This window comes from Carcharhinus amblyrhynchos, chromosome 10, assembly GCF_965287045.1.
Source record: "Carcharhinus amblyrhynchos chromosome 10, sCarAmb.v2.hapA, whole genome shotgun sequence".
NCBI lineage: Eukaryota > Metazoa > Chordata > Chondrichthyes > Carcharhiniformes > Carcharhinidae > Carcharhinus > Carcharhinus amblyrhynchos.
The window spans coordinates 82,706,497-82,778,585 of NC_137333.1; positions in this window are offsets into that span (position 1 = coordinate 82,706,497).

Consider the following 72,089-nt stretch of genomic DNA (forward strand, 5'->3'; position numbering starts at 1 on the left):
GACAGCAGTAAAAAAATATGATTTCCATTGGGTTTTCGAAGAACGCTTGAGAACAGGATCTGACCTTCCTGTGGTGTTTACCTCACACCATCTGCAGCAAGCATTAACTTAGGAAGACTCGGGCTGGGGGAATTAATTAGTTGCAGCCGTCCATCTCATAACACAATGGCTTGTACCCTGTGTTAGACATCAAATGGTGTGGCTCTGCAGCCTCCTCTGACACGGCAGTCTCTGCTGTATTTGCTGCTAAGGAAGACAGTAGGCCGAGGTGGTGCATGATTCAACGACCTCTGTTATCTCAGGACCCTTTATCAGTCAGCTGAACTCTTTGTTTCTTCTCATCTTCTCCAATGCCCTTCCATCGAATCAGACCCCAGAAGTTACAGCCATCAGCGACTGTTACCCAGCTGGCATTGTCAGTGTTCGCCATCTTCATATCTCACTTGCAGGTGCCCTTGTAGCAGAGGTATGGATGCCCTGTGAGCCAGTGGGCAGTTCACGGTACAAAACGTCCTTTGGTACACAGCTGTTATCCATCTGATGAGTGTGGCTGAGCCAGCACAGACATCGTTAAATAAATAATGATTGTATGCTGATGGAATTAGCACATTCCCTGAGCTCTGAGTTGGTGATCTTGTCTTGCCAAGAGGTGCAGAGGATACATCTGACTCAATAAAGGTGCAAATTATTCAGCCTTTTTTTCTACCTATCATACTTTGTGCAGGTTTCACCATTTTACAGGAGTGCGCTGATGATATAGGCTTGGTAGATTCACGGTTTGGTTTTCTCTGTCAAGTTGCTGGTGCTCCACACACTCTTACTCAGCTTGGATGTAGTAGCTGCAGCATTTGCAAAGCATGTGTTGAGTTCTGCATCAAGCAAATATTACCAGTGCAAACTTGATGGGTCAAAGGGCTCTTCTACTCTGTATTATTCTATGAAGTATTATGCCCTTCTAAGACTGGCGTGAATATAAGCCTAGAAACTACTGGTCAATCTGATTAACCTTCTTTGTGGTGAAGAAATGCTAATTCAGGTCAAAATTAGTAGGACAAATGCAAATTAGTTAAAGAAAGCCAGCATGGATTTGTTAAGGATAAATTATTTGGGCAGCATGGTGGCACAGTGGTTAGCACTGCTGCCTCACAGCTCCAGGCATCTGGGTTTGATTTCCAGCTTAGGTCACTGTCTGTGTGGAGTTTGCAAGTTCTCCCCACGTATGCGTGGGTTTCCTCCGGATGCTCCAGTTTCCTCCCACAGTCCAAAGATGCACAGGTTAGGTGCATTAGGGATGTGTTGGTTAGAGGGATTAACAGGGTAAGTGGGTGGGATTACGGGGGTAGGGCCTGGGTGGGGTTGTTGTTGATGCAGACTCGATGGGCTGAATGGCCTCCTTCTGCACTATATGATTTCTATGAAATTATTGTTTCTATGTTTAACTAACTTGCTTGAGTATTTTTATGAGGCAACATTGCTCACGTTAGTGCTATTAATGTGGTGTACATGGAATTTAAAAGAACATTTGACATTTTAAGTGTCACAAAACAGCATTGTGAACAATATTAGAGCTCATGGAATAAAGGCAACAGTAGCAATATAAATACAAGATTAGCCGAGTGACAGGAAACAAAATGTAGTGGTAAACAGTTGTTTCTCAGTCTAGAGGAAGGTTTATAGTGGAATTCCCCAGGGATCTGTGCTGGGAACCGCTGCTGTTCCTTATACATATGAATGGCCTGCATCTTCATGAACAGGACACAATTTCATACCATCATATCGCAGATGATTTGAAACTTGGAATTATTGTGAACCCTGAGGATGATAGTGTAGAACTTCAAAGGGATGTGTTGATGGAATAGGCAGACAAGTGGCAGATGAAGCTTAATGTGAAGTGTAATGTGATTAATTTTGGTAGGAAGAATACAGAGAAACAATATAAGGCTACAATTCTGAAGGAAGCCCAGCAGACAAGCCTGGTATATATGTGCTTAAATCATTGAGGGTGGCTGTATGGGTTGAACAAGCGGTTCATAAAACATACAACGTCCTGGCCTTTATCAATTGGGGCAGAGAGTACAGAAACAAGGGAGTTACATTAAACCCATACAAAACACTGATTCAGTTAGAATACTGCATCCAGTTCTATGCATCATACTGTAGGAAGGATGTGAAGGAATTAGAGAGAGTGCAGATAAGATTCATAAGAATGGGACAAGGAACTTCAGTTACATGGAAAGATAGGAAAAACTGAGGTGGTTTCCCATGGAGAAGGGAAAGTTGAGAGGAAATTTGACATAAGCATTCAAAATCATGAAGGATCTTGACAGAGTAGAAACTGTTCTCATCAGCGGAAAGATTGAGAACCCGAGGACACAGATTTAATTTCATTGCTAAATAAGGCAATGTTGACATGAGGAAAACTTTTTCACATAGTGAGTTGTTAGAGTTTGGAATGCATTGCCTGGGAGTATGGTGGAGGCAAGATAAATTGAGGCTTTCAAAACGGAATAGGACAATTGGCTGAAAAGAGAGAAAAATGCAGGTCCATGGGTAAAAGACGGGAATGACACAAGGTAAATTGCTCCTTCAGAGGGTCAGCATAGACACAATGGACTGAATGGCCTTCTTGTGTGTTGTAACTATTCTATGATTCTTTCTGGCACAGATTGCTGATGATTGTGGAGCCTAGACATGTGCAGCTGTCTACAATTTCCTGTATCTCATTATCAATGCTGATAAATGGCAGTATAGGTACCTCCTGGAGCATACACTCATCTTCCATGTCCATTGGAGGCAGTGGCATAGTGGTAATGTATTGGACTAGTAATCCAAATGTCCAGGCTAATATTCTGGGCCATTGGTTTAAATCTCACAATGGCAGGTTGTGAGATTGTGAATTTGAATTCAGTTAATACATTTTGAATTGAAAGCCAGTCTCTCATGAAACTATCCTCAGTTGTCCTAAAACCATCTGGTTCACTAATATCCTTTAGTGAAGGAAATCTGCTGCCCTTACCTGGTCTGGCCTATATGTGATTCCAGAGCCACAGCAATGTGGTTGGGTCTTCACTGCTCTCAGAAATGGCCTAGCAAGCACCTCAGTTTAAGGGCAATTAGGGATGAGCCACAAATAGATCTGTCTATTTACTGCTGAAGGTATTCCTCAGTATGGAATGCTAGTGGTGTATTACTGATGAGAACTTGACACATTCTCGTTCGATCTCAGGTGGGTAAGCCTTCTCTCAGCTCTGAAGTGTAACTAGACATCTGTCGATAATCTGAAAGCACATGGCATTCCAAAGAGTATTAGTGCCAGTTTGGCCTCCCTGCAGATGTAAAATTGTTCATCCTGTCAAAGCCAATGTTACACATCATGTTGTCACGGAAAGAGGTGATCACAAAGAGCAGCTTTAGCAGGCAGCCAATTTTGTCCAGAAGCTTAAGTAGACCACCCCCTTCACAGGGTCAGATATCTTGGTGAGTTTGAGGAAAGTAATGTATAATGCTCTCTTTAGTTAGACCATTTCTCTTGTGGCTGCTGGGCTGAGAAGATCATGAGTGTTGTAGACCTTTCAGTTCTGAAACCATACTGGGTTTTGGGATAGATGAGTTTAGCTTGGATCTGAAGTCTTACCAAGGCAACATGGGCAAATACTTTTCCTCTGATACTCACCAGGAAGCTGCCTCAATAATTGTGCAAGCGAATCTGCTACCTTGAACCTTACAGTGATTCTTGGACCCTGGAAATACACATGACAAACAAGCTTGCTGGATCACCTCCTCTATCATGCCTTTTCATCTTAGCCTTTCAATCTCCTGAATTATACAAGACCTCGAAGTCAAAGATAGTTCCTTATCACATTCCTTGCTGTTTACATAGCAGGAGAAAAGGTGAGTTCCCTCACAGGTCATAGCCTTGCTCTGACATCAATGTTTCTTCCATTGTTGCCAGGAATTGATGGTGATTCATAGTTAATTTATGGCATTGTCCAGTTGGTAATTTTCTCCAAAACAATGGTGAGTCAGATTTCAATTTACTGATTTTGTATGTGGACTGAGATTAACTGTTTCATGTCCTTCAATTGTTGTTGTAGTCCTCATTCTTTTACATTGATGTAGATATCTGCTACATGGTTCATAATAATATTTGAGAGGTAATTTTAGTTCTGGGAAAATTTAAGTTTAGCTGGGGCAAATGGAATGAAAGCAGCTTTAAGTGTATAAGGAGCCATGTTGACCTAAGGTTTTAACAAGTAAGATCACAAAACAACATGTGGGCTTACCTAGCTGGAGAATTGCAGGTGAGATGTCTACACTGCTTGCAGCCCAGAGAATTGTTTTGTTTTGGAAGTTAGAGCTACAATTAGTTAAATATATACATTAATGACACCTAGAAGGCTGCATTATTATGGAAATAGATGAAGCTCAAGAAATTCCGTGAGTTTTCATTACCTATGTGGTTTTTGGGGGAGTGAATGTTCTGCAGCAGGGGGAAGACCACCTGGAATGGAGCTATAAAAGTGTTGCTGTTAGCTTTGTGTAGTTGGGCTCAAGAAACATCCTGTTTGCTCTATCAGGTTAGAGCTCAGGAGAATCCTAAGGAGCTGAGAACATGAGAAGGTCACAGGCTCAATGCTGGAGAGGGTTAGGGCTCAGAAAAATCCCTGGGAGCCAATTGTAAAATTTTTAAAATTCATTCGTGGGACATGGGCATCGCATTTATTGCCCTTCCTTAATTGCCTAAGGGCAGTTGAGAGCCATGGCTCTGGAGTCAAATTTAGGCCAGACCAGTTAAGGACAGCAGATTTCCTTTCCTAAAGGACATTAGTGAACAAGATGGGTTTTTCCAACAATCGACAACTCATGGTCATCAGTAGATTCTTAATTCGAGATTTTTTTATTGAATTCAAATTCCACCATCTGCTGTGGTGGGAGCCAAACCTGGGGCCCCAGAATATGAGTTGAGTTTCTGGATTAATAATCCAGTGATAATACTATTATGCCATCATCTCCCCTAAACTGGTATAACTGGGGAGATTTGAAGTTGGTGAAATTCAGGGGCAGAGCCAGCCCAGTGAAACTAGCTGGCTATTAAAGAGATGAAATGGTGCCATTGAGTAGAGGCTGGAGCTCTAGGCAAATGGAGTCTTGGGAGACAAGATTGAAAACCTGGGAATTGTGCAGTTATTGAGGTGGTCTGGGTTAGGGTGGCTTTGAGAGGATTGACATGCTTGACCTTGTAAAATGAAATGTTTGGAGTCCCTCATGAGGGAGAGAGAATTTAAATGTGATTTGTTGACTCACAAGGCTGGATTTGCAAGCTATTCCCACCATTAGGATTTTTAGGCCCTGCCGCGGGTTCCGTGATGATGGAAGGTGCGAACAATAGAAAACTCTGTTGATTCTGTTTTCAGAGCAGCTGTTGTTCATGCTGATGGACCTGTTGCCTTTTTGGTCCCTTCATGCATGCCCCTAACATTCCGTGTGCCAAAGGATAAATGGATATTCTGGCTAAGTTATTACCAGTAGCCATTGGCGTACCACCTAGCAATCTGTTCGACTTTACTTTGAATGTCTCTTAGCACGTTCTGACTTTTCTCATTTGAGTCTCTCTTGTAATTTTAAGCTGTTAATCTCAGGATTGTGGGAATTAGATAGAGGTGGAGTTAAAGCTGGAAGTTTCAGATGAAACTCACAGCCTGAGTAATGAATAGCAAGTGTAGATGGATGCAGAGAAGTTGTAAAGGGTTGGACTTCGGCGCGATTTCATAAAACCTTCAAATGATGGCGTGGCATCCAATATCCACCCATAAAAGAATACTTGCTGAGCACCATTAAATAATTGAGATTGTAACACATCCGGCAAAGTTAGTTAATTTGTTTTATTAGTGTCACAAGTAGGCTTACGTTAACCCAGTAATGAAACTGTGAAAACTGCGAAAATCCCTTAGTGGCCACACTCTGGCACCTTTGGCCACTCTGAGGGAGACTTTAGCATAGCAAATGCACCTAACCAACATGTCTTTCAGACTATGGGAGGAAACTGGAGCACCCGGAGGAAACTCACGCAGACGTGGGGAGAATGTCAGACTCTGCACAGATAGTGTCCAAGCCAGGAATCAAACCTGGGTTTCTGGCACTGTGAGGCAACAGTGCTAACTACTGTGCCACCGTGCCACCTATGGTGCAATGGCTAGCATGGAGGGGAATGCTAAATGATTTATGTAGTGTTATTTGACTGCCTTAAGGAATTATATTCTACTTTGGAGAATGTGGTAGCACCAGTGCCATCTGAAGCAACACCACCTTATCACCGCCACCTCTTCCAACACAAATCCTCACGTGGTGAGTTCTCTAAGAGAATATCATAGCTGGCATCATATGCATCCTAGGTTTCAAGTCAATGCTATTTTCACCACACCGGGGAATTATCTTGACAGTGCCCTGACGTTGGACTTCAGTACCTGTAGGAGGGAATGAACAAACTGAGTCTTCTGAGACCATATAGAACTTTAACAAAAACGGCTTTATTCAACATGCATGAGGGAGAGCAGAACTCATGTCTGTAATTACGGCTTGCTTCCGAGTTACTGTACTGATCATTGGGTCTTACACGTTCTATAAACCCTTTCTTTACATTCTCACGTTTAACATTTTGATTAAGTCACCAGATTGTTACCTTGAATTGGTTACAGCTCTGTTTTTGATGATATTATGCAGTTCATTCTCTTGGATGCTTCAGCTTTAATCGCTTTATGGATATCTCCTGTCCACCTGTTTACAATATCAAAACATTGTGTTTATCAAGCTGATTTTGATGGGGTGTTAATTGTCCCACCTCCTGGATATTTGATTTAATTTTCAGAAACACAGTGGTTCCTCTAGACCTTTTGGAGCTTTGATAATTGATATCAATTCTCGTATGGTTGCTGAAACCTTGGACCGATACCAACTGGTGAGTTATTGTTTTAGTACTGCCTGAGATGTAGTTACTTGTGTTTTGTCCTGTCTGCCTGCAGTGAATGTGGATACCACAGTGCTGTCTGTTTAACACTTTCCATTCATTCCTCTCCTGCTGCGGTCAACACTCCCTGTGTTAGCCCTCCTACAGTAACTTTATTGTGGCCTTGCATTATGCCTCCAATCAAATGATGTGGAGATGCTGGTGTTGGACTGGGGTGGGCACAGTAAGAAGTCTCACAACATCAGGTTAAAGTCCAAACAGGTTTATTTGGAATCATGAGCCCTCGGAGTGCTGCCCCTTCCTCTCACCTGATGAGAAGACTCACCTGAGGAAGGAACAGTGCTCCGCAAGCTCATGATACCAAATAAATCTGTTGGACTTTAACCTGGTGTTGTGAGACTTCTTATTGTGTCCAATCAAATGGCAAGAGTATGCTAAATGAATGTCAAGCAGCAAAAGTTCTTGGAGAAATCCGGTAGTCGGCCACCATACTTTTCTCTTTCACGAGGAAAGCACATAGAAGGTACATTAAAATACATCACATGAGTCCCTCTGGGGACTGGTTAGCTCAGCTGGCTAGCATGTGCTTATTCCCCTTCCAGTTGTGGGAGATTTGTGACCTTCCTCCTCTCCCTGTCCCTGAGAATGGAAGGCAATGGTGAACCACCGCTAAAAAAAGTCTGCTGAAGGAATCTGGCTCAGGATGAAGCATCTTCAGACAATGAGCTGTCTGTCTCTGCCTTTGGACAGAGCACATGTGATGTGCATAGATTGAGATTTTAAATGACTATTTATCCTATGATGTTTAGATTATTTCTTCTGATTTTTCTTTGGAAAAATATAGAATGACTCAGAGTTGCATAGTTCTGTCAGGGCTTTGACAAAGGGTCAGCTGGACTCGAAATGTCAGCTCTTTTCTCTCATTACGGATGTTGCCAGACCTGTTGAGATTTTCCGACATTTTCTCTTTTGGTTGCATAGTGCTTGTGGCTTTGGCGAATTCCAGTCTAACAATACTGAGTTTCTGTAATTCATAATTAATTGATCCATTTAAAGCAAGGCTTTATCCATCCATACTGTTTAATTGGTGTGACAAGCAACGTCAAATGACTCAGAAACAATCAACTCTGTAACAGGGCAGAATTTTCCTGTCCCATCTGCCACAGGAATCATAGTGGGTGGGGCATGGACCATGCAATGATCCATTGACCTTGGGTGGATTTTCCAGCAAGCCTGGTTGGAAAATCCGCCCTCTGAACCAAAACTCTTTTTCTCCATTAAGAATTGGAATTAATAGGAATAAATTATCCCATGGCACGATTCAATAAAGAGCAGGGGCTTTCCCCCATTTTCCTGTCAATATATATCTATCAAACAAAGATGAATTATCCATTAACTTCATTGCTGTTTATGGGGAACTTGCTCTACATCATTCATTAATTGCCCTGCTTCCATACATGTTGAAGAGTAATTCAGTGCATATGAAGAGCCCTATATTCTGAGGACAGTATAGGAGTGATAAAAGTGCAAATTATTTTACATATTGGTTATCACACATTGAACTGGAATCTTCTATCCAGAGATGAAGGTTCCTCCTAATTTGCACCTTCAATTGAAATCATAAGCGTTAAAACAAACACAAAGACCAAATTGCTAAATAGCTTTGAAATGAGGAGGGATCTCATAGAGACTTATAAAATTCTAACCGGTCTGGACAGGATAGATGCAGGGAGGATGTTCCCAATGATGGGGGAAGTCCAGAACAAGGGGTCACAGACTGAGGATTCAGGGTAGACGATTTAGGATGAGGTGAGGAAACATTTCTTCACCCAAAGAGTGGTGAGCCTGTGAAGTTCATTACCACAAAGTAGTTGATGCCAAAACATTGAATGCATTCAAGAGGTGGCTGGATATGGCACTTGAGGCAAATGGGATCAAAGGTTATGGGTAAAAAGGCAGGATTAGGCTTTTGAGTTGGATGATCAGTCATGATCTTAATGGCGGAGCAGGCTCAAAGGGCCAATGGCCCCTTCCTCTTATCTTCTATGTTTCTATTACCTGCGTTTTGAGATGTTCTGGACATATTCTGTGATGGAACTATGCCCAGAATAGTAATTTTTCATTGAAAAATATGGATATGAAAATGCCCCTCTCATCACCCCTTGCTGTAAAGCAAGTGGAAGATAAAGGTGATCTGAAATTAGGAAAGAGAAGGTTCACTAGTTTGATCTCAGTTATGGAGGGATTTTGAGGAGAGAATCTGTATTCATTGTAGTTTAGAAGAACGAGTTTAAAAGAGAAGTGATCTTATTAAGATATATAGGATTCTTAAGGGGCTTGACAGAATAGATGCTGTGACGTTGTTTCCCTCTGTGGGAGAGTCCAAGACCAGAGAGTTTCACCTCAAAGTAAAAGATTGCACGCATGAGTTGAGGAGGACTTTCTTGTCTTGGAGGTAGTGAATCTGTTGAGTTCTTTACCACAGAGGACTGTAGAGGCTGGGTTAAGTATGCTCAAGGCTAAGATAGAGATTTTTAATCAGTAAGGGAATTGAAGATGTGGCAGGAAAACAATAAGGATTATCGATCAGTCATGATCTCCTTGGATGGCAGAGCAGGCCAAATGGCCTACTTCTCTAACATCTTGTGATTTTTGGGTACCACAGAATGCATAAGATGAAAGTTAACTGTACTATTCTTGAATCCTATATTGATTATGGAAATATCTCAGGCAAAAATCGAAACAATAAGGAAGGTTTAAGTGACTGAACATATTGAATTCAGAACTGATAGATCTTTTGCACAAAGTGTATTTGCTCTGTCATCAGCAGGACTAATAGAAACACCGTACGCTGTTTTCTGTTTCCTGTGGGGTTTGGACGATTGTATTGGCAAATACAGAAGGATTGCGTCTGATGTGATTGTGAAGCATTGAACTCGGTCCCAACAGTCAAGTAGGCTGTGAGTTTGAACTGCACTCCAGAGACTTGAGCGCAATGTAGGCTGATATTTGAGCAGCACCAAGGATGCTGCACATTCTAAAGTGCCAACTTTCAGATATGGTATTGAAAGAAAAACCTGTTTCATTTGTCAAGTGGGCATAAAGGACCTGATTTTTAACTATGCCTGTAGGTTTTGAGTTAACATCTCAGCCGAAAGGTCCCAAGATTTCCTTTCAAAGATTTCCTATCACCAAGATAGTATTCATCCTTCAACCAAGCATCACTAAAATCTCATTATTATAGCACTGCTATTTTGAGGACATTTCTAGGACCATGCTCCAAGCAAACTGGTTGTTGCGATTCCTATGTTACAACATCACCGAACAGCATCAGCTGTGCATTAGCAGTTCAGTTTCTTTGCAGATAGGGTGATGGTGAACATGGACTGGGTGAGGTTGAAGAACGTGGCCGATATGTAGTTAGAGTCTTGACCTGGTGATTTTAGAGGGGTTTTAAGACTCCAGTGGTAATTTCCATTTACAGCTTTCATTTTATGGTGGAGAGACTCTTCCCGCTCAGAAAGGATAGCAGGACTAGGGGGCACAGCCTCAAGATAAAGGGGGGGCGGTTTAGAACAGAGTTGAGGAGGAACTTCTTCACTCAAAGGGTGGTGAATCTCTGGAATTCTCTGCCCGTTGAAGTGGTGGAGGCTGCCTCGCTAAATATTTTTAAGACGCGGGTTGATGGGTTTTTGATAAGAGAGGGGATTAAGGGTTATGGGGAGAGAGCGGGAAAGTGGAACTGAGCCACGACAGATCAGCCATGATCTTATTGAATGGCGGGGCAGGCTCGAAGGGCTAGTTGGCCTACTCCTGCTCCTATTTCTTATGTTCTTATGTTCTTATGTGTGTTTGGAGGAGAAGGGATAGGACAGGCAAAGGAAGAAACGTTGAAGTGCTGTGGAGAGTGAATAAACAAAGCCATTTCTTAAACATAGACTGGACAGGACGCATCTTAATTAGAAATAGATGGACTTCTTAGAGATGTTATGGAGGGAACATTTCAAGGAAAAAGAGGAAATTGAAGGAAGAGAATAACCAAGCTGGATGGGTTGAAAATTGAAGGAAGTTATCAAAAAATGAACAAACTGGCACATGTCAAAGAGATATGGAGAGACCATTATGAGCCAAGTATCTGCCTACTGGCAGAACATATATAATGAGGATGATCATGAAAACTTCAAATGCTCTCTTCATTAAGGATTTTTTCATTGGCTATAAAGAGAGATGGTTATTCTCATAGGCCCAGGATCCTCTGATGTGTGTCATATTGGAATGGGTTCTTAATCCCTGCCAGTTCCAATTCAATGGCCCCCAGAAATTCTACGGGCAAGAGTGCGTTTAAGTGGTGTGGTGCATTCCTGACAGCCCATTAATACACTTGCTAACAAGATGGAAATAATTCCAGATGACAGCTGCCTAAGCCTTGCCATCCATAAATTAATAGTTGGAAGCTTTTCCAGTTCCTTGTTTAAAACCATCACATTTGTGAAAACTGTTGTTGTTTCTTTACTCGTGCAAGCTAGAGTTAAAATAAACTGTTTTCGTTGTAGAAAGAAGCTCTTTTATTGTAGAAAGAAGCTGCCAAGATTACAGTGCTACTAACTCAGATACAATTGAAAATACTTGGATTCCTGTTGGATACTGTTGCTTTTGGTAGATTATGTGACTTTCTGCACCATAAACATGTCATACATCATTTATAGATAATACTCTGCACTTACATGATATGTAAAAACAAAATAGCTAATAAAATATTTTTCATTCATCGAGCATTGATTTATTTTCTCCTGGAACAACTTCAAAAATAGTAGCAAATAAGTGCACGGGGGACACTTTTGTTCCAATTCTTCGGTGAATAACCGGGGACCTGAGAACTTGGGGATCTTGCTCCGATATCCTGTTGCCGCAGGTCTTGGAAGGGGACTGTGTGAAAGACCTTGCTATGTGAAACTGCTACAAGCAATGGTAAGTGTGCTTCAAGCATCATTCATTAGTAGTGACCATTTTGAGAAATGGTTTGCATTCAGGGTTTTCTTATATTCTTGAAGGGTTAATATTGTTCTAATGAATTTAAAGTAATTACCATTGCTGATGCATAGCTTCTTAGAAATATACATAGTGCACGGAGTGGGTAGCTATGGAAGACACAAAGGAAGAGGTATAATGTGGTATGGGGGTGCGTGAAGGGGCATCGAGGTGGGTGAGGGGTGAGTTTTAGGAAGCAGGCCTTTAGACCATGTTGGAAACTGGGCTGGAGAAACAGCCAACTTCTGTACCCACACTCCTTACCCACTCCATTAGAGCAAACCAAATGTACTGTGAACCCAAGACTTGTGTGAAAAGAATAAACTGTTCAGTAAAGTCGCATATTACTTCAGATTTTGCAGGATGTGGAAGTGAACAGGTCAGGTTTTCGCAAGCCTAGACTAAAATTTGGCCCCAAAACACTCAGCCCCTAACCTTAACATGATTAGTACTGACTCAGAAGGAACAACATCATTGTGGAATCATACAGTGCAGAAGAGGCCCTTTGGCCCATCGAGTCCTTACTGACACATTAGAAACACCTGAACTCTCACCTAATCCCATCTGCCATAGCCCTGAATATTATGACATGCCGAGCACTCAATCCAGGTACTTTATAAAGGATGTGAGGCAACCTGCCTTCACCATGCTCCCAGGCAGCACATTCCAGATCGTCACCACCTTCTGAGTAAAAATGTTTTTCCTAACATTCCCCCCAAACCTCCTGCTCCTCACCTTGAACCTATGTCACCTCTTGACCGACCCTTCAGCTAAGGGGACAGATGCTCCTTATCCATTCTGTCTATGTCCGTCATCATCTTATACACCTCAATCAGGTCGCCCCTCAGTCTTCTCTGCTCCAACGAAAACAACCCAAGCCTAGCCAAACTGCCTTCAAAACTCTATGCCAGGCAGCATCCTGGTAAATCCTCTCACACAATTATATTTTGAAATCACTGCTGATTGTTAACACTTTGGCTGAATAATGACAAAAGAATTAAGACGAAGTAGCATAAAGTAGGCAAAAATAAGATGAACAATACAGGTCAAATTTATTTATTTTCCAGAGTCAATTCATTAAATAAAAATTCAGATAACCACAGGGAAAACTTCCAATAGGATGAAGTTTTGGAATATTTTCCCTACTCCTAAGGTAATCCAAAGAAATTTCAGTGCATTTCCCTGCCATTGAATAAAACACTATCTAATTAATTTAAAATTTATTTATTAGCCACAACACAATGAAGTTACTGTGAAAATCCCCTAGTTGCCACACTCCGGCGCCTGTTCAGGTACACATAGGGAGAATTTAGCATGGCCAATACCCCTGTCAGAACATTGAAGACAGGAGTTGGGACGTCTTGTTGAAGTTGTATAAGACATTGGTCTTGGAATATTGTGTACAGTTCTGGTCATCCTATTATAGAAAGGATATTATTAAACTAGAAAGAGTGCAGAAAAAATTTACTAGGATGCTACCAGGGCTTGACGGTTTGAGTTATAAGGAGATGCTGGATGGACTGAGACTTTTTCCTCTGGAGTGTAGAAGGTTGAGGGGTGATCTTAGAACATAAAACAGTACAGCACAGCACAGGCCCTTCGGCCCTCAATGTTGTGCTGAACTTTTTCCAAAACCAAGATCAAGCTGTTCCATTCCCTATCACTCTGGTGTGCTCCATGTGCCTATCCAATAACCACTTGAAAGTACCTAAAGTGTCCGACTCCCCTATCACAGCAGGCAGTGTATTCCACGCTCCAACCACTCTCTGAGTAAAGAATCTACCTCGGACATCCCTCCTATATCTCCCACCATGAGCCTTATAGTTATGCCCCTTAGTAACAGCCACATCCACCCGAGGAAATAGTCTCTGAATGTCCACTCTATCTATCCCCCTCATCCCCTGACCTTTATTAAGTCACCTCTCATCCTCCTCCTCTCTAAAGAGAAAAGCTCTAGCTCCCTCAACCTTTCCTCATAAGACCTATCCTCCAAACCAGGCAGCATCCTGGTAAATCTCCTCTGCACTCTCTCCAATGCTTCCACATCTTTCTTATAGTGAGGTGACCGAAACTGCACACAATATTCCAAATGTTTCTCACCAAGGTGACTTACAGAGGTCTATAAAACAATGAGAGGCACAAATCAGTTAGATGGTCAATATTTTTTCCCAAAGGTAAGGGAGTCTAAATCTAGAGGGCATAGGTTTAAGGTGAGAGGGGAGACTTACAAAAGTGTCCAGAGGGGCAATTTTCTCACACACAGGGTGGTGAGCGTCTGGAACGAGCTGCCAGAGGTGGTAGTAGAAGCGGGTACAGTTTTATATTTTAAAAAGTATTTAGGTAGTTACATGGGTATGATGGGTATAGAGGGATCTGGGTCAAATGTGGGCAATTGGGATTAGCTTAGGGGTTTTAAAAAAAAAGGGTGGCATGGACAAGTTGGGCCGAAGGTCGGTTTCCATGCTGTAAACCTCTATGACTCTATGACCTAACCAGCACGTCTTTCAGACTGTGGGACGAAACTGGAGCACCTGGAGGAAACCCATGCAGACATGTGGAGAATGTGCAAACAGCTGGGAATTGAACCCAGGTCCCTGGCGTTGTGAGGCAGCAATGCTAATCATTGTGCCTGAAAAGATCTGAAATGTTAACCCTACTCTCTTCTCTCCACAGGTATCTGACCTGTGGAATACTTGCAGCATTTTCTGACTTTATTTCAGAATGCAAGTATTTGCAGTATTTTTCCTTTTAGTTTATTTCTTAATGCTAACCAGTTGTGTTCTGTATGTAAGAATTCCACATCCTCAGTTACACATACCATAATTCTCCACCGGGAATCTAATTATATATCATCTCGTAACATTTAGTCTGGTCCCTCACCACATTTTTACTCAGCTATTTTGCCTTCAGATGTTCAGGCACAAACCTGCATTTATTCACAGGTGCATCTACCACTCCGTGGGAAAAAAACGATCCTTCACATTTCAGGTCTCATTTCAGGCTTACCAAATTTGAGATGACATTGCCAGCTCTGCACGCATTGATTAAGTTAAAGACTCTAACTCCTGCAATCCCAATAGAGGTTTTGGAACAGAATAATTATCATACAAATGCAGCCCAGGATGCCTCCATGGAGAGCAGATGGCAAATAGTATTCAATGCAGTTTCTTTGACTGCCTGGCAACATTCCTTGTGGAACTGTTTGGCAGAATGATAGAAAGTAGCTTCTGAGAGGTTTTGTGTGGCAGTTCACCGGGCTTTCTAGGCAGAATCCAGATCATTTGTTTGCCTTCAGTATTGATTGGCAGGCACTCAGGGCTAGTAGGCAGCATGTGGCATGACCAGTGTCTACCCATTATGTACAGCCTCATCCCAGCAGAACTGATATTGTTCTCAGAAACTTCTTTATCAAATTCTCAGTTTTGACAGGGCGGCACGGTGGCACAACGGTTAGCGTTGCTGCTTCACAGCTCCAGGGACCCGGATTCAATTCCAGCCTTGGGTCACTGCCTGTTGCATGTTCTCCCCATATCTGCATGTGTTTCATCCCATTATCCAGAGATGTGTGGGCTAGATGGATTGGCCATGCTAAATTGCCCTTTAGTATTGGGGGGTTGGCAGGGTAAATACTTGGGGTGACAGGGTTAGGTCCTTGGTGCAGGTTCAATGGACCAGATGACCTCTTTCCGCCCTGTAGAGGTTCTATTTAGTTTAAGACAAAGGAAATCTTTTCAGAGCACAGCCTGCAAACATACATTTCGAACAATAGGCAGAGTTTAAAATTCACATCAGACAATGCAATATTAAAATATTTTAGGGTATGAGGTGCAAGGGAGCCTTTAGTGGTCACACTGAATTGTTGAAAACATACTCCAGATGTTCTGCCACAATAGAGCCTGAGACTGTATTCTTCTGCCTTTTCACAATATACATTAACGATTTGGAAGAAGGAACTGAAGGCACATGTGCTAAGTTTGCAGATAATACAAAGATATGTTGAGGGCCAGGTAGTATTGAGGAAGCAGGGAGGCTGCAGTTGGACTTGGACAGGTTAGGAGAGTGGGCAAAGATGTGGCAGATGGAATACAATGTAGAAAAGTATGAGGTTATGGGCTTTGAAACGAGGAAGGGAGGCATAGACTATTTTCTAAATGGGAAAATGCTTAGGAAATCAGAAGCTCAAAGGGATTTGGGAGTCATTGTTCAAGATTCTCTTAAAGTGAACACGCAGGTTCAGTCGACAAGTCGGAAGGCAAATGCAATGTTAGCAATCATGTTGAGAAGGCTAGAATACAAGAGCAGGGATGTACTCTTGAGGCCGTATAGGCTCAGGTCAAACCCCATTTGGAGTATTGTGAACAGTTTTGAGCCCCATATCTAAGGAAGGATGTGCTGGCCTTGGAAAGTGTCCAGACGAGGTTCAGAAGAATGATCCCTGGAATGAAGAGCTTGTTGTATGAGGAACGACTGAGGACTCTGGGTCTGTACTCGTTGGAGTTTAGAAGGATGAGGGGGGATCTTATTGAAACTTACAGGATACTGCGAGGCCTGGATGGAATGGATGTGGAGAGGATGTTTCCACTAGTAGGAAAATCTAGAACCAGAGGGCACAACCTCAGGCTAAAGGGACGATTCTTTAAGACAGAGGTGAGGAAGAATTTGTTCAGTCAGGGAGTGGTGAATCTGTGGAACTCTGCTGCAGAAGACTGTGGCGGCCAGGTCATTGAATGCCTTTAAGATAGAGTTAGATAGGTTCTTGGTTAATAAGGGATCAGGGATAATGGGGAAAAGGCAGGAGAACGGGGATGAGAAAAATATCAGCCATGATTGAAAGATGGGGCAGACTTGATGGGCCAAGTGGCCTAATTCTACTCCTATGTTTTATGCTCTAAGAACCAATAAAACAAACTCTGTCATTGCAAAATGCACACATATTTCATAAAGTCTGTCCCATTGAAGAGGATAGCGAGACCTTCAGGATATATTTTGTCTTATCTTTTTTTCGTTCTCTGTACAGTATAATATTTTCCACTTTCAGAATTTTATTCATCATTTAACCTTTATTATGTTTGCTTTTAGAATGTAATTGACATGGAAAATTTAGGGTGGAATTCCCCTTCCCGTCAACCACAGGACACAGACCATGAATAGATCAAAATTAACCTTGGGCGGGATTTTCCGGTCTTGGGACAAGAGCAACAGGAAAGTCCCGTCCTTAATCTTTAAAAGCAATTAGAAGGGCAGACAATATAATCACCTATATAGTCAATACAGTTAATGAAGTCACCCTAAATCATGTAACAATAAAGTGAAGTCACATTCTTATGGTTTCTGAGTAAAACCCTCTTATAGCTATGTTGCTAATAGTTTCTGTACAGAGATAATCAATATTCCTGGCGCAGATTCAATTTTGATACTGATTAATGATGAGAATAAATCTCAATCATAGAATCCTACAGTGCAGAAGAGGTCATTTGGCCCATCGAGTCTGCACCGACTCTCTGACAGAGCATCTTACCCAGGGCCTCTCCCCAACCTATCCACATAACCTTCCACTTTTCCTTTGGCTAATTCATCTAACCTGCACATCTTGCAACACTAAGGAGCAATTTAGCAGGTCAATCCATCTAACCTTTGAATATGCAGACAGTTAGCAGACAGTTTTGTTGAAAAACTCACCTGAATTTAAAAAAAAAATTCCTTGGGAACAGATCCAAGTTGGAGAAGAGACAGGAACATGAATCATTGTAAATGGAACAGAGGTTAGGATTAATGAGACATACAGACTATTTTCCACACGCGAGTACTGTTGGTGAAATAGAAATATGGGAACGTAGGAGTGGGATTTGACCATTCAGCCCATCGAGCCTGCTCCACCATTCAATATGATCATGACTGTTCAGCAACTTCAATGTCTGTTTCCCCATACCATGTCCATATCTCTCTGTGTCATTGGTATTTAGCAATCTGTCAATCTGTGCTTCAAACACACTCAGTGACTGAGCTTTCACAGCCCTCTGTGGTAGAAAATTCCAAAGATTCACAACCCTCTGAGTTAAAAAAATCACCACATCTCAGTCCGAAGTGGCTTCCCCCATATTTAGAAATTGTGCCCCTGGTTCCCAAACCAGGGGAGATATGTTTGGGTGGGAACCTCTGACTGCGTCTGTGGTTGCCCCTCCACAAGTGAGAACAGAGAATTTTGTGTTCCAGCCAAAATTCCATTCACTGCAGCGGCACCAGAGAATCCCAGCCGCGGACAAGGTCGGAGGTTTTCAATGCTTACCTGCATCCGCCCTATCTATCCTTGTATTTTGTGGGTTTCAATGAGATCACCTCTCATTCTTCAACATTCTAAAGAATCACAGAAATTCTACCGTGCAGAAGGAGGCCATTTGGCCCATCAAGTCCGCATTGACAACAATCTCACCCCAGGCCCTATCCCCACAACCCTACACATTTACCCCTCTAATCCTTCTGACCTACACATCCCGGGACACTAAGGGGCAATTTAGCATGGCCAATCAACTGAACCCGCACATCTTTGGAGTGTGGAAGGAAACTGGAGCATTCGGAGGAAACCCATGCAGACACGGGGAGAATGTGCAAACTCCACACATGATGTGGAGTTGCCGGCATTGGACTGGAGTAGGTACAGTAAGTAGTCTCACAACACCAGGGTTAAAGTCCAACAGGTTTATTTGGTAGCACGAGCTTTCGGAGCATTGCCCTTTCATTAGGTGATGAAGGGGCAATGCTCTGAAAGCTTGTGCTACCAAATAGACCTGTGGGATTTTAACCTGGTGTTGTGAGACTACTTACTGTGCAAACTACACACAGACAGTGACCCATGCTGGGGGAATTGAACCGGGGTGCCTGGGACTGTGTGGCAGCAGTGCCGTCCAGTTTCCCTAATGTCCTGAAGGTTTGTCGTAAGATTTATAATAAAACTCTTCCAGTTGTCGCATTTTCTTGTCACGACACTTGTTTTTCACACTTTTATTTAGTTTGATTTGATTTATTATTGTCACGTATTAGTAAAAAGTGAAAAGTATTGTTTCTTGTGCGCTGTACAAAGAATACCATTCATAGAAAAGGAAAGGACAGTGTGCGCAAAATAATGTCACATTCATAGCTAGGATGCAGAGAAAGATCAACTTAGTACAACGTAGGTCCATTTAAAAGTCTGATGGAAGAAGGGAAGAAGCTATTCTTGAGTCATTTGGTACGTAATCTCAGACTTTTATATTTTTTTCGCAACGGAAGAAGGTGGAACAGAGTGTGTGTTGGGTGTGTGGGGTCCTTAGTTATGCTGGCTGCTTTTCTGAAGCAGCAGGAAGTGTAGACAGAGTCAATGGATGGGAGGCTAGTTTGCATGATGGACTGGGCTTCATTCATGACCCTTTGTCGTTTCTTATGGAGTTGCACAAAGCAGGAGCCACATCAAGCTGTGATACAATCAGAAAGAATGTATTCTATGGTGCATCTGTAAAAGTTGGTGAGTGTTGTAGTGGAAATGCCAAATTTCCTTCGTCTTCTGAGAAAGTAGAGGCATTGGAGGACTTTCTTAACTATAGTGTCAGCTTGGAGGGACCAGGGCAGGTTGTTGGTGATCTGGAAACCTAGAAACTTGAAGCTCTTATCATTTATTATCTTGCTAAAACTAGTTGCAGTGCTGGATAAATACCACGCTCAATTAAATGCACGTCAAAGCTGTGGCTCTGTTGGTAACGTTCTTGCTGCTCAGTCACAAGGTTCTGGATCTGAGACCCACTCCAGGCCATGACCACAAAAATCAAGGCTGACATATCCGTGCAGCATTGTGGGCAATCCGCTCTGTTGGAGTTACTACTGTTTGGATGAGACATTAAACTAAGGCCTCATTTGCCTGCCTCAGTGGATGTTAAAGATTCCATGTCACTTTATTTGAAGAAAAGCAGAAGGGTTATCCTTGATGTCCTGGCAAATGTTTATTCCCCAGTCAACATCACAAAAGACAGATTATCTGGTCATTACCGTATTGCTGTTTGTGGGAGTTTCTGATGCACAAAATGGCTGCCACATTTCCTATGTTACAACAATGATTGATTTGATTGGCTCTAGTATTTTATGACACAAATGTTGGTCTTTCTTTTTTCTTTAACTGAAACAGTTGAAGTCCTTTTCCATGTTAATGCCTTCTTAATTTAGGAACCATTGGTTAAGCAGTTTTCTTTATTATTTTCCGAGTATTTTGGCATGTTTGGCAGCTATGCTTGGAATGGCGTTTTAGGACTGCCAGCCACAATGTGATAAATTTTTATTATGTTTGGAAGTGAGGTGAAGCCAGGCTGTTAAAGTTGAACAAAGGAAGTTGTGAAAGTATGAGGGGCACATTGGCTGAGCTAGATTGGGAAAATACAATGGGTGGAATTTTCCGATATTTTCTCAAAGTGGCAGTTTCAGTGAGAAAACTGGAGAGAATCCCACTGGCGGCACCAGCGAGGAAAATTGCCATAACCTCAGCCGCTTTAGAAACAAAAAATTCTCATGAGTTTCAAGTCATGCTCTTGGCAGCCTGCCTCTGATTCGCTTGTCTTGACATGAGTTGATTTCAGCAGTTGGGTTGGGTGGGCGAGGGGACATCTTTGACATGCCTCCCCTAGCACTTTCTCCAAGTCCATTCGGGGAGATTGGCATCCAGGAAGACAACCCCATGGTCCCCTGAGGGAGCCCTCAACAAAATGCTGGATGGGGTGGAGCAGAGCTGTGACATCCTGTACCCTGGAGTGGGCCTGTCAGCAAGTTGACCAACCGTTCCTGGGAGGTGGTGGCAGTGATAGTGAGTGCCAGCTCCCTGCATATGAGGAGAGGATAGGAAGAAGATGAATGATCTTCTTCATACAGCCAGGGTAAGCCACCCTCCTCGTGTGTCCACCTGCACCCGTTAACACACCCATCACACTGCCTATCAGAGTGAATCCCAAGCTGAAGACACACCCTGTTTGAGAGGGAGCCTTTGATCAGACCAGGTAGGCACAAGACTGCACCTGTGCTGAGGGTGAAGTGGGGGAAAGAGGCGGAAGTGAGAATCCTCAATACATCCAGCCATGGAGCTGGCCTCGTGTGAGTAAACTTTCTTTTATCCTTATGCCCCTGTCCAACATTAATGTCATCTCTCTGCCCCCTGCAGTCAATCAGTTGAAGAACCCAAACCATCTCGTAATATATAGTAGCCAGTAGGCAGACTTCTGGGTCACTCACTGGTGAGTTCCTCACAACTGAAAATCCACAGTAAATGGAAGAAGGATTGTGCCACAGAACGGGTACTTGAAGGGAATGGTTCTGTGCCCCTGGGTCCGGCCATCCCATAGCTGCTGGAGGGTGATCTGTGAAGAGGATGCAGAGGTTCTTCGGAATGATCTGGACAGATTGGGTGAGTGGGCTAATCAATGGCAGATACAGTATAATTTGGATAATTGTTATTCACTTTGGAAGCAAAAACAAGAGGGCAGATTACGACCTCTTGGTTGTAAAATGGGAGAGGGGAGTATGCAGCGGGTGTCCCTGTGCACCAGTCACTGAAGATAAGCATGAGGTCAGCAGGAGGTAAAGAAGGCAAATGGCATGTTGGCCTTCATTGCGAGAGGTTTTAAGTACAGGAGCAATTGTTGTTGCAATTATACAGGGCCTTGGTGAGGCCTCACCTAGAGTATTGTGTGCAATTTTGGCCTCCTTTTTTGAGGAGGGATGTCCTTGCTCTTGAGGGAGTGCAGCAAAGGTTTACCAGGCTGATTCCAGGGATGGCGGGACTGATGTATGAGGAGAAGTTGATTAGGTTAGGATCGTTTTCACTGGAGTTCAAATGAATGAGAGGGAATCTCATAGACACTCACAAAATTCTAACAGGACTAGACAGGATAGATACAGAGGGGATATTCCCAATGGTGGAGGGAGATCTAGAATCAAGCATCACAATCTGAGGATTCACGGTAGACCATTTAGGACGGCTATTAGGAGACATTTCTTCACCCAAAGAATGGTGAGCCTGTAGAATTCATTACCACAGGGAGTAGTTGATACCAAAACATTGAATATATTCAAGAGACGGCTGGATATAGCACTTGGGGTGAATGGGATCAAAGGTTATGGGGAGAAGGCAGGATTAGGCTATTGAGTTGGATGATCAGCCATGATCATGATGAATGGCGGAGCAGGCTCGAAGGGTCAAATGGCCTCGTCCTGCTCCTATCTTGTATGTTTCTATGTTGCTCTAGGGCAACTAAGGATGAGCAATGAATAGTGGTCAGCCAGCGATGCCCATGTCCCATGAATGAATAAAAAATAAATCTGTTGTACGTTGCCCTCTTTTAATTAAAAGAAGGCCTTTGTTTAACAGAATGCTGATCTGATTCAATGCATGAGTATTCCTGTGAAATAACCAGTTCAACCATGCAAAGATTAAATCAATTTAAACAAGAACTGTCCAAAATAGGCTACATACTATTGTGCCGAGGACTGACTGAATTCCAGACAATTAACATGCTTGATATATGTCCTGACACAAATCCAAGTGAACATCTGTTTTCCATTCTCATGGTAGAGATAAAAAAAATTAAAGATGTGCTTCACTGACAACCTGAAGGATACGCTGTTTTTTCTGTTTTTTAAACTTTCATGGTTGCCATGCCTTTATCGCTGGTGAGCATGCATGGTTTAAAGAGGGTGAAGCAGTCTGCAATTCCCACTTCCTTCAGTCTTGATGATGGTCCACCCCAAATCCTGTGAGGCCTGAAAAATCTCATCTGGCAGAGCAGACAAATTGGATTGACATGGAAGCTGAGAATCTCGCACTCCATAAATCACTTCTTAATCCCTGCTATCCCCCTGAGTTTTAAATGTGCTTCAAACTTTGCGATCTGCTCAGTGAAGGTTGTAAGATGGAGTATGGAATCTAACCCAATAAGCCAGTACAACTGGGATATTAAACATATCACAGGCAACAAAATTCAAGCACGTTTGTTGCTACTCAATAAACTATTGGCTATGCCTTTCTTATAATAAAGTGATACCGAAGATCAGCTGACATTGGCTGGGAAGCAGGAAGGATGCTGGGAGAATAAAGGCAAAATACGGCGGATGTTGTGATCTGAAACAAAAACAGAAAAGCAGCCAGCATAATCAAGAACCCCACCCTCTCGGGATATCCTGTCTTCCAGCCAGAAAACGATACAAAATTCTGAGGTAACGTACCAACCAACTCAAGAACAGCTTCTTCCCTGCTGCCATTAAATCATACTGATGTTGGTGGAAATGGTGGAGGGTGATCCTTTGAATGTGGAGACTGATTAGTGAAGACACGGGGAACCCTCTCTTGGCTCTTGGAGGGAAGGGAAGGGGGGCAGGCAGGCCTATGGGAAGTGGGTCAGCCATGATTGAGGTCCCTGTTGTGAATAGTTAGCGGGCACCCTCAGTGGAGGAGAAGGAAGACATATCAGGTGCATTGTTGTGAAAGATATCATTGTCAGAATAGATGGAACAGAGACAAAGAACCTGGGAGAATGGCATGGAGTCTTTATGAGAAACAAATCAAGGTAGCTGTGAGAGTTGGTGGGTTTATAATGAATATTACTAGATCACCTGATCACCTAGAGGGATATGGGCAATTGGGACTAGCTTTGGGGTTTAAAAAAAGGATGGACAAGTTGGGCTGAAGGGCCTTTTCCCATGCTGTAAACCTCTATGGCCTATGTCCAGTAATAGAAGCAGAGCAGTCAAGGAAGGGAAGGGGTAGGCTGAGTGAAGATAAGAGAAGGGTGGAAATTGTCGGCAGAGTTGATGGATTTGTTCAGATCCGGGCGGGTGCACGAGTGACGCTGATACAGTCATTGATTTACCAGAGAACAATCTGGCAAGGGAGCCTGAGTTATTCCTGGACCCCACAAAAGGCTCAACGAGGGCCAATGCTGTTACCCATAGCAACAGTTTTTTTTTGGAGGAAGTGGGACAAGTTCAAGGAGAAATTGCTCAAGGAGAGAACAACTTCACCCAGGCAGAGAGGGGTGGCGGCAGATGGGGAGAGTTATGGCCCCTGTCGAAGGGAGAAGCAGAGAGGGCTCAGACCATCCTGGTGAGGGTGAGATGTGTAGAGGGATCAGATGTCCAGAGTGAAGAGAGGCGGCTCAGAAATAGTTGAAAGGATGTCAGATGAGTTACAGATGTAAATGGGAAGAGACTGAACAAGGGGAGAAAAAAATCGGATCTCGAGGGGAGTAAATAAACTCATTGGGCAGAGGTAGATAAATGATGGATCTCCCTTGATAAACCTATTCAGAGGGGATAGAAGTGAAGGCATTTAGGAAGGTTATTCCTGAGCTTAGGGCCTATACAACATAAGAACATAAGAAATAGGAGCAGGAGTAGGCCATCTAGCCCTTTGGGCCTGCCCCACCATTCAATAAGATCATGGCTGATCTGAAGTGGATCAGTTCCACTTTTCCGTTTTCTCCCCACAACCCTTAATTCCCCTGTCTGTCAGAAAATTCCCCTGTCTATCAGAAGGGGAATTGAAGGTTCAACTACCAGTGGTGGAGCAATTAACATCAAGTTATTTGAGAGGCCAGAACTAGTGTTGAACAGATATCTCAGAGAATTGGTGGGCAGGGGGGCTGGAGAAGATAACAGGGATAGGAACAGGTGAGGCCACAAAGGGTTGAAAACAAGGACGAGAATTTTAAAATCGAGGCATCCTGTAGCCGATGTAGATCAGGATGATGGAGGAACAGAATTTGGTGCCAGTAAGGATGCAGGCAGATGTGTGAGGTCATGTGCATCTGGGGACCTCAAACAAGGCAAAGGAACAGACAGTAAATGGGAGGATACTGAGAGGTGCAGAGGAAGGGAGGAACCCTGAAGTAGGTAATTGCATTAGAGAGGGGGACAGAGGAGATTTACAAGGATGCTGCCAGGACTGGAAAATTGTAACTATTAAAGAAAATCATTAGGCTGAGGTTGTTTTCCTTGGAAAATGGAGGCAAAAGAGAGAGTTAATTGAGATGTACATGGTTGTGAAGAGCTTGTATAGAATGGATAGAAGGGACCTTTATCCCTTAGCAGAGAGATCAGTGACTGGAGGGCATATATTTAAAGTGATTTGTAGAGGATTAGAGAGGAGACGAGGAAAGATTGTTTTTCACTTAGAGGGTGATAGAGGTCTGGAATTGATTGCCTGAGGGGATAGTAGAGGCAGAAACTCTCAACTCATTTAAAAATAGTCTGCGCAGGCACCTAAAGTGCTGTAACCTCCAGGGCTATGAACTAAATGCTGGAAATGTGTTGAGGCTGGGGAGTCTCGTTTAGTGGCTGATGCAGGTATGATGGGTGTCCTCTTTCTTATAGAAATCATAGATTCATAGAAACTTTACAGTGCAAAAGGAGGCCATTCAGCCCATCAAGTCTGCACTGACAACAATCCCACCCAGGCCCCATCCCCACTTAGGTTAGAGGGATTAGTAGGGTAACTATCACATTCCAGGACACTAAGGGTTAATTTAGCATGGCCAATCAACCTAACCGCCATATCTTTGGGCTGTGGGGGGGGGGGGGGGGGGTGGGGCGCCGGAGCACCCAGAGGAAACCCACGCAGTCACGGGGAGAATATGCAAACTCCACACAGACAGTGACTCAAGCCAGGAATCGAACCCAGGTCCCTGGAGCTGTGAGGCAGCAGTTCTAACCACTGTGCCGCCCCTGTACTATACATATTCTGTACCACACATTTTCCAAATTTTTGAAATATCTGAAACGGAGGAATGTGCAGAGATGTGGCGAGCGGTGGGGGAGTACATAAATTGCTCCTTAGAAGAGTCAGCATGAACACAATGGACTGAATAGCCTTCTGCGTTTTTATCCATCAACCTTGATGTTTTTGACAACCCTGTGTATATGGCTCTCTGTTGTGTTATGTAAATCTTTAAAGAATATAACTAATATAGTTGAGGCCCCAGCATTGATTAGTGCAACAGGCAGTGGTGTAGTAGTATTGTTGCTGGACTCATAATCCAGAGCCCCAGGGTAATGTTCTGGGGATCCGGGTTTGAATCCCATCATGGTAGATGGTGAAATTTGAATTGAATAAAGACATGGAATTAAAAGTCAAAACCTTTGTCGATTGCTGGAAAAACCCATCTGGTTCACTAATGTCCTTTAGAGAAGGAAATCTGCTGTTCTTACCTTGTCTGGCCTACATGCGACTCCTAGAACATAAGAACATAAGAAATAGGAGCAGGAGTAGGCCAACTAGCCCTTCGAGCCTGCCCCGCCATTCAATAAGATCATGGCTGATCTGTCATGGCTCAGTTCCACATTCCCGCCCTCTCCCCATAACCCTTAATCCCCTCTCTCATCAAAAACCCATCAACCCGCGTCTTAAAAATATTTATCGAGGCAGCCTCCACCACTTCAACGGGCAGAGAATTCCAGAGATTCACCACCCTTTGAGTGAAGAAGTTCCTCCTCAACTCTGTTCTAACCCGCCCCCGCTTTATCTTGAGGCTATGCCCCCTAGTCCTACTGTCCTTTCTGAGCGGGAAGAGTCTCTCCACCTCTATTCTATCCATCCCATTCATCATCTTATACGTCTCAATGAGATCTCCCCTCATTCTTCTAAACTAACGAGTACAAGCCTAATCTATTCAGCCTCTCCTCATAGCTCAACCCCCTCAACTCCGGCATCAGCCTAGTGGGACTCCTAGTCCCACAGCAATCGGTTAGTTCTTAATTACCCTCAGGGATGGGCAATAAATGCTGACCCAACCAGTTGACATCCCATAGATCAATAAAAAAAAATCACTTCTTTTCAATTTGAATGCCTGCTCATTATCCCTCATTATATTAACTCAGGGATGTGTTACAAATTTGTCATTCTTGCTTTCTCTGAATCAGGAGATTATTGGTTTAGGCCCACGATTTGATTGAGTTGCTGATTTATTATAGGAGTGTCAGTATATTATCCTCTTCCAATGTTGTGAAAATTGTCAAGGTTATTATTTAACAAGTCTGACAATTCATTCTTTGCAAAGTGACCTGCATCTGCTTTTAAGAGCTCATATTAACTTTATTACTCTTTTCCTCTAACTAATGTAATTGTAAAAGCTTTTTTGTTTGCTCTGGCAAGTTTCGTTTTGCATTCCCTTCTTCCAGGTTAGGCTCTTTTTTTTAAGGCTTCATTTGCTGGTTATTATATTGATTCCAGCCTCCAAGATTTACACTATTTACACGTTTATCTTCTCTCCACTTTTCTTATTACATCAGATATATGTGTCGGAATTTACTGCCTCGCCTGCCTGAGTCTTATAAGAATGTGGAGAATGTGGTTCTGTGAGCCTTGTCCACGCTGATTATGGGGTGGATGTGCTGGTAAAATTCCAGCAATGGCATAAAATCAGGCCATTTGGCCCAGCCAGTACATTTACATTATCTCAACCTCCGTTGTCAATCAGTACTTCTTTCTTTGGTAAATAGAGCTCTTGCCCCTGAGGGGATGCACTAGTTGGAATTCTTATGTTTGGGACTAGCCAATGTGGTGGAGACCGAACAAAGAACAAAGGACAATACAGCACAGGAACAGGCCCTTTGGCCCTCCAAGCCTGCGCCGCTCATGCGCCCAACTAGACCATTCATTTGTATCCCTCTATTCCCTCTATGCAAAATACAACATTTCTTCCATCCTGGTGGAATTAATTATGCAATCGGGGGTTTCGCGCTGCCTTCTGTGGTGGAGTGGGCTTGATGGCACATATCTGCCATCGCGTCTGGGTGTTATATTTAAGAAGACATGAACGATTCATGTTGATGAAAGGAGATGGACCTTGTGAAGAAGAAACTAGGTCTTCACGAACACTCTGAGGCTGGGAGATGGATCTCGTCGATGACACTGAATCTGGAAGGTCCATCTGTAGTTGCTCCCACGCCCACTACTGTGGTGTTCCGGCTAGCGGCCTCCATCCTGAACTCTGGGGGCAGTGCCAGGCATTCTTCAGGCCAACTTCTGCACACCATGTTGTTCTAGATGTATCCTGGTCCAGCATGCTTCCCCACTGGTGTCGCAGAGAGTTGGGTGTTAGTGGAAGATTCTGCTTGGGACTTCATCTGCATCCCAATAATGGGATGCCTTTCAGTTTCACACAGGCCTTCAGTAGGATTCATGAACAAGCTCTATGATCACTTCAAATACCAGTTGAACACTTCTGAGTGTTTTGAAGGCAATTAAATGATGCTAGATGCTCACAAGTGATGTTGGTTGAGCGCTGTGTGATTTCATTTGATGTCAGTTGATAATTAATGATGGCAAGTTGATCGCTACTGGGATGTCAAATGCTGGCTGAATTATTACCTTTGAGTGTAGCTGATCACAAATGAGAACACTCTGGGGGCGATTCTCCCATCCCACTATGCTAATTTTCTAATGCAGTGGGCTGGGAAAATCATGCCGGGACGGGTCGTGGGATTCCCACGAGCGTTCGCACTCCGCTAGCATCTCTCAGTGCCGGGGGTGGGGTGGAGAGTGGGAATGGGGCTACCAGGGCGGTGGGGGTCTGCCAGGGGAGATTTGTACTGTAGGGGGTGGGGAGCTGTGTGCTGGAGGTCAGGGCGGTGGGGGTCGGGAATGGTCAGGAGGATGTGATCGGGCTGGGGGGGGTGCGGTGGTGTGTTGGGGGATAGTACTGCGGGGGCCCACAAATGGGAGGCTAATAGTTTGGGGCCACTGTGCATGCCCCCTGGGTGGGAGTAGGTCCCACACCTTGAAATCTTATGCAATTCACACTGGTAGCCTCTGCATTGCACAGAGTGTGGGAGATTATAGTGTGAATTCCCACTGAAAAAAAAGCAATGCGAATTACTCCAGTTTTCCCATCAATTCAACACTTAGAATTTTTTGGGAGAATTCCGCCCGTGGAATGGGATTTCCCGTGGGATCTTCTGCTCTCACTCTAGGTGGCTCCTTGAGGGGGGTTGGTGGAAAATCATAGCCATGGTGTTGGTTGAGTGTCTTTAAATAAGTAGTTCAGTGTTCTGCCAGCTGCTGAACCCAAGAGATTCAGGCGTCTCAGAAAGTACCTTCAAATGTCGTTTGATAATCGGTGTCAACATTTCAGAAAGTCAGTTGAGAGTGTACCAAGTCGCCTACTAAATTTAAAGACCTTTCTAGAGGAATCCACACGCTACATATGTGTGATATTGTATGATCACCCAGCCACTGAGATTGACAGAAATTCCCACAGCGGTTTTCTAAGATGACTTCTTGCAAGTACTGCGCTGGGAGCACTGGATCACAGTACTTATCACTTACATCTGAACCTGGGGAGAAAGGCTATTATAACTGCAAAAACTAGGCAGCTAGCATAAAATATTCATCCACTTGTCACTGTTCAAAATGGAAACTGCGATATCTATCTAAAGTGCACACTTTCAAAGTTATTGGGAGCAATAATAATTGCAATAAGCAATGAGATTATGTTGAAATCTCTAAGCCACAGGTCAGATGTGCAGCACAGTATTGTAGTCATTAAGTGCATCATGACTAGTTCATAAATCAATACACCCAAAGCCTAGGCATATGTTACTGCAATCAGTACAGGAATGGAGTGTTTAAAATCAATGAACCTTAACAGCGGGTCTATTGACAACACTGACATCCATAAAACATTTTCACACAGAAACATGTGTTTTACAGATTTAAAATTGTGTATTCGAAGAAGATATGAAACCGCAATATTCCTTACTTTGTGATGTCAGCGGTTATTCTGATTAGATAGCCTTATTTTTGAAAGGATTGAAATGGTCCCAAAAATTTGTCTGGAAACCCACTTCTGTTTATGAAAGCCGGATAAGCATTTTTAATTACTGCAGGATAGAAATGTGTCTGAAAGATGTTATGGCAATGGAACTCAGCTGCACTTACTTGAATGAACAAACAGCCAAATTGATTTTTTTCAAATTGTTTTTTCTGGAAATTCTGCTTACTTGTGCAGTGGCAATGTTGACAAGTGCTCGGCAATAATCCTCCACTAAACAATCTTCCCATGCTCCGACAAGATAATCTCATTGTGAATCTATATAGAATAAAACTCTCCTGCAAGGATAATCCTAGATTAGTGCTATAGGCTACATCAACACTCAACATTTTGATGTCTACATCAACAAGGATGAAGTGGAAATGGTTGAGAGCTTCAAGTTTTCTGGTGCACCGATCACCAACAGCCTGCCTTAGTCCCTCTGTGCCGATGCTGTAGTTAAGAAAGCCCACCAATGTCTCTACTTTCGCAGGATGCCAAGGAAATTCAGCACGTCTGCTACGACACTCACCAACTTTTACAGATGCACCATAGTAGATAACCTTTCCAGATGTATTACAGCTTGGTAGGCTCCTGCTCTGACCAAGACTGCAAGAGATTACAAAGGGTTGTGAAAATATCCCAGCCCATTATACAAACTAGCCTCCCATCCATTGACTCTGTCTACACTTCCTGCTGTCTCGGAAAAGCAGCCAGCATAATCAAGGACCCCAGGCACCCCGGATGTATTCTCTTTCGTTGGGAAAGAGATACAAAGACTAAGATCACGTACCAACCAACTCAAGAACAGCTTCTTCCATGCTGCCATCAGACATTCGAATGGAACTACCTTATCTTTAGTTGATCTTTCTATACATCCTAGCTACGACTGTAAAACTACATTCTGTACTGTCTCTTTTCCCTCTCTCCTATGTACTCAATGAACAGTAAGAAGTCCCAGGTCGAAGTCCAAAAGGTTTATTTGGTATCATGAGTTTTCGGAGCTCGTGGTGAGTCAGGTGACTCATGTGATGAAGGAGCAGTGCTCTGAAAGCCCATGATAAACCTATTGGACTTTAGCCTGATGTTGTGAGACTTCTTACTGTGCCCACCCCAGTCCAATGCCGGCATCTCCACATCATGGCTACTCAATGAACAGTGTGCTTTGACTGTAAAGCATGCCAGAAATAATACTGTATCCCAATACATGTGACAATAATAAATCAAAGCTAATCAAAAAGGATTCCTCCCCCTGCGCGGTATGTCTTGCGGTGATGGGAGATGGTGAGATCTTATGGTTCTACCATATCAATGAGGTTTCCCATTGAACATACCTTTCATCACCAGGAAAGCCATGGTGGGAGTGCACTGTCGGCAAAACTGTAAGATCCAACTGGTGTAAACAGCAGCAAGGTTTCAGCAATAGAGTCATCGAGTGTTAAATTTTACAGCACAGAAAGAGGCCCTTTGGCCCATCGTGTTTGTGCTGGCTACCAAGCACCTATCTATTTTAATCTCATTTTCTTGCACTTGATCTGTAACCTTGTATGCTGTGGCATTTCAAGTGACCACCTAAACGTTGTGAAGGTTCCAGTCTCTCCCACCCCTTTCAGGCAGCGAGTTCCAGCTGAGTCCCAGGAAAAGCTGGAATTGTTTTTCCCGGAGCAGAGGAATTTCAGGGGAGTGGTGTAGAAGTTTAGGACAGACATAAGAACATTAGGCAAAGAAAAGTGTTCCTATCAACTGATGGTAACAGGGAACATATATTTGAGGATTTGAGCAAGGGATGCAGGGCAAATGAACTTGGTCACCTTTTGACTTGATGATAGATTTTTCACATGCAGCTAGCTATCAGTGGGATTTCCAGATAAGCCCAGGTTCCCCACTAGTCCGAGCACTGAAGATGATATTGGGAAGGAGGTGAAATAAAGGGACTGCATCAGTAATTCTTCAGAAAGCTCATCAGAAATGGATTCCATATCAATTTCTGCCTCCACCCCAAAGCAAACGGCACAATGTCTAGGCTCATATTTAAAAATAAATAATAGAACAGATGTTCATATCAAAGTTTACAATATCATTAGAAGTAGTCGCCAATATATTTATGGATGGTATGAGCATCAGGGACACCAAAGCAGAAGTCTGCCAGATGTTGCTTTTTGGCATGCACTACCAAAACATTCAGGAAGTAGGCAGCATGCAGGAGAAAAGATTGAAACAAGCTAGGTAATAAAAATAATATGTTATTGTTTATTTTTATTTTGCCCATATAATTTCATGCTGATTTTTTGAATAAAATTAAAATCACCGTAAAACTAATTCCATGGTAAGATTCCAACCTGGGAACAGTGCAGTGGTCGATGAGGATTGCAAGCATTAGTTTCATGTCTTATTCCTGATTCTATGTGCTAACTGATTTAAAATGTGTAGCTGGTCAGGGATTGTTGATGGTTATTGATGCAATGTTTTTGTGCAGATGTGAGTCAATAGAATCATAGAATCCTACAATGCAGAACAAGGCCATTTGGCCCATCGAGTCTGCACCAACCACAATCCCACCCAGGCCCTATCCCCATTCATTTATCCTAGCTGGCCCCACTGGCACCAAGGGGCAAATTAGCATGACCAGTGCACCCAACCTGCATAACTTTGGACTGTGGAAGGAAACCAGAGCACCCAGAGGAAACCCATGCAGACATGGGAGAATGTGCAAACTCTACACAGACAGTGACTTGAGGCCAGAATCGAACCTGGGTCCCTGGTATTATGAGTCAGCAGTGTGCCATTGTGCCACCCATAGCACACTTATGAGCCTTAAATTGGGTTCTGGCTAATATTTCAAATCTTGTCACGGCAAATAGAAAAAGAATCGAGGTGGGAGGGGGGGAACCTCAAGGTCCGCATGCTCCTGGTGAGATTTGCGATACCCAGATAATCGAGCATTGGGCAAAAATTGGGCTTTGCACTGGATGCTATATCCATCGGGATGTTCTCCCACCACCCCGCTAGTCCTGACTGGGTTCACGCCTGTAACAACTTTAAATGTAATTAGTGGGCTTGAAGCCCAATTCAAACACCCACCTCCCCAGCAGGATCTGCAGCAGGGCCCCTACAAACCAGGACTGGGCATGTGTTGGACCCCAAGGTAGACAAAGCACCACCAACCCCTCAGCAATGAGAGACACCTACGCCTACACCCACACCATGCACCCATGAGGTTTATCTGACCCAACTCCCCCCATTCAGCCCCCTTCCCTCAAACTCCCATTCAGCCCCCCTTCCCCCTCAGATTCCCGCCACAGCTCCACATTCCCCTCAAACTCCCCACTCATCCCCTTCCCCCTCAGATCTCCCCACACAGACCTTTCCCCCAGTCAGCCTCCCTTCAGGCCACGCACCTTGGCAGTGCTCCCTGCACTCTGGCACTGACACCTTGGTCTGGCGCCATGGACCCTTAGTGGACTCAAAGAGCTTGGTCCACTGACCATTGTCCCTCTACTGCTGACAGGGTCCCTCAAGGGTCCTGGGCATTGAGTGGGCTTGAGCTGGGGGCAAGGGATTGGCCTTGTGACTGGATTGCCCCTCCTATCCCTGGCAGACCTGAGGTCATTCTGGCATGGTGATTTCAGGCAGCCCTGTGGTCAACATCTGCATTCCTGCCTGTCAGCTGTGAAAATCCTGTAGTGACTAAGTAACTTTAACTTTCACACCCCCCAGTCACCTCGCAGAATTCTAAGCCATTGAAGCAGAGATTTTCCTTTCTCCCTGACAGAAGCTGCAGGTGTGAGCAAATCCCTTTGAAGTCCTCTGACACGGGGAGGGATTGTGTTTTCAGTCTACACAGCTGTGCACTCAGCTCCATTGTATACACACATCCTGATTTGAAGTTGCTGAAGCTTTTCTGGCAAGTTGAATTCTTTGAAATCTTACCATTCTAATGGAACCCTTTGATCTCTGACAAATTCAGCGTACAGTGACTTGAAAAAGATTCCTTTGATAACTCAATGGATTTCGATTATCCTCCAGCCACCTGTGTCTATTTTCATTTCCCTTCATGGTTGACTGCACCTCAAGTATCCCATTGATCCTAACTGCAATGTTGACGGAAACTTGCTTGGAAGCCTTAGAAACTTCAAATCAACACTGTGTGATTACATTGGGGCTAAGTGTGCAGCTGTATAGCCTGGAACCCCCGCTCCCCAACAGGTGAAATTGACATTTCCCCTCTGTCAGAGCACAAAGAACAAAGAAAGAAGAACAAAGAACCCTTAAGAGTATTGATAGGCAAAGGGATCTGGGTATATAGGTATACAGGTCGCTAAAAATGGCAATGCAAGTGAAGAAGGTAGTCAAGAAGGCATGCGGCATGCTGGTCTTCATCGTCCAGGGCATTGAATTTAAAAATTAGAAGTAATGTTGCAGCTTTATGGAACCTTAGTTAGGCTGCACTTGGAATATAGTGTTCAATTCTGGTCAGAAGAATGTGGAGGCTTTGGAGAGAGTGCAGAAAAGATTTACCAGGATGTTGTCTGCTATGGGTAACGTTAGCTATGAGGAGAGGTTGAAGAAACTTGGTTTGTTCTCACTGGAATGACGGAGGTTGAGGGGAGACCTGATAGAAGTCTACAAGATTATGAGAGACATGGACAGACTGGATAGTCAGAAGCTTTTTCCCAGTTTGGAAGAGTCAGTTACTAGGGGGCACAGGTTTAAGGTGCAAGGTTTGAAGGAGATGTATGAGGCAGATTTTTTACACAGAGGGTGGCGGGTGCCTGGAACTTGTTGCCAGGGGAGCTAGTGGAAGCGGATACGAGCGTCTTGACAAACACATGAATAGGATGGGAATAGAGGGATATGGTCCTCGGAAGTGTAAGGGTTTTAATTCAGTTGGGCAGCATGATCAGTGCAGGTTTGGAGGGCCAAAGGGCCTATTCCTGTGCTGTAATTTTCTTTGTTTTTTTGTTCTATACATGCTTCTTCTTATTTTGAGGCTATGCCCCCTAGTTCTGGTTTTACTTGTCAATGGAAACAACTTCCCTGCTTCTATCTTGTCTATTCTCTTCATAACCTTGTATGTTTCTATAAGATCTCCCCTCATTCTTCTGAATTCCAATGAGAATAGCCCCGGTCTACTCAGTCTCACTTCATAAGCCAACCCTCTCAACTCTGGAATCAACCTTATGAATCTCTTCTACATCCCCTCCAGTGCCAGTATATCCTTTCTCAAGTGAGACCAAAACTACACAGTACTCCAGGGTGGCCTCACCAGCACCTTATACAGCTGCAACATAACCTTGCTGTTTTTAAACTCCATCCCTCCAGTAATGAAGGACAAAATTCCATTTGCCTTCTTAATTACCTGCCGCACCTGCAGACCAACTCCTTGAGATTCCTGAACAAGGACACCCAGGTCCCTCTGCACAGCAGCATGCTGCAATTTTTTACCATTTAAATAATAGTCCATTTTGCAGTTATTCCTACCAAAGAGGATGACCTGGCATTTATCAACATTGTACTCCATCTGCCAGACCCTCGCCCACTCACTTAGACTATCTGTAACCCTTTGCAGACTTTCAGCATCCTCTGCACTCTTTGCTCTACCACTCATCTTAGTGTCACCTGCAAACTTTGACACATTATATTCGGTTCCCATCTTCAAATCATCTATGTATATTGTAAACAATTGCAGTCCCAACACTGATCCCTAAGGCACGCCATGAGTCACTGATCATCAACCAGAAAAGCACCTATTTACTCCCACTCTTTGCTTTCTGTTAATTAACCAATCCTCTATCCATGCTAATACATTACCGTAACACCATGCATCTTTATCTTATGCCTTTTGTGCGGCACCTTGTCAAATGCCTTCTGGAAATCTAGATACACCACAACCACCCTGTTGTCCACTGCATTCATAATGTCCTCAAAGAATTCCGTTAAATTATTTAAACATGATCTGCCTTTCATGAACCCATACTGCGTCTTCCCAATGGGACAATTTCTATCCAAATGTCTCGGTATTTCTTCTTTGATGGTAGATTCAAGCATCTTCCTCACTACAGAAGTTAAATTAACTGGCCTATAGTTACCCACCTTTTGTCTACCTCCTCCTTTAAACAGTGGCATCACATTTGCTGGATTCTCCCCCTCCCACTCTAATCTCCTGTCAAGCCGATCAGAGATGTCCCTCACCCTGGCACCAGGCAGGCAACATACCATGTGGGACTCTCGATCCTGCTTACAAAGGAAGCTATCAATCCCCCTAATTATAGAATCCTACACAACTACCACTTATCTTTTTCTTCCCCCTCCTGAATGGCTTCTTCTACCATGGTGCAACGGTCGGCTAGCTCATCCTCCCTACAGCCCGTTTTCTCATCCATACAGGGAGCAAGTACCTCATACCTATTGAATAAGGTCAAGAGCTGAGGCTCCTCTGTTCCTGAGTTCAGGATCCCCCTACCTGCCTCACTTGCAATCACACCCTGCCGTCCTGGACCACTGACCGATTTAGGGATATTAAATTTATTGGGTGTGATCGCCTCCTGATACAAAGTGCCCGGGTAACTCTCCCCCTCCCGGATGTGCCGCAGCATCTGAAGCTCAGACTCCAGCTCATCAATTCTGAGCCAAAGTTCTTCAAGCAACCAACACTTGCTGCAAATGTGGTCGCTGTAGCTGACAGTGGGATCTGCCAGCTCCCACATCATACAATTACAACACATCATCTGCCCAGCCATCTTTACTTAGTTATTTAATTTACTAATTAGTTTGGCAGTGTTTTTGAATTTAGCACAGACTTTCTAACAGCCAGTCAGGTCACAGCTTTCCTGCCATAGCACTTTTTCAAGTTTTTTTCAGTTACAATGTATATTTACAGTGTTGCTCCAATTGCTGTTGGAGACTGGGCCGCAGATCCCTGAGGTAAGTTAGTTTTATGCTCACGGTGCTGCTGCTCTGACTGCTTCCTGGAGACTAGGCCGCGGATCCCTGGGGTAAGTTAGTTTTATACTCACAGTGCTGCTTTACTCCGAATGCTCCCTGGAGAGTAGGCCACAGATCCTCGAGGTAAGTTAGTTTTACTCTCACTGTGCTGCTGCTCCACCTTGGAGACTAGGCCGTAGATTCCCGAGGCAATTTAGTTTTATATTCACAGTGCTGTTGCTCCGACCGTTCCCTAGAGACTAGGCCGCGGATCTCCAAGGTAAGTTAATTTTATACTCACAGTGCTACTGCACCACCCTCCACCTGCTCTCTGGAGACTAGGCCAGGGTTAGGAAGGGCAGTCTGGAAATGACACCCCCATCCCCATGGTGAGATCAACCCTTTGCCTTCAACCTGAGCCCACCTAAACCCCTGGATACCAGAAGGATCCTTCTTCAGAAGCCTGGCAGCAGCAGACGAGCAAATGGCCACTAGACCTACCTCCATGACTCCCCCACCCGCCTTGGGTCCCAAGGCATCAGGCCAGTCTGCCAGTGCCAGTATGTCAGGGGATAGTGCACTGTGGGCACTGCCAGTGTGTGTGCCCTGAAGTGTGCGCTGAGTGGCAGGTCAGGAGTGGGGTGAAAGGGCCGAATTGGGAGTTTGTGGGGGGAGTGGATGAATTCAGAGTCTGTGGGGGGAGTGGATGAATTGGGTGTCTATTGGTGGGGGGGGGGAGGTGGATGAGTTGGGCATGTGTGAGGGAGTGGATGAATTCAGTGTCTGTGGGGGGAATGGATGATTGGGGTGTCAGTGGGGGGAGTGGATGAGTGGGGTGTCTGTGGGGAGAATGGATGAGTTGGGCGTCTTTGGGGGAGTGGATGAATTCAGTGTCTGTAGGGGGAGTGGATGAGTGGGGTGTCTGGGGAGAGGGTGCTGGGTGAGGGTTCTGAGGGAGAAGGGGAGCTGAGGGGGCTCTGAGGGAAGGTTTAGTTTGAGTCACCCTCATGTAGTGTGGGGGTACCTATATTTGTGTGTGGGGAGAGTCTGCCTCTCTTTGGCGAAGGGTTGGTGGCGCTTCCCTGGTCAGTGGGTGGGGGGACGGCCACCATTTCATATTTTGGAAGCGGGGGGGCCTGTCTCCAAATGCAAAGATCGGAGAGCCCTCTAAAAATGGTGGTCCGGTCTCAGAACAGTGAGGTTGGCCAGCGAGTTGCTTGCAATCACCTCATCAGCATCTTTTGGGTAGGTGAATCCCATTTGAGAGACAGTCCCAGCTCCAGGGAGAAACACTCCCATTTTCCTGCTGGTGTGGGCACTTAGTCCCAATTCGGGAGAATCGTGGCCTCGATTGTCACAAAAATCCAAATGATTTATTATTCCTTTCAGAACCAAAAGCTTGCCTCCCCCTCCCGCCCCCCAACTCTACCTCAATCTGATTGACATGTGATTCCAGTTCCAAACTATACAACTAACCATAAATACCCTCCTTGAATTAAATGCTGCTTTGTGCAGTTGGCATCTGAAGAATAAATAGAATAAACCTAAGTCTTTACTCGATATTTTGTATTTGGAGGAACTACAGATTTGGATTTTGAAATGGATCTGTTTTTCCACTTCTCTGAGGTTTTGGAAAAAGCAGGTTAGTGTGCTAAAGTTTAAAATCTGAAATTGGGTTTTGGCAATGACTATCCAGTTTCTCACTTGTGGATTCAATCCACAAAAATTGCCAATGAACCTTCAGAAAATATCCCTAACATGACAACTACACTCAAATTTAATCCGCCTTTGGCTTGTGTAATACCTGGTCAACCAATTCATCTTGATTACACGTCGAGTGGATAAGTACTGTATTCTTTAACTGGAACTTCTCATGTGAAGTTTAACTAAGACGCTCCTTGCCCTGTCAAGTGGATGTAAGGCATTTCATATTACTATTTCAGAGACGAATCAAGGGGAATTGTCCGTGCTGTCCTGGCCAATATTTACCCTTCAACCCACCTCATCAAAATAGATTATCAGGCCATTGTCACGGTGCTATTTGTGAGATTTTGCTGTGTGCAAATTAGCTAGCTTGTTTCTACATTAAAATAGTGATGACAGGAATATCTTTTAAAGTAAAACGTATTTATTAGTTACAAGTGAGACTTACATTAACACTGCAATGAAGTTACTGTGAAATTCCCCTAGTTGCCACACTTTCGCACCTGTTTGGGTCAATGCACCTAACCAGCATGTCTTACAGACTGTTGGAGGAAACCGGAGCACCCGGAGGAAACCCATACAGGAACAGGGAGAATGTGCAAATTTCACACAGACAGTGACTCAAACCGGGAATCAAACTCAGGTCTGTAGCACTGTGAGGCATCAGTGCTGACCATCATGCCACAGTATCACCCGGTACTTCATTGCTGAATACTTCATCGGATGTGAAATGACCAGGAAGTTCTGAGGTTAGGGAAGTTGCTATGCTAAAACAAATCCTTTCTTTTACCAAGTGGTAGGTTTCAAGGTGGGCCATTATGAGGTGGGAGAGAAAGAGAGGGCTAGGACATGAATTCCAAAGCTTAGGGTACAGGTGATTGTTTTGATTTGATTTGATTTGATTTATTATTGTCACATATATTGGTATATGGTGATAAATATTGTTTCTTGTGCATTATATAGACAAAGCATACTGTGGGAGGAAAGTGGAGTACCCGGAGGAAACCCAGGTGGATATGGGGAGAATATGCAAATTCAACGCAGATAGTCACCCAACCAGGAATTGAATCCAAGCCCTGGGCGCTGTGAGGCAGCACTGCTAACTGCTACGCTTATTTAAATGCAGTCTGACAACTCCAGGGGATTGAAAGAGTTGAGAGACACAGAGCTGTCATGTGAAATCTGATGTCATGTCTTTAGATATCATAAAACATAAGCATAAAATATTAATCATAAGCATATAATACCAGAAGCACAAACGTAATTGGGATTATCCATCACTGACTATGTGCTAACTTCATCTGGAATTCCAAAGGTTAATATTACTTCTGCAGCTAAAAGCTTGTTCATATCTAATATGTCTAATGCTGGGGTGGCATGGTGGCACAGTGGTTACCACAGCTGCCTCACAGCACCAGGGACCCGGATTCCAGCCTCGGGCGACTATTTGTGTGAAATTTGCATGTTCCCTCCATGTCTAAGTGGGTTTCCTCTGGGTGCTCCTGTTTCCTCCCACAGTCCAAAGATGTACGGGTTAGGTTGATTGGCCATGCTAAATTTACCCTAGCGTCAGGAGATTACTAGGGTAAATATGTGGAGCTATGGGAATAGAGGTTGGGTGGGATTGTGGTTGGTGCAGACTCAATGGGCCAAATGGCCTCCTTCTGCACTGTAGGGATTCTATGTGCTGAGGCCAACCACAGATTGCATCTGAAAAATAGTCACCTTCACTGATGTGAGTGCACTCAGCCAATGAAATGTATATTTTTGGCAGGCAAGTATTAAGTATTAAAATATCTTCAATGCCAGGGATTTGTGTGTCTACACCATGGTTTTACTTTGCATTCCATAATAAACTACGTTCCTTTCCAGCCAGGCTTCCTGAGTCATTACAGTATCCCATCGTGATTCCTTTAGCAGACTGGTGTTTTTTTAAAGTTTAATTATTAGTGTCGCAAGAGGCATCCATTAACACTGCAAAGAAATTACTGTGAAAATCCCCTGGTCACCACAGACTGGGTGCCTGTTTGGGTACACCGAGGGAGAATTTAGAATGGCCAATGCACATCATCAGACCAGCTCACACTGATCAGGTGAGTCTGTCACTCTTTCCTATCCTGGGGTGAACTGTACTCATCTTCTCTAAAAAGGAAGAGAAAAAGGCAGAACTTTGAAATGAATTGAAATATTAAACTGATGACTGTGGGGGGGAAACTAGAGCATCCAGAGGAAACCCACACAGGTATAGGGAGAACATACAGAATCCGTATAGACAGTGATCCAAGCGAGGAATCGAATCTGGGTCCCTGGCGCTGTGAGGCAGCAGTGTTAACCACTGTGCCACTGTGCAGCCCCAACACATAGGTTGGTAGAGCTGTCCCACAGACTAGCCAAGCAACAGCCTGACATACTTGTACTGACAGAATCATACATTATAGGAATGCCTCATTCCTGGTATGTCCTCTCTCACTGTCAGAACAGGCTGATCAGGCGTGGCAGCACTGTGCTATATAATCAGTAGGGAGTTGCCCTGGGAGTTCCTAACATTATCTCTGGACCCCATGAAGTCTCATGATCTTAGGTCAAACATAGACAAAGAAACAGCCTACTGTCTCTACACCCAGCTGATGAATTGGTACTCCTCCATATTGAACACCACTTGGAGAAAACATTGGTATTATTAAGAGTGACCACCACCCAGTTATTGTGGAGACATATTCCCATCCTCACCTTGTGGATACTCTCCACCATACTGTATGGGATTACAGCCATGCCAAATGGGGTGGGTTTTGAGCAGACCTATCAGCTCAAAATTGGATACTCATGAGGTGCTTTGGGCCATCATTAGCAGCAGAATTGTACTCAACAACAATCTCTAAACTCATAGCCTGATAGCAGGATCTGTCCAGTCTAGCCAGTTATCATACCATTAGTCTACACATGATCATCCCCTCTTTACAATTACCATCAAGCTCGAAGGTCAACCCTGATTCAATGAAGAGCGCTTGCCAAGGAGCACATACCAAGAGCAGCACCAGGCATACCTAAAACTAAGGTGTCAATTTTATGTAGCTACAACACAAGATACTTGAATGCCAAACAGCATAAACAGCAACTGATGGGCAGAGCTAAGTGATCCCCATTGCCGATGGATCAGATCTAATCTCTGCAGCCCTGCCACATCCAACCATTAGTGGTAGATCATTAAACAACAAACTGGAGGAGGAGGCTCCACAAATATCCTCATCTTTAATGATGGGGAATAACTGTGTACATCAGTGTAAAAGATAAAGCTGCTTGCTTTCTTCAGCCAGAAGGGCTGTGTGAATGATGGTGGTCTTTTCCTGAAGTTCTGAGCATCACAGATGTCAGTCCTCAGCCAATTTGATTCACTTCTCTTGATATCAAGAAATATCTGAAGGCTGAAAAGGCATTGGGCCCAGATAACATTCCGGCAATAGTACTGAAGATTTGTGCTCCAGAATTTGCCATGCCCTCACCAAGCTGTTCCAGTACAGTTACAACACTGGCATCTATATATGTCCTGTCCACTAAGAGCAGGACTTGTCCAACCCCAAACAATTATCAGTGTGCACATGATCATCAGCAAAGTGATGGAAGGAGTTATCAATAGTGCTATCAAGCATCATCTACTGAGCAATAACCTGCTCATTGATGCTTAGTTCCTGTTCCACCAGAGGCATTCATCTCCTGACCTCATTACAGTCTTGTTACAAACATGAATAGAAGAGCTGAACTCCAGAGATAAGGTGAGAGTGACAGCCCCTGACATCAAAGCAGCTTTTAACCAAGTGTGGCATCAAGTAACCCTAACAAAACTGAAGTCAGTGGGGATCAGGGACAAAACTCTGTTGGTTGTAGTCACATCTAGCACAGTGGCTATGGTTCTGGTTATTGGAGGAAAATCATCTCAGCTCCAGGACATCACTGCAGGAGTTCCTCATCACAATGTAGAAGATCCAACCATCTTCAGCTGCTCCATCAGTAATATTCCTTCCATCATGAAGTCAGAATTGGGAATGTTCACTGAAGATTGCACAATGTTCAGCATCATTTGTGACTCCTCAGATACTGAAGCAGTCCACGTGCTGCAAAATCTGGACAATATTTAGGCATGGGCTGACAATTGGCAAATAATTTAAATGCCACACAAGGGTCAGGCAATGAACATCACCAAGAAGAGGGAATCTAACCATCGCTGACATTCAATGTCATTATTATTACTAATCCCCCTACTATCAATATCTTTGTGTACCATTGACCAGAAACTGAAATGGACTACAAAAGCAAGCCAGAGGCTGGGACTTTCTGACTCCCCAAAGCCTGTCCACCATCTATAAGGCGTAAGTCAGGAATACTCCCCACTTGTCTGGATGAGTGCAGCTCCAACAACACTCAAGAAGGTCAACACCATCCAGAACAACTAATCAACTTGATTGGCACCCCATCAAACACTTAAAACATATACTTCCTCCAGCACTGATGTATAGTGGCAGCACTTGCAAGATACAGTGCCCTCACTAAAGCTCCTTCAATAGCAGCTTCCAAACCCACAACCACTTCAATCTAGAAGTACAAGGGCAGCAGACGCATGAAAATACAACTAACCCCTCCAAGCCACAAACCATGGCAAGTGTGAGGTGGTCCACTTTGGTAGGAATAATGGTAGGAAGGATTATTACTTACGTGGCGAAAAACTGCAGCATGCGACGGTGCAGAGGGACCTCGGGGTCCTTGTGTATGAGTCGCAAAAACCCAGCTTGCAGGTGCAGCAGGTGGTCAGGAAGGCAAATGGGATGCTGGCCTTCATAGCGAGGGGGATTGAATATAAAAGTAGGGAGGTCTTGCTGCGGCTGTATAGGGCATTGGTGAGGCCGCAGCTGGAGTACTGTGTGCAGTTTTGGGCGCCGTACTTATGCAAGGATATTTTGGCCTTGGAGGGAGTGCAGAGGAGGTTTACTAGGCTGATGCCAGAGTTGAGGGGGTTGAGCTATGAGGAGAGGCTGAATAAACTAGGCTTGTACTCGTTAGAGTTTAGAAGAATGAGGGGAGATCTCATTGAGACGTATAAGATGATGAATGGGATGGATAGGATAGAGGTGGAGAGACTCTTCCTGCTCAGAAAGGACAGTAGGACTAGGGGGCACAGCCTTAAGATAAAGGGGGGGCGGTTTAGAACAGAGCTGAGGAAGAACTTCTTCACTCAAAGGGTGGTGAATCTCTGGAATTCTCTGCCCGTTGAAGTGGTGGAGGCTACCTCGCTAAATATTTTTAAGATGCGGGTTGATGGGTTTTTGATAAGAGAGGGGATTAAGGGTTATGGGGAGAGGGCGGGAATGTGGAACTGAGCCATGACAGATCAGCCATGATCTTATTGAATGGCGGGGCAGGCTCGAAGGGCTAGATGGCCTACTCCTGCTCCTATTTCTTATGTTCTTATGTTCTTATGTATCCCGACTTGGGACTGTTTCAATGTTCCTTTACTATTGCTGGATCAACATATTGACACTCCCTCCCTACCTACACCACATGGACTGCGGTGGTTCAAGAAGGCAGCTCATCACCGCCTTCTCAAAAGCAGCCTGGGATGGGCAGTAAATACTGGATTAGCCAGCGGTGCCCAGATCCCAGCAATGCCCAGAATACACAGAAAAAACACAAAGGCTGAATGCAAATAATGTTCCCTCTCACAGTCAAATCCTCTGATGCAGTCAAGGCTGGTATATGTCAGGGATGGAGTATTGAGAAAAAATGGACAATTAATTACTGTACTAGAGAATAATTGTTAATTAAATTGAAGCAAGTTTTCTGAGAATCCTTTGAGGGATGTTTGTGGTTATAACCACTAAATAATGTAGATAGTTCCTTTCCAAAGGATATTTTGGGATGAATGTATCCTTTTTGTGGAGCTGAAATAGGGTCAACAGTAAATGTTTGCTTCAATGGCCATTGCATTGCCCACTATGAAGTTGTGAATATCTTGTTGATAATTCATATGTTTTTGACTAAAATTTTAGTTTTTGTATTAAACGTATGATAAATGGAAGCATCTGATGGTGAAATTCATTTTTAAAATACTGTAGGAAATGCAAATTAAATAAGCTTGGGTTACTTGTATTTAAAATCAAAGCTAGGGGTGTAAAACTTCAGAAATGGATAACCCATTTTTAAGTTTGTAATGGAGCCAGAAGGTCCAACCTTAGTTCAATAAAAATTTGAAATTGTTTATGTACTTCCCAGATGAAAATAAATTGTAAATCAATGATAAAAAAAGGTTCTGAGAGTGGGGTTCATAAAACTCCAAATTATTCATACTAGTTACAAAATCAGAGAGTTGTTTGGAAGATAAACATGGTTTTAAAAATATTTTTGTTTGATTCATCACAAAGCATGCCATGTTGTCATGTAAAAGGTTCTGTTTCTTAATTTATCTGGGTATTTCCCAGAGGACACTATTGCAGTTTTGGCCTGGTGAGGTTGTAGCTCATCAAGTTGAGGAAGAAAAGTACATAAATGTTAGTCAGGCCTGCACCTTAAGCAGAGAAAATACTAACTTTATCATTCAATGAATGGAATACGGGTATGAGAGCTGAATTTGGAGACTTGGAGTTTGTGTGAGGTGAAACAGGGCTGGAAGATTTTCCTAGCTTTAATGTAGATAGATAAGTCTGCAGGAACCATTACAATGAAAGGCAAAAACACAGCTTGGAATAGACAGAGAGGAAGTATTTGTCAGGAGCTGGGATTCAGCTGTGGGAGCATAGAAGGCCATTAAGATCCAGGCAATACGGCAGTGAAGCTTATATTGAATTGAAGGGGCCACAGTTTTGAGGTCAGAAAGGAAAGCTGAAGTATCCTCATGAATGTTGTACCTTGGTTAGTAGTTGAAACATTGAGGATAATTTAAAAGGAATTCTGGAGTGCTGTGGCATACCTTTAGGTTGGTGATTGAACTTCTGAGTCTCTTGTAAAGTAGGAGGCAACTCTTGGCGGGAACTAACGTAGAACTGAATTTCTGACATAATTCTTCCTAAACTATAATGTTAAGGTAGTGGTGTTTTTAATTTTTTTTAGATGTTGTAATGTTTGTTTGGTTCAAAAAGGTGTAATCTTTGACATTCTGGCATAGTTCTTTCAGTTAATTACTGGATGTTCGAATCTCTGTTTAAATATTGATGGTATTGTAACCTTTCATAATTTGTATCGGAAACAAATAATTGATGGAAAGAAGAACATATATGATCTAGGACAGCAGAATCATATACGGCATAAAGTTAAAGTTTATTTGTTAGTCACAAGTAGGGTTACATTAACACCGCAATGAAGTTACTGTAAAATTTCCTTAGTCACCACTTTCTAGCGCCTGTTTAGGTCAATGCACCAAACCAGAACGTCTTTCAGACTATGGGAGGAAACCGGAGCATCCAGAAGAATCGCACACACACATGAGGAGAACCTGCAGACTCTACACAGATAGTGACTCAACTCAGGAAATGAACCCAGGTCCCTGGAACTGTGAGACTGCAGTGCTAACCACTGTGCTACTGTGCCACCGTAATCTGCTGCTATGGCATAATGGCATAATGAGGCATTGATTATCTAAGCTGAATCTTGACGGATCTTTGGTACTAGTCCAGTTTAAGGAACGGGAACTCCTAACTTTAAGTGACTTTGGTCATATTTTATTTTCCTAAAAAAATGGAGGCAACTATTAAACCCCAGGAATCGTCAACAGGAAGAAATACATGTCAGTCAAAAATAGATAGTCTAACCCCATTAGTTCAGCCCCGGGTTAAGTTAAAATTACTTCACCCACATCCATTGTTCAAAATTGTCTCTAGCTATTTTTGTGGTGGTTCTTTCCTTTAGTTTGGAGGTGTTACATCGAAAGAGGAATTTCAGTGCCAGTGGTTTTTCTTACTATTTGAGTCGCCACAAACCCAAATTCACCACACTCTTAGAAGGCTATTACTGAGAAATTAGCTCTTAAGTACATAGGGGCACAATGGGAGTTGTACTGCACATCTGAATTAGATACCTTGATCAAAAACCAAGTAAAAAGCTACGTACTACTAAAAGAAGGTGGCATATTAGAACATGTGCCAAGACAATGAGTTCAAAAGAGCCCTTGCAAGAACCATCACCCTTAACAGAGAATATTGGCAAAAAGAAACTTAAACAGAAAGAACTGCCAATTTTTAATTCCTTTTTATCTTTCTATTCCTGAAAGAGGTGATTCATTCCAGAATCCTGTTCCATGAGTGTTTCATTGTGGATGAATGTTAGCAGTGGACACAAACAGGCTACTTGGCAGAAGACAACTTAGGTTAGCTCAGAAGTGTTCTCATTCAGCAGTCATGTGTGTCTTGTCCAGCGTCAGTCACTTGACATAAATCAGAAACAGAAATCTTAACTGTTTCTTCTCCCGTCCATTCATATATGGATGGAAACCACATATGAAAGATGAGATTGAATAGATAAGGTTGGAGCTTCAAGGCAGATTATTTGGGAGGGGGCTGATGTCCCTTTTTACTCACCAGGTCTCCAGGTTTGCTGAATTTCTGGTTGTGTTTTGAGACATCTCCACCAGAACTCTACCGCCCTACCCGCTACAGAATTGGAGCGGGCAAGGGGTGGACAACAGAAATGTCTGTTGACCTCGGGCAGGAATTTCTGGTGTCGCTCGAGTGAGGCTGTAAAATTCTGTCACTTTAGACTAGATCAGAAGCAGAGCTTGAGTGTTCCGCAAAACGGTTTGCTAAAGTACAACCAAAAGGCCTACCGCAGTGTGAATGGCCATTAATATTAAGGCCTGCAAGCAGGAGGCTGGCATAATCAGCAAGTAAAGTTAAACATAACAGGCAGGTATGACAGAAAATTGTCACAAAAATAGGATACGGGCTAAATGCGAGAGGAAAGAGTCACAGGGAGTAAGTGTTACACAGAGGAACTGTGCGCTAGAGACAAGACTTTCATTATGTGATAGATAAATTAACATATATATATATATTTACCTTACTGTGATTAGAATCAAGCCTTCATTTGTCAGTACGTCTCGTTAAAAGGATATTGGTTATAACATCGGTGATAATAATAGGGAAGTTCAAATCATTTAGTCTGACATCAGTCTCATCAGGTTTATGTTGACATTCTCTTAATGGCTGCATTTGAGTCCTGCATTAGATTGCATTAGACTTCTTGAGTTGGAAAGTGGTGACCGAGGGAGTTCAGTGAAGGAAGCGTTCTTTTCATTTTCTACCTTTCCTCAGAAAGAAGAGAGGTAGCCTTGGTTACTAGAATCTGGTGAGTATTTCTACTCTCCTTAATATTCTTTAAAGTGAATTTAGTAATTGAAGGGTAAGTCATGGCAGGGCAGTTCAGCCATGTTGAATGCTCTTCCTGAGAGATGTGGGAAGTCAGGGACACTTCCAAAACCTAATGTGACTATATGTACAGGAAAGTGTCTCCAGCTGTAGTTACTCCAAATCTGCATTTCAGAGCTGGAGCTGCAACTGGAGTCACTATGGAGTATCCACAAGCAGTAGATCTTCGTGGATAGCACATACTGTGAGATGATCACACTGCAGGTAAAAAGTGCACAGGCAGGAAGGGAATGTGAGACAGAATAAAAGGACGAGGTATGTGATGCAGGAGTTTCCTGGGTCCATCTCCCTCACTAACAAATTTTCTGTTTTGGATACAGTGGGGGAGGTGGGTTCCCAGGGGAATGCAGCAGGAGCCAAGCCTGTGGCACCATAAGTGTCTCAGCTGCACAGATGGGGAGAAAACAGAATGGGGGACCAAGAATGACAGGGAATTTTATTATAAGGGAACAGAATTTTCTGCAGCCACTGATGTGACATCAGGATGACATGATGCCTCCTTGGTGCCAGGATCAAGGACATCGCTTAAGGAGGAGGGTAAACAGCTAGTGGACATGATCCATATAGGTACCAGCAGCACAGGTTAAAAAAAGGATGAGGCCCTGAAAGCAGAATATAGGAAGTTAGGAAATAAATTAAAAACCAGGATCCTGAAGCTAGTAATCCCAGGATTACTCCCAATGCCACATGTGAGTGAGATCAGGAATAGGAGAATAGAGAATGCATGGTAATCACATAAAGTAAGGATTCTGAAGTTGGGAGCATTGCTAGAAGATTGGTTAAAGGATAGAAAACAAAATGGGAATAAATATGTCATTTTGGATTGACAGGCTGTTATTTATTAAATGTCATAAGGGTCAGTGTTGGGGGTGCAGCTATTTATAATCCATGTCAATGGTTAACATGGTAGTTCAAATATGTTGTATAAAAGTTTGCTGATGATGCAAAGCCAGGTGGGAAAGTAAGCTTTGAGGAGGACACAAGGACCTGTTTTTAACTCATTCAAAACTCACTAAGTTAGAGTTTCACAGGAACACGGATAGGTTAAGTGCTTGGACGTGGCAAGTTAATTCACTTTGGTGGGAAGAATAGGATGTGGAACATTTTTTAAATGTTGAGAGATTATTAAATGCTTCTGTCAGAGCAATTTGACTATCCTTTTAGACAAAAACATAGCAAGTTAATAAATGGGTACAGAAAGCAAAGAGAAAGGAAATTGGTTTGCTGTCCTTTATTGCAAGAAGAGAAAGGAAGCATTACTTCAGTCATTCGGAGTTTCGATGACCACAAATTTGGCTGGAAAAACCAGAAACATGTTGTAACCTGGATTAAACCACTATGAATTCAACACAAGAAACATTCAACGTCCAGTTTCCTTTCAGTGTACTTAAATTGAATCAGAGGGTGGCAGAGAGAAGTCGCTGAGAAGAATTCCGGAAGACATCAGCACAGTCACCATGATCTCGGGAGAACACCCACCGTGAGCAATGCAAGGAAGAGCATTGAATCAGAATCAAATCCCTCTCTTTGTTGCAGCAAGATTTAATATGAAAATAATTCATTTTTTCAGGTACCTTTTCCCCAAAACCAATAATTGTGTTTTAAAAGAAACCAATTTAACTCGGCTTCCTTGTGTTAAAGATAGAGCGAGTTTGTTAATTACTAAAGGTAAGAACATGATAAAACACGTTCATAAACGTTCATACAGATTAGAAATGAGAACTGAGTTCAAAATAGAATCATAGCAAGGATCATAGAAATCCTACAGTGCAGAAAGAGGCCATTTGGCCTATTGCGTCTGTACCGATAACATAGAAACATACAAGATAGGAGCAGGAGAAGGCCATTTGGTCCATTGATCCTGCTTTGCCATTCATTATGATCATGGCTGATCATCCAACTCAGTAGCCTAATCCTGCTTTCTCCCCATAACCTTTGATCCCATTTGTCTCGAGTGCTATATCCAGAAGCCTCTTGAACTACTTCCTATGGTCATGAATTCCACAGGCTTACCACTCTTTGGGTGAAGAAATGTCTCCTCATCTCCATCCTAAATGAATTCTCAGATTGTGACCCCTAGTTCTGGATTCCTCCACTATTGGGAATATCCTCCCTGCATCTACCCAGTTTAGTCCTGCTAGAATTTTATAAGTCTCTATGAGATCCCCCCTCATTCATCCGAACTCCAGTGAAAACGATCCTAACCTCGTCAATTTCTCCTCATACATCAGTCCCACCATCCCCAGAATCAGCCTGGTAAACCTTCGCTGTGCTCCCTCGAGAGCAAGGACATCCTTCCTCAGAAAAGGAGACCAAAACTGCACACAATACTCTAGGTGTGGCCTCACCAAGGCCCTGTATAATTGCAACAACACATTCCTGCTCTTGTACTTGAAACCTCTCGCAATGAAGGCCAACATGCCATTTTCCTTCTTTACCACCTGCTGCACCTGCATGCTTACCTTCAATGACTGGTGCACAAGGACACTGAGGTGTCGCTGCATACTCCCCTCGCCCAATTTACAGCCATTCAGGTAGTAATCTGCCTTCTTGTTTTTGCTTCCAAAGTGAATAACCTCACACTTATCCAAATTATACTGCATCTGCCATTGATTTGCGCACTCACCCAACCTGTCCAGATCACTCTGAAGGATCTCTGCATCCTCTTCACAGTTCACCCTCCCATCCACTTGGTATCATCTGCAAACTTTGGAATGTTACATTTTGTTACCTTATCCAAATCATTAATATGTACTGTGAATAACTGGAGTCCCAGCACCGATCCCTGTGGTACCTCACTTGTTACTGCCTGCCAATTTGAAAAGGACCCATTCATTCCTACCTTTTGTTTCCTCTCTCCCAACAAGTTTTCTATCCATCTCAGTGTGCTTCCCCCAATCCCATGCACTTTAATCTTGCACGGAAATGTCTTATGCGAGATTTTGTCAAATGTTTTTTGAAAGTCCAAATCAACTGGCTCTCCCTTGTCAACTCTACTAGTTACATCTTCAAAGAATTCCGGCAGATTTGTCAAGCCAGATTTCCCCATCATAAATCCATGCTGACTCTGTCTGATCCTGCCACTGCTTTCTAAATGTTCTGCTATAAAGTCCTTAATAAGGGATTCAGGAATTTCCCCCACTACCAATGTCAGGCTTAATGGCCTATAATTCACTGTTTTCCCTCTACCTTCTTTTTTGAATATTGGGGTGACATTTGCTACCCTCCAGGGACCGTTCCAGAGCCTATAGAATCCTGGAAGATGACCACCAATGCATCCTCTATTTCTAGTCACTTTCGTAAATACTCTGGGATGTAGATTATCAGGCCCTGGAAATCTATTCACCTTCAACCACATCAACTTTCCCAGTACCGTTTCTCTACTAATATTGATCTCCCTTAGTTCTTCCCTCTCACTAAATCTTGCCTTCTCCAACATTTCTGGCATTTGATTTGTGTCCTCTTTTGTGAAGACAGAACCAACGTATGTATTCATTTGCTCGGCCTTTTCTTTGTCCCCTATCATATATTCCCCCCGTTTCTATCTATAGGGGACAGATGTTTATCTTCACCGACCTCTTTCTCTTCAAGTATCTATAAAAACTCCTAGTGTCAGTCTTTATGTTTTCTGCAAGATTACTTTCATACTGTATTTTCCCCTTCTTAGACAATCCCTTGGTCATTCTTTGCAGAATTCTAAACTGCTCCCAATCCTCAGACCTAATATTTTTCTTGGCCAATCTGTAAGCTTCTTCCTTAGATAGGATACTCTCTCTAATTTCCTTTGTAAACCAATCCTACCCAGGCCCTATCCCCATAACTCACACATTTACTCTGCTAGTCCCTCTAAGCTAAACATCCCAGGACACTAAGGGGCAATTAACATGACTAATGCACCTAACCCGCACATCTTTGGACTGTGAGAGGAAACTGGAGCACTCAGAAGAAACCCATGCAGAGGGAGAACGTGCAGATTTCCACAGACAGTGACCCAAGCGGGAATTGAACCCCGGTTCCTGGCACAGTGAGGCAACAGCGCTAACCATTGTGCTACTAAAAGCAAATATTTAAAGAAAGTCTTTGGCTCATGATGAGCGATGATTGAGTGTTGTGGCCATTGCAATTCAAGATTCCGGTAAAGTTGACTCCTTGGGTGAATAGCCAGCTTTATAATCCCAAGATTCTGTGGTTTGTCAGAGAAGCTTCCCAGCTCTCCTCTCAGTTGTAGTTTTTGCTGGTTTGACTGACTTCCACTGTCAGAGAAAAAGAGATTGAAATTTACCTGTAAAATGGTTACTTTCAGGCATACTGTGAGTGTGCTTGTTGGCATTTATTTCTGTACAATAAAAAGTCTCAAACACCAGGTTAAGTCCAACAGGTTTATTTGGTAGCACAAGTCACAAGCTTTTGGAGCACTGCCCCTTCATCAGGTGAGTGGGAATTGTGTTCACAAACAGCGCATATACAGACATGAACTTAATTTACAAGATAATGGTTGGGATGTGAGCCTTTACAGGTAATCAAATTAACCTGGTGCTGTGTGACGTCTTACTGTGCTTACCCTAGGCCAACCCCAGGATCTCTACATTACGGCTTTATTTCTGTGTCAAACCTGCAGCACTTGTTCTTACAGAATGCACATTGACAGGCACTGGGGTTGCTTTCGACTTGCTTTTACCCGTTCATCTTTGTGTATTCCAAGCGGGAAGGCAAATTCACAAAAATCCATCTGAGCATTACATTGGAAATCTCTTGATGAGGTAGCCATTATGTCCCTTTGTCTTTACCAGAGATCGCAGTTGGTTTTTGGATGTTCTTTGGAGCTCACTTGTCTGCGAATAGGGTGGAGTTCCATTATCTGAATCATCTTATAGCGATTCAGCCAGTGGCTTGTGTGTTCATTAAAAAAAAACTTAGCTCTTACTTAAAGTCCAATATTTCTGGACATGTCGGTGTTTTTCCTTCATTCTTATGATATTTCAAAGATTTTAAAAAAAGCATCTGGCAGATACTATCGTTTCTTCATTATATTTAATTCCAGATTAATTTGTTCTTCAACTATGAAACTTGAGCTTTTCCAATGCTCTGCCTCCCGTATCTTATCTTGCATCAAGTCCTGTTTGCCCTTTACCCCTGTTCTTGCTGTTAGAAATGACTCCAAATTTTTCCATTTTCATCTGTGTTGAATTCCTCAATGGCATCGCCTCTCCCTGTCTCATAACTTCATTCAGCCCTGAAAACCCAATCTCCCAAACTCTTTGTTCCTGTGATTCTTATCTCTTGCACATCTTCTCCTGCATTCACCTCAGTGTTGGACATCAATTGGATTGATCCCTAGATCCGAAACTCTGGAAGTTATAGTGGGGCTTTACTGAGCATAAATTAGCTACCACGTTCCTGAGCATGGCTACACTTCAAAGGAACTATATTGCTTATAAAGAATTTCGGGAAAACCCAAGGGCATGGAAGGTGCCAGATAAATGCGAATGTTCCCTTTTACACTTTATTCTTCCTTCCAAGGAAAAGATCAGTCAAATTGTTAGCATCCGTGAATTGCTGTTGCCTGAAATCACATCCCCCGCAAACTCCACAAACTTTCATGGATAATGTGCCAAAAGAAGCTGATGTATGTTCAAATGAATCGTCCTCACATCATCATAAAAGAAATATGCATTTGTGTGTGGCCACTCAAACCCTGTTCATCCTTGTGTATTTTCCTCTTATCATAAAGCAAACTCTAACCAATGCTACTAAGGTGCTGCCAGCATTCCTGATTGTTTTTCTTTGGCCTGTGCCTGCTTGGAAATCAATTGACTTTTTGAGATTCCCATCAAAATGAAGAGAAACATTCTATCACAAGTGCATCCAGTTGCCAGCAACAGCAACACAGCCTGAGCCTAATGTAGCGCAAATGTTTTGATTTTGTTTTCACTTTTCTCTGCATTACATTTGATCAGTCCCCCCTCCCCCACAACAAAATACTTGTTGACAATGCATTGAAATTATTTATATCCTACCACCAATTTGATTTGATCAATAACTGACCAAACATTAAAGTTTCATGGGAGAAAACTCGATTTATACGTTTTAACATATATGCTGAGTTTGCATAAAAGTTAGTTGTTTAATGGCTACAATTCATCATTAACTTTGAACCCCTCTCCAGACTTGGGCATAGCACGCAAATAGCGATAGTGTACATAAATTCACAAACCTAGTCTTCAGCTTGATTGCCTTATTAATCAGCGATTAAGGAGTTCTGTGCAAAATTACTCCACCTTTACTTCACACACTACAATTATGAGGTAGCGTAGATCAGTAGATAGTTCAGTATAATTTATTTATTAGTTACAAGTAAGACTTACATTAGCATGCAATGAAGTTACTATGAAATTCCCGTAGTCACCACACTCCAGCACCTATTCAGGTCAGTGCACCTAACCAGCACATCTTTCAGATTGTGGGAGAAAACCGGAGGAAACCCACACAGACACAGGGAGAACATGCAAACTCCACACAGACAGTGACCCAAGCTGGGAATTGAATCCAGGTCCCTGGCACTGTGAGGCAGCAATGCTAACCACTGTGCCACCATGCTGCCTGGCATGGTGGCACAGATACATAGATAAGTACACAAGTAGGGAGATGGATGGATAGCTAGGTAAATAGGTAACTAGGTTATTAGGTCACTAGATAGGTAGGCAGATCAGTAGTAAGTTAAGTACGGTGATAGGTAAGGAGGTAGGTAGGTAGGTAGACAGATAACTGGTTTATTGCAATAACATCGCGGCAATAAGTGTTGAATCATGATGAAAATGCAAATAAAACACATTTTAAAATATTAGACAATTCTTAACATTTAGCATGTAAACACTTGCAATACATTACAAAATGCAGGACTCCTTAATGTGCAGAACAGAAATGAGAAGTCCAGTGCACTGTGTTTTATATTAAAGTCCATAGATCATACATAGATCAGTTTGAGTTTGTTAAATTCTCAATCAGTTACATCAGTTTCAGAGTCCCATAGAGGTGTTGACTTGGAAATGACTTGGAAATGGAGAGAAGAAAAGAGTCAGGGGGAGAAAGGAATGAAGAACCGAGGGGGAAAAGTAGAGATAAAGGGGGAAGGGAAATACAGGGAGGAGAGGAGGGAGGATAGGGAAATAAAGGGGATGGGTAGCTGGATAAGGGGGATGTCAGTGATAGATATGGGAGGGAATGGGGAGCGGTGAGATTTTTGGGGAGGAAAACATAGGTAGGCCATCTACTTCAGCACAAGCAAACTCTTTTGATCAAGTGACTAAGGCAATGAATGACTCCAGAAAAAGAATAGCAAAAGAGTAAGATTGTAGATATGGGCCCAGTAAAGAGAGGGATGACATTGTAATACCTTTCCAACAAACGATCTCAGTTATTCAGTAGCAACATTATCTCAAAGAGCTATAGGATCCATGGGGGAATCAGTTAGTGCTCCAGCGTAGTCAGTTAATGGGTAATAACATTTTCCCAGATTCTGGGGCAAGGTATTTCTCAGTTGCCCCTGAACTATACTGGGGATATCTGGGAGGTATCTGGCACTGTGGAAGGACACAATCAGAATGAGCTATCACTATTACACTCTTGGGAAGGGCAGTTGCCCTGGTTCACCAGGAACTCTTCTGCTGCCTCAGGGACACCCTCGTTGTTTGGGTAGTGAGGCCCCAATTCCCTTCACTTATAATTGATTCATTCCGGTCTCTTGCCAATCTGACGGCTAAATTAGGTCAATGTTCAGTAGCACAGTCAGTATTAATGGCATGTGTTTTTATATGGTAAAGGTATCCCTCTGAATAATGTTACGAGGGTACCCTGTCCCTTCAGACACTAGGACATGTGGTAAATGTAGTCAGGGCCAGGCTATTCTTGCAGAAGCAGAGCCACTATCGGACGTCACTCAGAGGGCTTGTCTGCCCTGAGAATGAGGCCACCTTATTCTTAAGTGGTCCTGTTGTTACGCACCCAGAAACCACTTCAGATTTGCTATCACTGAGAGAAGGTTGAGAAATAGCAGAATAGGCTGGAAAGGGCAAACTGCATGAGACGCTGTTACAAAAACAATCAGGCATCACCCAAATTCTATGGAGCAAAGAATTATTGATAATGATGATATATGCTGATTTCTTATGATAAGGTATGGAAGGGGTGGCACTGTGGCACAGTGGTTAGCACTGCTGCCTCACAGTGCATGGGACCCGGGTTCAATTTCAGCCTTGTGTGACTTGGTAAAGTTTGCACATTCTCCCTGTGACTGCGTGGGTTTCCTTTGGATGCTCCAGCTTCCTCCCACAATCCAAAGGTGTGCCGGTTAAGTGAATTGGCCATGCTAAATTGGCCCTTAGTGTCCCATGATATGTGGATTAGGGGAATTAGTGAGGTAAATCTTTGGGGTTTCATAGAAAGGGCCTGGATAAGGTGCTCTGTTGGAGAGTTGGTGCAGACTTGATGGGCCAAATGGCCTCTTCTGCACTCATAGAGAAATTCATAGAACCCCCACAGTGCAGAAGGAGCTCATTTGACCCATTGAGTCTGCACCAACAACAATCCCACCTAACCCTATCCTTGTAGCCCCATGTAATCGCCCTGATACTAAGGAGAAATTCCACTGAAAACCTGTTCCCTGTGACCCCAAATATTTACCCTGCTAATCCCCCTAACCTACACATCATGAGGCACTACAGGGTAATTTATCAACGCCAATGTATCTAAACTGCATGTTTTTGGGGTTTGGGAGGAAACTGGAGTAGGGATTCTAAGAAAATACCTGGAAGCATAATTTGCAGTATATTTCTAAATGGGAGCACTGGTAGCTGTGTGGGAGAATGATATTTTAGTAACTACATGGGTTGGAATATCTGCAAAAAGGAAGCAGATTTTAATGCAATGAAACACCCCTTAAGACTCATGCTCAAAGATGTCTCACAAAAGGCAACATATTCTCCTGTGCAATCTCTCCCTGAAGCAGGCATGAAGCCCCCTGCTCATCTTGTTAATTTTCCTCTTCCACCTCTTCAGCGTTAGAAGAGGATTTCTCCTGCGAATGGTAAAATTGTGTAGCATGAAGCAAACAGCAAATGTGCAAGATTGGAATGTACTGGACTGTGTTCTCAGGTATTGCATTGCCCCTGGAAACTTGTCTTTAAATGTTAAGCCACTGCTTCTCTGGAACCTATCCAACTGCAAAGGTAAATGGGGCTTTGGGTGCATGCCTCATCACGCCTTTATGTTAAAATAAAACCGTGGGTTTTCCCTTTCAGGTATGTGCACAGGATCCCAAGGTATTATTCAACTGTAAGTTCCATCGACTCCCGACCAATATGTATGCCTCGATCGACAACTAATACAGATTGTACTACTTTTTTCATGCTCTTTCTAATGAACTCACTTTATGTAAATCCAATGTCACACTTCCCAATAGTTGAAAAGTGATCACATTTCAACATTATTTCATAGAATCATAGATACCCTACAGTACAAAAAGAGGCTATTTGGCCCATTGAGTGTGCACCGATAACAATCCCACCCAGGCCCTACCCACATATTCCTACATAATTACCCACTAATCCCTGTAACCTATGCATCTCAGGACACTAAGTGCAATTTTTAGCATGGCCTGACAGCATGTCTTTGGACTGTGGGAGGAAACCGGAGCACCCAGAGGAAACCCATGCAGACACGAGGAGAATATGCAAACTCCACACAGACAGTGACCCATGCTGGGAATTGAACCCAGGTCCCTGGAGCTGTGAAGCAGCAGTGCTAACCACTGTGCTACCGTGCCGCCTCATTCCATTGGTTGTATAGTGTTTTCAAATCTGCTGAAGACATCCAAGGAGCTACACAAATGGAAGTTCTATCTTTCCAAATATAAGGGTCCTGTTTCAGCTGTATATATTCAAATGAGTACATGGGATTTAATGGGATTGAGGGTTATAGATAGGCCAGGTAGGTATGGATATGATCAGTGCAACTTGTGGGCCGAAGGGCCTGTTTGTGTTGTAGTGTTCTATGTTCTAAATAAAACATTACACATGTCATTATTTGTGATAGGTGGGGATAGTCACGGTGGCACAGTAGTTAGCACTGCTCTCAGCCACCTCCAGTCCCAATCACGCTGTGGGCAGGGCTTAGCATGCCCAGAATGATCGGAACTCTGAACTGTGCATGTGCAGTCAGAAAAAAAGTTTGAAAAAGTGCGCCCGTGTCAGATCGCTCCTGGGCCGCAGAAAGCTGAGAAAGCGGACCTGGGGCGACAAGCAGTAGTGATGGTGCACACGCACCACTGTCCCCCTTATCCACCCACCCCACTACTCACACACATCAGTGTCCCCCTTATCCACCCACCCCACTACCCACACACATCAGTGTCCCCCTTATCCACCCATCCCACTACTCACACACATCAGTGTCCCCCTTATCCACCCACCCCACTACCCACACACATCAGTGTCCCCCTTATCCACCCACCCCACTACCCACACACATCAGTGTCCCCCTTATCCACTCACCCCACTACTCACACACATCAGTGTCCCCCTTATCCACCCACCCCACTACTCACACACATCAGTGTCCCCCTTATCCACTCACCCCACTACTCACACACATCAGTGTCCCCCTTATCCACCCACCCCACTACTCACACACATCAGTGTCCCCCTTATCCACCCACCCCACTACTCACACACATCACTGTCCCCCTTATCCACCCACCCCACTACCCACACACATCACTGTCCCCTTATCCACCCACCCCACTACCCACACACATCAGTGTCCCCCTTATCCACCCACCCCACTACTCACACACATCACTGTCCCCCTTATCCACCCACCCCCCTACTCACACACATCACTGTCCCCCTTATCCACCCACCCCACTACCCACACACATCACTGTCCCCTTATCCACCCACCCCACTACTCACACACATCAGTGTCCCCCTTATCCACCCACCCCACTACCCACACACATCAGTGTCCCCCTTATCCACTCACCCCACTACTCACACACATCACTGTCCCCTTATCCACCCACCCCACTACTCACACACATCACTGTCCCCTTATCCACCCACCCCACTACTCACACACATCAGTGTCCCCCTTATCCACTCACCCCACTACTCACACACATCACTGTCCCCTTATCCACCCACCCCACTACTCACACACATCAGTGTCCCCCTTATCCACTCACCCCACTACCCACACACATCACTGTCCCCCTTATCCACCCACCCCACTACTCACACACATCAGTGTCCCCCTTATCCACCCACCCCACTACTCACACACATCACTGTCCCCTTATCCACCCACCCCACTACTCACACACATCACTGTCCCCTTATCCACCCACCCCACTACCCACACACATCACTGTCCCCCTTATCCACCCACCCCACTACTCACACACATCAGTGTCCCCCTTATCCACCCACCCCACTACTCACACACATCACTGTCCCCTTATCCACCCACCCCACTACTCACACACATCACTGTCCCCTTATCCACCCACCCCACTACCCACACACATCACTGTCCCCCTTATCCACCCACCCCACTACCCACACACATCACTGTCCCCCTTATCCACTCACCCCACTACCCACACACATCAGTGTCCCCCTTATCCACCCACCCCACTACCCACACACATCACTGTCCCCCTTATCCATCCATCCCACCACTCACACACATCAGTGTCCCCCTTAACTACCCCCCACTACCCACACACATCACTGTCCCCCTTATCTACCCCCCATTACCCACACACATCACTGTTCCCCTTATCCAAACCCCCTCCCCACCTATTGGCCACAGTGATGCAGTGGACCCCTCTGCCCACCCCACTAGAGATCCATCTGCCAACCCCCCCCCCCACCAGTGAGCGATTGGGCCTCCCCCTCCCAAGATACATCTTACCTGCCTCCCTGCTCCCCTACCCCAGACAAATATCTGGCCTCACTTCCCCCCCTCCCAGAGAATGGTCTGGCCTCACCCACCCCCACCCATCTCTCCCCCCACATCATACAATGACCTGGCCTCACTCCACCTCCCCCAACAACGAACTGGCCTCACCAACAACACCCCCCCCCCACCCCGCCCCACCCCCACCCCCAGAGAATGATCTGGTCTCACTCTCTCTCCTCTCAAGAGGAACATTTGACCCGCCTCCACCTCCCTCCCCTCCAGACAACGATTGGGCCTCTTCCCCCACCACCAGACAATGATCAGCCCTCCCCTCCACCACCAGACAATGATCAGCCCTCCCCCCCACCACCAGACAATGATCAGCCCTCCCCCTCCCACCACCAGACAAAGATCAGCCCTCCCCCTCCCACCACCAGACAAAGATCAGCCCTCCCCTTCCCACCACCAGACAATGATCAGCCCTCCCCCTCCCACCACCAGACAAAGATCAGCCCTCCCCCTCCCACCACCAGACAAAGATCAGCCCTCCCCCTCCCACCACCAGACAAAGATCAGCCCTCCCCCTCCCACCACCAGACAAAGATCAGCCCTCCCCCTCCCACCACCAGACAAAGATCAGCCCTCCCCCTCCCACCACCAGACAAAGATCAGCCCTCCCCCTCCCACCACCAGACAAAGATCAGCCCTCCCCCTCCCACCACCAGACAATGATCAGCCCTCCCCCTCCCACCACCAGACAAAGATCAGCCCTCCCTCCCCCCCACCACCAGACAATGATCAGCCCTCCCTCCCCCCCACCACCAGACAATGATCAGCCCTCCCCCTCCCACCATCAGACAAAGATCAGCCCTCCCTCCCCCCCACCACCAGACAATGATCAGCCCTCCCTCCCCCCCACCACCAGACAATGATCAGCCCTCCCCCTCCCACCATCAGACAAAGATCAGCCCTCCCTCCCCCCCACCACCAGACAATGATCAGCCCTCCCCTCCACCACCAGACAATGATCAGCCCTCCCCCTCCCACCACCAGACAAAGATCAGCCCTCCCCTCCACCACCAGACAAACATCAGCCCTCCCCTCCACCACCAGACAAAGATCAGCCCTCCCCTCCACCACCAGACAATGATCAGCCCTCCCCTCCACCACCAGACAATGATCAGCCCTCCCCTCCACCACCAGACAATGATCAGCCCTCCCCTCCACCACCAGACAATGATCAGCCCTCCCCTCCACCACCAGACAATGATCAGCCCTCCCCTCCACCACCAGACAATGATCAGCCCTCCCCTCCACCACCAGACAAAGATCAGCCCTCCCCTCCACCACCAGACAAAGATCAGCCCTCCCCCTCCCACCACCAGACAATGATCAGCCCTCCCCCCCATCACCAGACAAAGATCAGCCCTCCCCTCCACCACCAGACAATGATCAGCCCTCCCCTCCACCACCAGACAATGATCAGCCCTCCCCTCCACCACCAGACAAAGATCAGCCCTCCCCTCCACCACCAGACAAAGATCAGCCCTCCCCCTCCCACCACCAGACAATGATCAGCCCTCCTCCCCATCACCAGACAAAGATCAGCCCTCCCCCTCCCACCACCAGACAATGATCAGCCCTCCCCTCCACCACCAGACAACGGTCGGCCCTCTCACTCCCCCCGCCCCCCAGAGATACATCTGACTCGCCTCCTCCTTCTGCCCACCCCCAATCAGACACCGATCTGACCTCACTTCCCTCTCCCCCCCAACCAGAGAATGATCTGACCTGCCTCCCTCCTCCCCCCCACTACTGATCTGAGCCGGAGAGCTGTTAGAAGCACTGAACATGCTCTTCAGAAGCTGGAGCGTCCATTTCAGACTTTTATTCAGCAGGTCCATTACGGCATGATTCCAGATTGGCAAACGTAGCGGTAAAGGGGGAAATGCTGGTAAAGTTGGGCGGACAATTTGTTAATTCAATTTAGAAACATAGAAACATAGAAGAGTACAGCACAGTACAGGCCCTTCGGCCCTCAATGTTGTGCCGAGCTATGTCCAAACCCAAGATCAAGCTATCCCACTCCCTATCATTCCGGTAATGCAAATACATTTAACTCATCATTGCGCCCATTTTGGGCACAAAGTGGATCACCGCCATTCCCGGCTTTTGGTAAAGTGACAATCTGTGCGGATGCGAATCACGATAATGGCCTCTCACCCGACTTTACCACTTTTCGTGCCCGAAAACGGGCGTGAGGCAATGGTAAAATAGGGCCCTTAGTGTCAGTCTTTATGTTCCCTGCAAGATTATTTTCATATTGTATTTTTCCCTTATCAATCTCTTGATCCATCTTTACTGAATTCTAAAATGTTCCCAATCCTTAGACCTATTATTTTTCTTGGCCTATCTGTATGTTTCTTCTTTGAAGCAGATGCTATCTCTAATTTCCTTTGTAAGCCATGGATTGGTCCTCTTACCCACAGGAATAAACAGTTGCTGCAGCCCCCAGATGCGTTCCTTGAATGTTTGCCATTGCCTATCCACTGTCCAATCTATCAAGGCCAACTCATGCCTCATATCCTCATAGTTTCCTTTATTAAGATTCAGCACCCTAGTTTCCAAATCAACTACTTCACTTTCCACCTTGATAAAAAATTCGATCATGTTATGGTCACTCATCCCCAAGGTGTCTCGTACAGCTAGATTAGCAATGATTCCCATCTTGCTACACAGTACCGATCTAGGATGGCCTGCGCTCTAGTTGGTTCCTCCACATATTCGTCAGGAAAACCACCCCATGTGCACTCGAGGAATTCCTCCTCTCCAGCATTGTGGCTAACAATCAATGTGCAGATTAAAATCAGTAAGAAGTCTCACAACACCAGGTTGAAGTCCAATAGGTTTATTTAGTAGCAAAAGCCACTAGTTTTCAGAGTGCTGCTCCTTCGTCAGTTAAGTGGGAGTTCTGTTCACAAACAGGGCATATAGAGACACAAACTCAATTTACAAACTAATGGTTGGAATGTGAGTCTTTACAGTTAATCAAGTCTTAAAGGTACGGACAATGTGAGTGGACAAAGCATTAAGCACAGGTTAAAGAGATGTGTATTGTCTCCGGACAGGACAGTCAGTGAGATTTTGCAAGTCCAGGCAAGTTATGTGGGTTACAGATAGTGTGACATGAACCCAAGATCCCGGTTGAGGCTGCCCTCATGTGTGCAGAACTTTGCTATCAGTTTCTGCTCAGCGACTCTGCGCTGTTGTGTGTCATGAAGGCCGCCTTGGAGAATGCTTACCTGAAGATCAGAGGCCGAATGCCCATGACAGCTGAAGTGTTCACTAACAGGAAGGAAACAGTCTTGCCTGGTGATTGCCAAGCAGTGTTCATTCATCCGTCGTCGTAGCGTCTGCATGGTTTCCCCAATGTACCATGCTTCTGATCATCCTTTCCTGCAGCGTATTAGGTAGACAACATTGGCTGAGTGGCAAGAATATGTGCCGTGTGCCTGGTGGATGGTGTTCTCATATGAGATGATATCATCCATGTCGATGATCTGGCATGTCTTGCAGAGGTTGCTGAGGCAGAGTTGTGGTCACTGTTTTCCTGAAGACTGGGTAGTTAGCTGTGAACAATGGTCTGTTTGAGGTTGTGCGGTTGTTTGAAGGCAAGAAGTGGGGGTGTAGGGATGGCCTTGGCGAGATGTTCGTCTTCATCAATGACATGTTGAAGGCTCCAACTGTCCTGCCTGGAGACAATACACATCTCTTTAACCTGTGCTTAACGCACCCTCCACTCACATTGTCTGTAACTTTAAGACTTGATGACCTGAAAAGACTCGCATTCCAACCATTATTTTGTAAATTGAGTTTGTGTCTCTATATGCCCTGTTTGTGAAGAGAACTCCCACTCACCTGATGAAGGAGCAGAGCTCCAAAAGCTAGTAGCTTTTGCTACCAAATAAACCTGTTGGACTTAAACCTGATTTTGTGAGACTTCTTACTGTGTTTACCCTAGTCCCACACCAGCATCTCCACATCAGATTAAAATCACCCATGATCACCGAGATTCCCTTATCACATGCATCTTTAATTTCATGTTTAATGCCATTCCCAACATCACCACTGCAATTTGGGGGTCTATATATGACACACACTAATGTTTTTTGCCCCTTGGTATTTCTCAACTCTTCCTATACAGACTCCACATCGTCAGAGCTAATATTCTTTGTTAGTGTATGTGGTGTATCTGGATTTCCAGAAGGTATTTGGCAAGGTGTCTAACCTTTGCCACTCATCTTAGTGTCATCTGTGAATTTTTTCACACTACGCTTGGTCCCTAACTCCAAATCATCCGTGTATATTGTAAACAATTGCGATTCCATCACTGATCCCTGAGACACACCACTATCACTGATTGCCAACCAGAAAAATACACATTTACCCCCACTGTTTGCTTTCCCCCTAATAGTATCCAAAACGGTATGTCCGTTTTGCAGGGGAATGGCCACAGGAGATTGATGCACTATCTGCCTACCTGTCTTGTTCTGTCTGTCTTGTTCTGTCTATTAGTTACCCATTCCCTTCCTGCCTGCGGAATCTGAGCCTTGGGTGTGACCACTACCTCTCTAAATGTGCTATCCACAATATTCTCGGACTTGCAAATGCTCCACAGTGTCTCCAGCCACTGCTCCAGTTCTGAAACTTGAACTTCCAGGGAGCTGTAGCTGGAGACATTTCCTGCGTACATGCTGACCCAGGAAACTGGAGCTGTTGTCTGCCAAATGAGCAAGAGGAACAAACCATGGCTTGGAGTTCTCCTGTTATGTCTTACCCCTTTAAATTAAACTTTTGAAAGATGTTTTGTTTCAGATTATATCCAATTCTCTGGGGCCCTTCTTGCCTAGTCCTCGTTACTACCGAATATAACCTCTACAAACTAATATAACCTTTACAAACCATATACATGCACTTCATGTTATTTTTATGCAAGACATGAAAAATATGACAAATCCAGTGCAGTAACCATATAATTAAATCAATGGTAACTGCTTTTGGCTGACAGATCAGGGTATGCGTTAATAAGACAGCAACTTGTCTAGACGTGTGGGAGAGGCTGTAGATGATGCTAATTTAATAATCACACAAAGGTTTTAATAACTTGGAGCTAAAATAATTAGACGAATGACAGCTGAGAGAGAAGTTCAGTTATTTGCTGTTTCACACATTATTGTTTCTTTGCACGGCACAGTGGGTGTTAATATTAGATTTAGTATATAGCTCTCCAAGGGAAATGAATAACCACTTGGAATTCTTTGAACATTTTGCTTGCAGGGTTTAATATTTATTTAACTCTTAGACTGCTGATGGGTCCTTACATCCATGAATGGTTGTTTGTAGTCTCTGCGCTGTGATGCATTTAATTTATCCAAATATTAGGGATAGTTTAATTACTGTAATTCAATTTCTGCAGTGACTCAGCAGGTTTATCTAGTGAATGGTTGGATCACAGACAATAGACTGAGGTCCCCAGATTTATCTGTGGTCTGTACTATGTGAAATGTTCCCCCACTGGACAGGGTAACCTCTCTGCCTGCGCCCGAGAGGGGAACACATAGGCTGGGTTGACCCTTCTTGATTTTAATTGCTTCCCGATCCTTTTGAGAAGACACAAACATATGGCAATCACAGGCAGAATTGAAGGGGCACTCAGCAAATGTTTCTTTGAACATTCAGAGTGAATGCTTTTCCAAGCAGAGTTCAAAAGACCGTTCAGAAGAAGGTGAAGCTCCTTGAGAAAGAGAAATGGAGTTTCAAAGGATGAGGAGGGATCTCCTTGAAACTTAGGGTGGGGTTTTCCAGCTGCATTGGTCCCAAAATCCTGCCCGAGGTCAATGGACCTTTGCATGTATCCCCCCATCCACTAGATTCCTGTGAGCAGACAGGATGGGAAAATTCCCCTCTTACAGAATACTGAAAGACCTGGATAGAGTGGATGATGGGAAGATGTTTCCATTAGTAGGAGAGATTGGGATCTGAGAGCACAGCCTCAGAGTAAAGGGGTGACCCTTTAGAACCGAGCTGAGGAGGAATTTTTACAGCCAAAGGGTGGTGAATCTATGGAATTCATTGCCACAGAAGGCTGTGAAGGTCAGGTCATTGAGTGTATTTGAAATGAAGATAGATAGGCTCTTGATTGGTATGGGGGTCAGAGGTTATGGGGAAAAGGTGTGAGAATGGGGTTGAAAAACCTATCAGCCATGATTGAATGGCAGAGCAGACTCCATGGGCCAAATGGCCTAATTCTGCTCCTATATCTTATGGTCCTATGGTCTTAAGTATTTGGCAGTACAGTTGGCAAGCAGAAAGGTGGAATTAGATTCTGTGGCTCATTTACAAAAGAAGTATTGTTGCAGCCTTCAGAGTTTTCTTTTTAATTGAGCTAAAATTAAATAAATTAAGGGAAAAATGTAGAAAGCAGCCCCTTAAAGGCACAGTCCATCAAACATAAACAAATAGCAAAGGATACTTAAAGCATCAAACCAAAATGTGATTAACAAGGTAATATTGGTACTTGTGTCCCCCTGGGTATTACCCTTGGCCTCTGGATTACTAGTCCAGTGACATTACCACTGCATCACAGTTTTAAATACACATGTGAATGCTGGTGTAGATGGGATCTGGCTTGGCTTAACCAGGATGCTTCTCCCCTGTGGTTGAAATGTCTGTTAACATTCTGTTATGCAGCACACATAATTATCAGCCACTTGGCTAAAGCATCAGAAGTTCTCCATAGATGTGCAAAGGGTGGCATGGTGGCACAGTGGTTAGCAATGCTGCTCACAGCGCCAGAACCTGGATTCAACTCTGACCCCGGGTCACTGTCTGTGTGCAGTTTGCACATTCTCCCCATGTCTGCATGGAATTTCTCTGGGCACTTCAGTTTCCTCCAATGATGTGTGGGTTAGGTTGATTGGCCACGCTAAATTGCCCCTTAGTATCAGGGAGATTAGCAGTTAAATGTGTGGGATTGCAGGAATGGGGCCTGGGTGGGATTGTGGTTGATACAGATTTGAGGGGCTGAATGGCCGCCTTCTGCACTGTAAGGATTCTATGATTCGATATGAAAAAAGCATCCTAACCAGGCTGCATTGAAGCATGGCACACCATTCAACCACTCATTATCCATGTAAATCTCTAATTTACTTCATGGATACAGCCACCTGACACAAAATACTGTTACATATCTGAGCAACACTTCAGTGAATAGTAGACAGCACTCCCACTAGCTCACATGCTGACGTCACTGGCAATTTTAAATGATAAAAAGCATGTTAAAAGGAATGAGTAATATAATCTTTTCCTATAATCTTTAGAGATGGTAAATTTTAGGATAAGAGTAATGCTAACAAAATAAAATTCCTCTTTAAGGCTAAGACCAAGTAATATATCAATCAGTTTATAATTTTAGATGAACGAACCTTAAGTCATGCGAATTGTAACGAAGATTAATTTTTTACAATAAATAAGGATTATGAGGATATTATGAGGATAATTTGTTCAAATCCTTTGAACAGTGTTTTGAAAGGCAAGCTATTCATATACGAAGGTCGGAGTGGTGGATTTTTGAGGTTGCAATTCCTATGGAGGCTGTTAAGAATTAAAAGGTACAAAGAGGGAAAAATATAAAATAAACATAATTTAACAGCTTATTGAAGGTAACCAACCTGAGCATTAATGGGAGAAGAGAAAATAGAAATTGGTTGGGATTCGCCCAAAAAATTCTAAGTGTTGAATTTGTGTGAAAACTGGAATAAATCACGCTGTTTCTTTCAGTGGGACTTTCAAAAAGAATCTTCCACGCTCTGTGCATTGCAGAGTGCCCTAATGTGAATCCTGTTGAAAATCAAGGGGTGACTCCATTCCCACTGGAAAGGCTGCCAGCATAGCGCTGAGCAGGCCACTGTGTATGTGGTGATCTGTCAGCACCAAGGTTGGTGCATACACAGTAATCCGTGCTGCCGGCCTCCCGATCACTAGCCAGCTCAATCACTGGCCAGCCCCACCACCCGATCACTGGCCCCCTGACCATGTCCAGGCCCATCCAGATCTCCAGAAGCCCGCCCATCCCTCCCCCCACCCTCCACACTTCTGCCCCCCTCCCACACAGTGCCAACTCCCAACCACCCACCTCTGCAGCCCCGGCCTCACAACAGGCTGACCCCCTCCACAATGGCCAGCCCCGATCATTGGTCTCTTTCCCTCCCCCACCGATCTTAGCTGCAGAATGGCAGTGGGACTCGCCTCCACCCCCACTGATCACCCTACCAGACCTCGCCCACCAGGCCCTACCCAACCAGGCCCTGTCCTTTGTCACTGCCCCATGCCTGGTGGGTGGTGCCAAAGTCCCACCTGGACATTGGCAATTTGCCCTTTGGGCAGTGCCAGGGGCCCAGGCTGGCAGTACTAAGGTGCCAATGCCCAGTGCACCCGCACTCTGCTGCCTGACTGTCTGGGGGGGAGGCCTCAATTGCCTCCCCTTCACTCCAGTGGAGTCAGGCCGCGAGCTCCCTGCAAGCGGGGAGCTACTGTAAACCCCACTGGAGTGAAATACTCCTCGCTGGGTGGGAGAGGCGAGCAGGCACAGAGATTTCAGTCCCAGGTCCATTAATCACATTTAAATAATATATAAATGAGTCTCTGAATGCATAATACACCTCCATGCCTATTTTCAGCACGGAGCTGATGGCACCAGAAATCTGGTGCTGGGGGAGAGACGCTTGGGGTCGGACGCCCAGCGCAGATCATACTAATCTGGTCCTGCTGAAATCTCCCGGCTTGCTGTGCCAAAAATTAGTGCAGCACGATGGGAGAATCACTCCCAGAGCGATTGATGACAATGCCAACGTGTGTCATCAACTTAGTCCTGCAATCGCAATTTCAAATTAGAGACGGATTAGATTTTTAAAAGGTAAATTTGTGTGCAATGTAATAGGATTCAGAAACAGCAGGGACATCAAATTAATTCTTCACATCTGACTTCATCAATAAAGATTCTGGATTAATTCCAGATACATTGAAATTAGCTCAGAGATGGGCTATGTTCATAAAGATCAATGAAACATGTGTTATGTATAACGTCAAACCATATCTAAAGGGCATCTTGATTAGAGGAAAGCACACTGGAAAAACTATGCAAGGGTCTAGTTACTTTTTGTCAGAGCTCCAAAATGATAGATGGCGCAAGATGACAGAAAAAGATTTCATGGAACCCCAATACATGGAAGATTAATGAGGAAGTATTCAAATAATTATTAATCAGTTTTAATATTCACAGTTGGAAAAACATGACTTTTTGCTGGGACTGTTAATGTAAACTCAAAACAATGTATTTTAGATGCAGTAACCCAATGACATTAGCTGTACAATGGCTACACAATGTATAAATTTCAGCTTCCAGAAAGCAATTGATAATGTTCTTGGCTTTTAAAATAGATCAAATTTCATCATCTTTACTGTGGCTACCTGCTAAGATCAACGTGGGGGTAAAAAGTTCTGGGGACAATCTGTCCTTAACAACTCTCAAGAGAAACGTTAGAAACCAGAGTCTCACTTTCTTTCTTGGCTCCACATTCAACAACTGGAGACCCACTAGCAGAGCTGTTCATGAAGTGTTGTCTCATAATGAGATTGAGCCTCCTGTTTCCAAATTTGCCAGGGAGGGTAGCAACCAGCCGAGGTAATCAGGAAACAAGACATGATTCACAAAGTAATGCATGGCGGATGAAGCCATAAATGTGATAAACTTCAGTAGTGAACCAAGTTGGACCCTAAGAACTATAACTTGTTCAGAGAGGCAATCAGCTTACCTACGATTAAATTCTAAAGCACCTATCTCGCCCAGCCTTCCTGACTCAAGTTAGGTTAGACTCAAGCAGCGAAACAGGTCGCTGGCTCCAGCAGTGAAGACTGAAGCGGAACAAAAAAGGATGCACCCCCTTTTTATGGCACTAGTTGTGGTGAAGTAGATGAGTTTGAAGTTCTCATTGAAAGCAAGAAGCTAATTTCTAAGGTAAGTGAATGACATGTGGGGATGGAGGTTCCGAGGTCAGCTAGGGCATGGGGATCTGAACATCGATGGAGAAGATCCAGATGTGAGGAGGTTCTGGACATTGGGGCATCAGGTCAGTGGGGGAGTGTGGGGTGGTTCACAACGTGGTGGAGGGAGAGATCCATACATAGTGGAGGGGGGTGGTTTCAGATATTGGGTAAGGAATCCAAACATTGCGGCGGGGCTTGGGTGGAGATTGCGGACGTCAGGGAATGGTTGGCAGTTGGCACTTGGGATGGGGAGTTGGAGATTGGGGCGGTAGTTGGGAATTTGGCATCAAGGGTGGGGAGTTGGAGATCGGGGTGGTGGTTGGGAGTTGGGCATCGAGGATGGGGATTGGGCATCGAGGATGGGGAGTTGGAGATCGGGGTGGTGGTTGAGAGTTGGACATCAAGGATGGGGAGTTGGAGATCAGGGTGGTTGTTGAGAGTTGAACATCGAGGGTGGGGAGTTGGAGATCAGGGTGGTTGTTGAGAGTTGAACATCGAGGGTGGGGAGTTGGAGATCAGGGTGGTTGTTGAGAGTTGAACATCGAGGATGGGGAGTTGGAGATCAGGGTGGTTGTTGAGAGTTGAACATCGAGGATGGGGAGTTGGAGATCAGGGTGGTTGTTGAGAGTTGAACATCGAGGATGGGGAGTTGGAGATCGGGGTGGTTGTTGAAAGTTGGACATCAAGGGTGGGGAGTTGGAGATCGGGATGGTGGTTTGGAGTTGGACATTGAGGGTGAGGAGTTGGAGATCGGGATGGTGGTTTAGAGTTGGACATTGAGGGTGGGGAGTTGGAGATCAGGATGGTGGTTTAAAGTTGGGCATCAGATGTGGGGAGTTTGGACATTGAGAGGGAGTTCGACATTGGCGTGGGTGGTGGTTTTGGATATTAGGGGTTAAAGAATTGAATATCACGAGGCCTGGGGGAATTAGATATCAGTGGAGAGTCACACATCGGGGAGAGTAGAACATCAGTGGGGGCGTTAGGTGGAGGTTGAGTTGGACTTGGGGGGGTGTGTGGGCTGGGGGCCTGGGCCAGGTCAGGTGGAGGAGTGGTGATTCAGGTTGAGGTGGGCTGGTGTGGGGTTGGGCCTAGTTGAACAGAGCAGGTGGAGGGAGGTGGGGAATCTGATGTGAGCCAGGGGTTTGGGGTGTGGAACACTGTGGGGGGTTGGGGTGCTTAGTTAGGAGAAGGTGTGGGGATCCTGGGGGTGGGTGGTGGGGGGGCGGTCAGAATTGTGCAGAGTGTCCTGTGTGGGGCTCAGTCTGGGTGTTTAAAATAGTTACTATTGAAGTTGTAAGTTTTTGTCTCTTCTAACTCTTTCAAAGCAACTATCAGGGTAAAAGTTAATGACTTTAGTTACTTTGCCAGATAGCTCTTAGTCCAGTGAAGTTCTCCACGGGAAGTTAGCCCTTTTGGCCAATTGTCAGGTGAACTCCTACCTGAGAATGTCTGTGAGGAATCCCCAATTTATCTTTGGGGTATTCTCCAAGTCTGATGCTGAGAAGCCAGGAAACTGTGGGCCCAGGAATTATTGTCTTGAGGTTAGACCCTTTCGTACCAAGTAGACATGGTGGGATGGATATTTTATAAACACTTGGATCATTTGTGGAGTAGAGAGACAGTCCAGCAGTCAGCGCTGCCATCAATAAATATTTCCAAACCTGTAAGTACCAAAGCACCTGATCGATGGATTATAAACATAACTAAATGTCTCTGCTAAAGCAAATAGTAATGAACTGCCTGTTCCTGTTAATGGTGATCCTGTGAAAACGTCTCAAACTATAGAATTACACTGCTCTACCAAAAACTGAAAACTTCCTCAAAGGCTTGAGCATTTATAATTCAGGGCTAGGGATGAATGTAAATTATTTCTCAGATTTTTATGGTGTTTTCTATTCATCTGTATAAAGTAATTGGTAATTAAAGATTATACAATAGAGTTAAGGGAGGAGAAATGTAGTTATTGTCAATTTAAGACCAATTACTGAGACCCTTACTGAGTAAGGGTCCCGTGGTTTGATGACAGAAGACAAAGGGTGGTTGTAGAGGTTTGCTTTTCGAACTGGAGGCCTGTGACCGTGGTGTGCCTCAGGGCTCGGTGCTGGGTCCACTGTTACTTGTCATTTATATTCACAATTTGGATGAGAATTTAGGAGGCATGGTTAATAAGTTTGCAGATGAAACCAA